This window comes from Schistocerca nitens, chromosome 4 (genome assembly GCF_023898315.1).
Source record: "Schistocerca nitens isolate TAMUIC-IGC-003100 chromosome 4, iqSchNite1.1, whole genome shotgun sequence".
NCBI lineage: Eukaryota > Metazoa > Arthropoda > Insecta > Orthoptera > Acrididae > Schistocerca > Schistocerca nitens.
The window spans coordinates 659,992,357-660,064,445 of NC_064617.1; the positions used below are offsets into that span (position 1 = coordinate 659,992,357).

At 41.6% G+C, this 72,089-nt stretch overlaps 1 protein-coding gene across 1 annotated transcript; it reads right to left on the reverse strand.

Moving 5' to 3' along the window:
• Positions 1–12,721: 12,721 nt before the first annotated feature.
• Positions 12,722–55,666, reverse strand: LOC126251745 (uncharacterized). Its single transcript, XM_049952355.1, has 2 exons — positions 55,108–55,666; positions 12,722–13,188 (listed from the first exon to the last, which is right to left on the reverse strand). The coding sequence occupies exons 1-2, from the start codon at positions 55,577–55,579 to the stop codon at positions 12,842–12,844; spliced, it is 819 nt and encodes a 272-aa protein (XP_049808312.1). The 5' UTR covers positions 55,580–55,666; the 3' UTR covers positions 12,722–12,841.
• Between the last annotated feature and the right edge of the window lie 16,423 nt (positions 55,667–72,089).

Here is a 72,089-nt window from a genome sequence, read left to right on the forward strand (position 1 = left end):
TATTTTGGTATAGACGACTAGTGGCCTGCGGCGGATCGTTAGAGAATACTTGCGTTTAGTTTTATTTCTTATCCCAAATTGTCTTTGTATTTGTATTGCACCGAAAATGTTTACACAAGGAGGCATATATTAACGGCATGTACTTTGTGTGTTGTTTGTAAACAAACTTATTCCGTTCACTGACAATTCTTGCCGCTGGCAAGGGTAATGCGAACTTTGATCTTCGCTTGTTCGCATTCAGCACTGCTCGATTCTTCCATGGGTTCGTTTTTCCAGCAATGTTAGTTGTCTGCTAACAGCGATACGCTGCAGTATGGGTAGACTGGCCAATACGCACCTTGTGTACAGGATCAATGAATGCAGTGGAAATGCAGTATAGCACTGCTATGTTGACCTGTTTTCACAACCACGGCAACGACATAACTTTACAGACGCCTTCAGTGAGTCGGATGCTTCCATACTATCGTGGATGGCAAATTACAATGTTTCTCTTGAGTGCGGAGATTCAGTATTTTCACATAAACTGGGGTAATGGGGATAAAAAGCTGAATAAATAATGGTTACAATAGTGCTCTGTAATGAGCTATCAGAGACCATGGATTACTTATCCTGAAATAATCGTGAACAACGTAAAAGTTTTGTCGGTATATACCAGGTCCAAAAGAATAATTCTGACAGATTTCTAAAAGTTGTATAGGGTGTTATGAGGAACAGATCGAGTACAGGGACACATACTCTCATACATCACGCAGTGACACTAGAAACCCTCGAACTTACAGGGATAACGCCTATCTGTAGGCAACCCCTTTGACAACACACTTCAATGTGAATGTTGCCGGTGTCATCCTGCGACACTACATACCGCGGAACTCACAGGGGCTAACGCCTGCCGGTAGGCAAACCCTTCGGCAACACACTTGAGTTTGATCGCTGCCGGTGTTAATTCGACAAGCATGGGCGCGGTCATCGTCATCTATACCATTTTAATGCTCATAATCCGATTGTGAGAAGCATCGCTAGCTATTAGCCAGCGTACAATCGTCTGTCAAAAGGGTGTCCTAATAATAATAGCAATGTCGGATGACGTATCAAGAATACAGATTCCTGCCTTTAATTTTAAGACATCCTCTCGTTTCTCTTTTCAATCTCATACCCGCAATGTGTGTGATATTTAATTTTTTTTATTTTTCATTGCAGTAAGTCTTATCACTGGTTCTATCTCGTCGAATAATTTTTTCTCTGCCATCATCTCGGTGTTCCGATGTTTCTATTGCTTCAGGCATCTTGTGTAATCTTGCTTTCTAAATAATAGAATTGTGATCCGTTTTTCTACTGGTTTACGCAGTTTTGATATTTCTCCAGTATATATTCTCTATTCCTCTTTCCACTATTCCTCATCAATTTCGTCTTCGTCCTGCTCGATCTCAACTTACAATTTCCAAGTTCAGTTCTTCTACCAGCTCTATTTCGCCCAGTTCCGACTTCCTGTAACGACCACCAAGATGAATACCACATTGTGCCAAGTTTTGTACAACATTCTAAATCTAGTCGCTGTTCGGAAAGCGACGGTTTGACGCCGCTAGTGAAGCTGAGATTCAAATTTCTGTAAATCATAGGTTCACAAACCGTTTTAGCAGTTGCTTTCTTGTATAACCCACAATATCATACTAAACAGGTGATTTTGAGGGTCACATTCGTATTGGGAATACCAAAATCACAATATTTACGAGGGTATTTCTACAGACGCTACCACTTTCTTTTTGTGGGAGGATATTACATCACAAAACGCGGCATTCCGTAAATTCCAAGCTGTCTGTTTCCCTATGCCCTCCCTGAGGCTGCTGCTATCATACCTTCGGTTATTAAAATTTCTAAAAAAAGTAAATAAATACATAACACAGGTTACAGTGTGCTTTCATCTTATACACGACAATTCACGTGAGTTTTGCCTACAATAGATACGTGGTACAAGTTTCTGCATCACATACTTCCTTAACCTTAGATGAACAAAGGTACAGTCCCGTATCTCTCCACATGCAGATGCTGAATAAAATGAGAAGTACAAGTCATGGGCGTGCTATGCGTACGATTAACGCGATGAACTATTTGTAACCTTATTTTTTTTCATTCCTGAAACATCTATTCCGTTTATGGCTTGCTTTTCTTTTCTTACATGTCTCACTGGAGCTAAGCTTGTTGCTGATTTCGCTTGTGTGGGGTCTGTTTTCGGTAGTCTAAAATTGTACTGGCAGAGGAACAGTTTATGTAACTTAACAGCGAAAATGCTTCTTAATAATTTACAAACAAAAGGCCACGTGTTAAAATCCAACACAACAACTATCAGACTGCTATATACAGATCCAGAGAGGGCATATAGTTCGAAGGAGGAGTGATGCGCTCTTTCACTTTTAACTGTAAAAGTGAAACAGACAATGCAAGGAGAAATTCAAGAATTGTATTGTGACATCCCAATTTTTTCCTATTTTTCTTTTACATCGTTACGACTTAAAACTGTAGTTAGGTGGAGTTCACTACACTTCTTTCACGGACGACGTGAAAGTTTAGACGTAGACATACAACGTTTGCTACAATAGCTTATGTAAACCTTTCGACATGCCTAAAAATTTAACGTCCTGATGTACTGTATATATAATATAAAAATCTCGTACTCTTTTACAAGAATCATCTCGTGACACAACTAAACACCTGTAGGCAGTGAAGGTGGCCTCTTACAGGACAGAATTAAAAAATTACAAGGCACAGTTTCTGCTTCATTCTTCACTTGAACTATCCCTATTATCGTCGACGCTACATTAAACCGTGAATTGGATTTCTTTATTTCCTGTCGTTAAAGTGATATTCACTTCGATTCCCGACATGAGGTAAGTAAGCGAGGGTGAGACCTGTCTTAAAAAATTACGTTAAAAATTATGTGATTGCAGTTTGTGTTAGTTGATAGAAGCTGCTTGACTAATTTATTCGCCGAATTGTTATTTGCTCATGAATCACAGTCCACCAGTAGAAAAATACAAACTTACATAAATATCTCGTTCATGACTGAGATTAACATATGGATCAAGAAATTACTATGATAGCAAGTTGTGTGAAACTAAGAAATTTTAGTGGAAAACGGTATAAGAACATGATGTCCAGCAGTAAACATAGATCTATAAATTAGGAAGTATCAGTTAAATATACAAAATATGAAAAACGAATCAGAGTCAATGAAACAAATTTCGTGAACTTGCAGAGAGATCTGTTAAGTAAACAAAATGGCGCAGATACAAAACGATAATACTGAACAGTTGAAAAGTATTTTTAATAATTTAGTTCTTAGTGAAGGGAGAATTAACAAAAGAAGATTTTTGCCGCGTGGCATCTTAAAAACAGAGTTCTGGGATATCAGAAAGGAGGATGCGAGATACTACATTCAAAAGAAACAATGTACTAAACATTTTTTCCTTCAGTCATCCATTAAAGAGAAGTTTTCTAAAAGCATTCTTTCGTTCCAATTGAAGAATTACCGCATAAGTGAAATTTTACATTCGAAACTGTGAAAGTATATTCTATCATTGGCATTTGACTGTGGGATGCAACACGTACCAGAGGCGAGCAGGATGAGCGGAATCTGGGAATCAAGCGGACATCTAGCGGTGGTTACCCAGATACTTCAAGAAACTGCCGCTAGATGCCACTGGCTCATTTGTGGGTCGTCCGTACGAAGACAGTTTGTGAGGTTGATATGTGTATTCAAATGGCTCTGAGCACTATGGGACTCAACTGCTGTGGTCATAAGTCCCCTAGAACTTAGAACTACTTAAATCTAACTAACCTAAGGACAGCACACAACTCCCAGCCATCACGAGGCAGAGAAAATCCCTGATATGTGTATTAAATACCATATACAAGTAAACGATAGTACATGTTACTAGCTCTTCTCTGAAAAACAGCTATTTGATGGTTCACAGAAATAGTAAATTAGCACGTATAACAAACTAAGGTAGCCATCAATCAAAGAGTGATTTACCTGAATTATAAAGGCGTTATAAAATAAAGTGAATTAAACGTTATTATATAATACGTCTTCAACACAGATAATTTCATCGGTGGGGAACCTGTGAAGAGCCTTGATCTACAACACCCACAATGTATTGAAGGGTGTAAATAATTTTTTATTAACGCCATACACATAACTCAAGTAATCTACAAAGATAAAATACTTAATTCCAATCTAATACATGAAAACACTAAATTAAACAAGTATCCTTCTCGGAGAAGAGTTACCCCATTAACCTATTACAACATGGGTGATATGTCACTCAATTCGACACAACAAAAAAATTACAATTTTCAGTCGATTTTTCTTCAGAATTACTTGTCTTAGAAATGAAGTAATTATAACGCTCAAATTAAAAAGCTTATTTCAGTTAGAAATCGATGTCTTTATCTCAGAGTTCGGATTTTACTAAATTACTTACGTCACTGAGTAATGCTTGTCATACTGCTATTTGCAGTGAATGAAAATACATCACCAATATGTTTATTGAGGGAGATGCTGTTTAAGGACAAAGAGTTAAGTGAGTCCTCCTGCATAAGAGGAAGTCCATTACATAGTTGAAAAACGGGTTAATAGACCGCTCGCAAAAATTAAAACGAAATAATCAATGCGAGAGAACTGTTCATCGTTCAAACTGTTTACCAACTTCCATCTCTTAATTTAAAGTAACAGACTGAAACGGTTATAGACTTGCTCTTCATATATATTTTGCACGTAAGTAAAGTAAAAGGACAGTGTTAGCCCCATTAGAAAGTTAAGTGCTACAGGCAGTTAAGTAGCACATTACCTCTTTTCGATAAAAATTATTTTGCGGGAACAGCTGTGCCTACAGAGATTGTCACATCGATGACACTGGATGGGAACCAATCTGAATCTCGTTTCACGTAGTATGAAGTTTTATTTCCGTAAATAAGGAATGACGGAAGATCTGGGTTCTGTCGACGATAAGGCAATTGAAGATCGGGAGATTTAAGAAGACGAAAGCAAACGTCCGTGCTCTTTTCATAGATATTGTCCCGACATTCGAGGAGAAAAGCAAATGTAGCTCTGGAGGTATGCTGCTACTGACCAGACATTACAAACCGTTTCAAGATACATGTATTAACAGTCCAGTATTAAACTCCCCACAGTGTTCAATAATATGATCCCAAGAATTGCATACTAACATGATTTGGGTTAAAAATTAATCTAACCGAACCTCGCGGGAAGGAAGTAAATTCAACTGTCCAGCGGTAGAGACGCCAACGGCCTTGCCGCAGTGGTAGCACCGGTTACCGCCAGATCACCGAAGTTAAGCGCTGTCAGGCTGGGCTAGCACTTGAATGGGTGAGCGCTGTTGGCAAGCGGGGTGCATTCAGCCCTTGTGAGGCAATCTGAGGAGCTACGTGATTGAGAAGTAGCGGCTCCGGTCTCTTAAACTGACATACGGCCGGAAGAGCGGTGTGCTGACCACATGCCGCTACATATTCGCATCAGTGACTCCTGTGGCCTGAGGATGACACGGTGGCCGGTCGGTACCGTTGGGCCTTAACTGCCTGTTTCGGGCGGAGAGCAGTAGAGATACAGTATTTTTTTCACACATGTTTTGTTGCGTATACTGTGTGCAGGCCTTTCCAACGCCAAGTTAGAAAAGCAGTGCGACGGAAACTTTACAAAACAGGTGCCATGAACTGATGTGTGGAATCAGAATATTAATAAACAAGAGCCCACCAATAAGAAATGTGAAAATTTCACATAAACTATTTGGAATGTGTAACGCTTAAACAAAGTATTTGATAAAAGGTGGGTGAGTTAATTAGTCACCCTCGGGAATACTGACACACCCTATAAAAAGTAATGGTAAATTAATCATAGAATGAGAAAAGTTCTTAACTGATTCCGGAGGGAACAATTCAGTCCTATAATATAAAGTACTTACAGAAATTATATTGTTTACAATTCGCATCGAAAGATGAAAAATAAGCTGTACTCCAGAAACATTACCAAAGTAATTTTTTGTGTATTTTTATGTTAATTTATCATTAGGTACACCGGTACGAAACTTAGAAGCGGGGATCTCGCTCGGCTGCACATCGGTGGCTGAGTGAATAAATACAGCACTTGGTGTAGCGAAATCGACTTCTGAATGTTCGAACTGAGGTTTACATGTGCGCCATACTATATAACCGTCCCCGACCTTGATATCTCCAGCATTAATTGTGGACTAGCCAGTCATTAAATACGAACGACTGGAAAATCATCGACAGCTAAACAGTGCTGCTGTAGAAAAAAGCCGCTTTGTTTTTGATTCTGATTAACTGATTCAGAAAAACGTATTACGAGAGTCTTATCGTCAAAATTACGTACATTTACTTATCAAAACCTTGTCAATAAAATCTAAATACCTGCAGTGATAATACAGGGTGTTTCAAAAATGACCGGTATATTTGAAACGGCAATAAAAACTAAACGAGCAGCCATAGAAATACACCGTTTGTTGCAATATGCTTGGGACAACAGTACATTTTCAGGCGGACAAACTTTCGAAATTACAGTAGTTACAATTTTCAACAACAGATGGCGCTGCAAGTGATGTGAAAGATATAGAAGACAACGCAGTCTGTGGGTGCGCCATTCTGTACGTCGTCTTTCTGCTGTAAGCGTGTGCTGTTCACAACGTGCAAGTGTGCTGTAGACAACATGGTTTATTCCTTAGAACAGAGGATTTTTCTGGTGTTGGAATTCCACCGCCTAGAACACAGTGTTGTTGCAACAAGACGAAGTTTTCAACGGAGGTTTAATGTAACCAAAGGACCGAAAAGCGATACAATAAAGGATCTGTTTGAAAAATTTCAACGGACTGGGGACGTGACGGATGAACGTGCTGGAAAGGTAGGGCGACCGCGTACGGCAACCACAGAGGGCAATGCGCAGCTAGTGCAGCAGGTGATCCAACAGCGGCCTCGGGTTTCCGTTCGCCGTGTTGCAGCTGCGGTCCAAATGACGCCAACGTCCACATATCGTCTCATGCGCCAGAGTTTACACCTCTATCCATACAAAATTCAAACGCGGCAACCCCTCAGCGCCGCTACCATTGCTGCACGAGAGACATTCGCTAACGATATAGTGCACAGGATTGATGACGGCGATATGCATGTGGGCAGCATTTGGTTTACTGACGAAGCTTATTTTTACCTGGACGGCTTCGTCAATAAACAGAACTGGCGCATATGGGGAACCGAAAAGCCCCATGTTGCAGTCCCATCGTCCCTGCATCCTCAAAAAGTACTGGTCTGGGCCGCCATTTCTTCCCAAGGAATCATTGGCCCATTTTTCAGATCCGAAACGATTACTGCATCACGCTATCTGGACATTCTTCGTGAATTTGTGGCGGTACAAACTGCCTCAGACGACACTGCGAACACCTCGTGGTTTATGCAAGATGGTGCCCGGCCACATCGCACGGCCGACGTCTTTAATTTCCTGAATGAATATTTCGATGATCGTGTGATTGCTTTGGGCTATCCGAAACATACAGGAGGCGGCGTGGATTGGCCTCCCTATTCGCCAGTCATGAACCCCTGTGACTTCTTTTTGTGGGGACACTTGAAAGACCAGGTGTACCGCCAGAATCCAGAAACAATTGAACAGCTGAAGCAGTACATCTCATCTGCATGTGAAGCCATTCCGCCAGACACGTTGTCAAAGGTTTCGGGTAATTTCATTCAGAGACTACGCCATATTATTGCTACGCATGGTAAATATGTGGAAAATATCGTACTATAGAGTTTCCCAGACCGCAGCGCCATCTGTTGTTGAAAATTGTAACTACCGTAATTTCGAAAGTTTGTCTGCCTGAAAATGTACTGTTGTCCCACGCATATTGCAACAAACGGTGTATTTCTATCGCTGCTCGTTTAGTTTTTATTGCCGTTTCAAATATACCGGTCATTTTTGTATCACCCTGTATATATAACTTTTCGGTCCAAGTCATGTCTCACTGCTCTGTTAAAATCGATGTCATTAGATGAAGACCACCCCCAATGTGTAAACTATGCAGGGTAGGTGAATTTGTTCTTTAATTAAAGAAAGCGTCACGCTCCTCGTATCATTATTCGCAGAAACGATCAAAATATTGGATTATCATTCGATTTAGGGTGTTCATGAATGTGACTCTAAATGAGACAAGTCCCCCTGAATCACGTGTTCGGTTCAAAAAGCGACTACTCGACTAATGACTTCGAATGGTTCCAACAACGAACACGGTTCGCAATTGATTCACCAAAATGATTTTGCAGCTAAATGGTTTTCAAACGGTTACTTTGGCATTCATGATTTGTCTTCAAACTTGTTCTTTATGCGCGGCGATCTAAGGAAGATTCCGCCATTTTAAAGGGTTATATTAAGGTAAGAGTTTCTGACATAAAAAAAAAGGGATTGAAACTATTCAGACCATAACAAATGTCAGATCTTTTTCGCACACGGTACCCTGAAAGTCGTAGACGCAGTCGAAATGGTAGATTGCGCCTTCCTAAAATTACAGAAAGGTGTTCGTCGCTCTACAACGTCGGCAACACTGTAACAACATATGACTAGACGCAGTATCTTCATAGACATCTCTTCGGCTACTAGATAACACTGGAATCGTAGTGTTCAACAGTAACTAAAGTTGCATAGACTGTCTTCTTGCCGGCCGGAGTGGCCGAGCGTTTCTAGACGCTACAGCCTAGAACCGCGCGACCGGTACGGTCGCATGCTCGAATCCTGCCTCGGGCATGGATGTGTGTGCTGTCCTTAGGTTAGTTAGGTTTAAGTAGTTCTAAGTTCTAGGGGACTGATGACCTCAGCAGTTAAGTCCCATAGTGTTCAGAGCCATTTGAACCATTTTGAACTGCCTTCTTGAAAGAATAAAAGGATCGCTCATGTTTCCCGTATGAACAAGTGGTGTAACAGGTGGCGTCATTAGAATTCTAAACTTATTCTCTGGTGTATGCAAGGCATTCTCGTCGCTGTATTGTTAATTATCGGGAAATATACAACCAATGGCTCTCGTGCCATAGCACAGTCGTGCGATGGCGGCCTCGGATAAGGACGCAGGTGATATTGGTGAAGCCACGTAAATACGTCCGTATAAATCAGTAGTTGCCATACTTTTTATACCATTTCCCCTGAGTACAGTTGGACATTAGCTAGTGCCCCAGCCCTTCGACAACGCGTCCCCCCCCCCCTTTACCGTCTGTTGCCTCCCACCTTCCTCCACATTATCACCAAATTTAGCAGCTAACTAAACAGAAGAATGGAAGACTTTTCTTGGAACATATTTATATTTAAAATGATGAAAGATGAATGACATTTAGTTTGTGTGTGTGTGTGTGTGTGTGTGTGTGTGTGTGTGACTTGCTTGACCTGCTCACTGCAACCCCATTTAAAACCAACCAAGTTACAATGTTTGCACTATAATGGTTCAAATGGCTCTGAGCACTATGGAACTTAACATTTGAGGTTATCAGTCCCCTAGAACTTAGAACTACTTAAACCTAACTAACCTAAGTGTATCACAGACATCCATGCCCGAGGCATTCGAGTAAGGCACACCCCTTACTTCTGAACTGGCAAAAATTGGAAGACTTAAGGCTGTTTATGCTTTGTGTCTTACCACTAATATTAATAGTAATGATGATGATAATAATAATAATAATAATAATAATATTGTGTGCAGTTGTACAACACCCCTCACGTAGTTACTGCTGTGTCGTGCTTTCAATTAATTCATTTATCTATTTCGAAGCGAGTAATGAAGCAGTTTCTGGACTACTGCAGGTACTATCTGCAACTTTGAGAAGACATTTTCTTGAGATATTTACCATTTGTTACGTATATGTCTCACTTTTATGATCATCGATGTACAGGACAAAGCACAAAATATATGTGTATTGGGTGGACGGTGTGTGAAACCTCTAACCTCCATCGCATTAGTGCTACTAATTGACGGGAAATGATTATTGATAACTTGCATAATCAGTACCATAGACTTACAAAGTAGTGATAATTGTAATGATCTTTTGAAACTAGTTTAGTTTCGTGAAAGAAACAGAATCGAATAGTTTAGTTTTTGGTTTTTACCCCTCAGAAAATTCCATTTTACCCCTCATGGGGTATTTAACCTCAGGTTGGGAACCAGTGGCGTAAATTAAGCACATGAATTTTTACTGGATGTATTGTGTGACTTTTTCCTGACGGCTTCGGAACTAATTTCAGAATGTTCGTGTGTGCGCTTCCTGCGGTTGTTATTTTCAGTAGAACTTCATTTGAAGGCCACTTGTAACAGGGGCCGAAACTTTGGACTATAAAACACCCAAGTTCCACTGAAGAAGCCGAAGAACATTTTCCCAAGGTATTAGTCGTTCATGAAACACGGATTCATTGTCACAAGCAATTATCAAAAGCTATTGAGAGTTCAACAGAAAGGGTAAAGTTCTTTTTATCGGATTGGAAGATGATAACCAAGGCTTCAGCACTGTAAAACTTAGATAAAGTACTGGAGAAGTCATACAGCTAGTAAGTACTGTTTCATTATCGGTTCGTTTGAAAGGGAAACTAAAACATGGAAAGTAAAACCACAGTAAAATATTCCTTTTTAGCAGAACAACGTTCCAAGACCATATCAGCAGTCACAAAGACCTAAATTAACGTTGAGATTTGAAATTGTTCCTCATCAACTTTTCTCTTCTATTTTACCCTCAGTTCACTAATGTGGTGGAAATTAGTCTTCTTCAGACTATATGAATGATGTCACTCCTTTTATTTGGCATGGGGGTGGGGCTCCAAAATCTATATACCTTGGGATGAAAGATTTGGAATCTCGTCTGTCAAGCATGTTGCCTTCGGAGGAGAGAGTGTTAATAAAAATACATTCAAATTCAATCCGTTATTGCGTTTTTACCACACTTATCGATCTAAACGCTCTGTATTAATGTAGTAGTAGTTTATACCATCTACAGCTCAGTCCAGTACCACGGAAGACTTCACTTTATCTCTTAATGCACATCCTGTGTCTTTGCTTTTCTTTTAGTCTATTGTGTCCGTATTGCTCTCCTTGACGACTTTTCAGAGATCCCCATTTCTAATCAGTTCGTCTAATTATCAACATCTACCTATAGCACCATATCTCAGATGCAGTGCTTCCAATGTACATTCTTAGATATTTCTTCCCCGAATTAAAACTGATATTTGATATTAGTAGAAGCCTTTTGGCCAGAAATGCCCTTTGTGCGTGATCTAGTCCGTTTTTTATACCCTTGCTATGTCGGTCGTGTATTGCTTTACTTCCAGCGTAGCAGAACTCTTTCCCTTTGTCTTCTTTGTTGCCCCCAATTTCGATTAAAGATTATCGCCACTCCAATATCTGCTACACCTCATGTTTTCCGTCTTTGTTTTAGCTTACTCTCACTCCATATTGTGTGCTCATTTTACTCTTCTTACTTTCAAAATTTTCTGTAATTCTTCTCCATCTTCAGTAAGAGCAGCAATATTATCAATAAATACTATGATTAATATCTTTTCAATATGAATTTTTGTGCCCTCTACTGAACTGTCGTTCCACTTCCGTCATTGCTTCCTCAATGGACACGTTCAGCAGTAAGGAGAATGACCGTGTCCCTGCCTAGCGCCCTTTATAATACAAGCGAGTGTCTCTTGGTCTTCAATTCTTATTTCTCCTTCTTCTACATCTACATCTGCATAGTTACTCTGGAATTCATAATTAAATGCCTGGCAGAGTGTTCATCGAGCCACCTCCAAGCCATTACCGTTCCACTCCAGAACAGTGCGGGGGAAAAAGGAACACTAATCTCTATCCCTTCGAGCTCTTTGCCTTATTTTGTTATGACGATCGTTTCTTTCTGTGTAGGTGAGGGCCAAAATAATATTTCTTCGGAGGAGAAAGCTGGTAATTGAAATTTCGTGAAGATTTCCTGCAGCAATGAAAAATGCCTTTGTTTTAATGATTTCCATCTCAGCTCTCAGTTCTCCTTCACCTATTCCGCGCTAATACAAAACGAGCAGCCCTTCTATAAACTATTTAAATGTCCTTCGTCTGATGTGGAAATCACGCCTCTACTCCACAAGAGGGCTGACAAGCGTAGTGTAAGAAGTCTCTTTAGCAGACCTGTACATTTTCATAACGTTTTGTCAATGAAGCTCTGTCTTTTGTCCGCTTTCCGGACAACATTATCTATGTAATCGATGCAGTTTAAGTTATTTGTAACTGTAGTCCCTAAGTGTTTAGTTGAATACCCAGTCTTTAGATTTGTGTGATTTCTCATGTTACCGAAATTTAGCGGATACTTTCTAGTGCTTATAGAGATATCATGATCCTTGTACATTCTTTACTGATGGCTTATAACTATTTTCGTGATAGTTCGTACATCTTCAAACATTTTTGGTTGTCTAACTTTTTTTTTCTGAGCTGACAAATCTTGTGACAGCATCTTGAATTTTCTGAAGCCTTGCTTCAGTTACCAAGCGTCACTTCAGAATTAGCTCCCTGGCGCATTGTCCTAAAGCCGAAATAATCATCATCTGAAAGGTACTAATTTTTTCCCAGTTTTCTATAAATTACGAAGTCGTTCAAATTCGTACCATGGTAAATTCAACGGGGGTCACTGAGAAATAAGTAATCGTGGATATTACTGCAAAATATTCTTTATTCCGTTTAAAATAGAGGAGTTATAAATATATAATGTGAGTAGTTGGTTAAATGAATAAATAAATAAATAAGTTAGGTGCGTTTCGCGTGGTGGGAGCCTACCGGCGAGCGTCGGACCCTGCCGGAGCCTGCGCGCCGTAGGCGAGGTAGTGAGCGTCGCGGCTGGGGGCGGCGCGGCGGCGGCGGTGGTGGTAGCCGCCGTGGTCGCCGTGGCCGACGGGCACCACGCTGACGTGGTGGCCGCCCTCGTCGCCGCCGCCCATCTTCTTGACTGCGGCGGCCGCGGCCAGGATGAGCGCCATGCCGGCCAGCGCGATGGCCTTCATGGCGAGCAGCGCCACGCCCGCCATGCCCATGGCGCCCATCATGCTCGCCATCATGCCGCCCATCGCCAGCACCAGGCCCGCGCCGCCCTTGTCCTTCTTGCGGCCCTCGAATGGCGTTCCTGCACACGTGGGCCGTACGATACTGTATCAAGAGCGTCGTACAGTAACAAGACACCACATACACTCTAAGACAAAAAAAGGACAGATGCATCACGGAAGAATTACCCAAATGGGGTGGAAATCAATAGATGTGATGTACGTATACAGACAAACAAATTGTAGTCTCTTAATAGAAAGAGAAACAATTTCACAAATTAACAAACTCAATAATGCGTTGGTCCACTTCTGGCAGCTACTCAGCTTGGCTTTGATTGACGGTGTTGTAGGATGATCTCCTGAGGGATCATGGCAATTTCTGTTCGACTGGCGCATCAGATCGTCAAAGGCCTGAGATGGATGGAGGGCCCCACTCCAAAAGGTCTCAAATGGGGAGACATCCAGCGACGTTGCTGGCCAAGGTACGGTTTAGCAAGCTCGAAGACATGCAGTAGAAACTCTCTTCATGTGCAGGCCAGCATTATCTTTCTGATATGCAAGCCCAGGATGGCTTCGATGAATAGTAACAAAATGTCGCATAGAATATCGCCGAACTACCACTGTGCTGTAAGGGTGCCGCGGATGACAACCAAAGGGATCCTGCTACGAAAAGAAATGGCGCCCCAGACCATGTTTGGTTGCCGGGGCATATGACAGGAGACAATCAGGTTCGTATTCAACTACTGTCTGGGGCGTCCGTATCACCGGTGGTCATCGGGGCTCCGTTCAAAGCGGGAGCCATCAGTTAAAACTATTCCACACGATGGGTTACCTACCTGATTGTCGCCCTCCATATTGCCCGACATCCAGGAGAGATGGTCTCCAGTGCCACTTATTTTCATAGCAGCACAACTTTGGTTCTCATATGCAGCGTCCTTACAGCACGGTGCTATGTCGACGATATTTTACACCCCATTTGTTTGACCTCCATGGAAAGCCATCCTGGGCATACATTTGAGCAAGATAATGCCTGCCCGTACACGGCGAAAGTTTCTACTTCTTGTCTTCGTGCTTGCCAAACCTCACCTTGATCCGTAAGATCGCGAGATCTACCCCCCAAATGAGACTTTTTGGAGCATAATGGACAGGGTCTTCCCACCAGCTGGGGATATTGACAACCTAACGAGCCTGTTGAAAAGAATCTGGCATGGTACCCCTCAAGAAGATGTGCAACAAGTCTATCAATCGATGCCAGGCCGAATAACTGCTTCCATAAGGACCAGAGATTGACCAGTGCGTTACTGACAGAATCACTTTCTCTCAAATAAATCATCAAATTTTTCTGAAACTGTAATCATTTGTTTGTCTGAACGTATACATCAAATCCTCCGAGTTCCGTCCGTTCGGATAATTTCTTTGTGGTGCACTTTTCTTTTCTGTTTCATCTATTTTGAGGGTTGTAGAGAGTTTGCAAAAACTGAAGTTCCAGTTCCACATGAAGTTAAAAATAAAAGATAAATATAAAATAAGTAATGAACAAATACTCTCCGATATAGGACGCTGGTATTATAGCATATAAAAGGCAAATCCATCTGAATGTACCTTATAGTACAAGGGTAACGTGTGGCCGAGCGGTTCTAGGCGCTACAGTCTGGAACCGCGCGACCGCTACGGTCGCACGTTCGAATCCTGCCTCCGACATGGATGTGTGTGATGTCTCTAGGTTAGTTAGGTTTGAGTAGTTCTAAGTTCTAGGGGACTGATGACCTCGGCAGTTAAGTCCCATAGTGCTCTGAGCCATTTGAACCAAGAGTAACATTTACATGCCATGTCACAGGATAAAATTGCGGTTTTGCATAATCCACGTTGTTTTATAGCCTGCAAGGTAACTGCTAGCTGGTGGCGTCTGCCACATTTGTCACACATGGACACAAAAATGAAAAACTATCTGTGAATTAAATTAATAGTAACTAGGTCCCAGAATGAGATTTTCACTCTACAGCAGAGTGTGCGCTGGTATGAAACTTCCTGGCAGATTAAAACTGTGTGCCGGACCGAGACTCCAACTCGGGACCTTTGCCTTTCGCGGACAAGTGCTCTACCACCCGAGCTACCCAAGCACGACTCACGACCCGTCCTCACAGCTTCAATCCTGCCAGTACCTCGTCTCCTACCTTCCAAAGGACGCGGGTCGTGAGTCGTGCTTGGGTAGCTCAGGTGGTAGAGCACTTGCCCGCGAAAGGCAAAGGTCCCGAGTTCGAGTCTCGCTCCGGCACACAGTTTTAATCTGCAAGGAAGTTTCAGTAACTACTTTGTTGTTCAAAATGCTGTGAAGGACGTCTACTAATGTTGAATATGTGGATAACATCATTGCAGGGTGAGCTAAATGAAAGACGCCTATTATAGATGAACCTACGTGGATATCCTGGCAAGGGGAGGTACTAAGTATTCTGATGTCATTCTACTAATGAGTCAATACAAAGACCGTCAGGTGCCTGAGCATCAATAATTAATACATAATAATATCCCTTGGCCTGTAGACTAATCGGAAGCTGACTGTTATTTGAAAGAAAATTCGCACCACGAAACTGTCATAAGAAATTTTGTTCCTCACATATAAGCATGGAAGTAGGCCTTAGATAATCTACACTGACTCGAAAAAGTTGCGATACCAAAAATTAGTTAATGTAGAGTAATGAAATTTCGGGAATACATTTGTCCAGTAACATATGTAAGTGATTAACATCGCAAGATCACAGGTTAATGTCAGCGTGAGATAAGCCCTAGCAGATGTGAAATGCTGAAACGTTAATAACCGCTCTAACATCCAGAGTGTTGAATAAAAGCATTCAAACGTATATGCATTGTGTTGTACAGGTGCCGGATGTCAGTTTGTGTGACGGTGTTCCATGCCTGTTGCACTTGGCCAGTCAACAAAGGGACGGTTAATGCTCGTTTGAATGACGTTGGAGTTGTCGTTCGGTGATGTCCCATGTGTGCTCGATTGGAAATAGTTCTGGCGACAGAGCAGGCCAAGGCAAAATGTGGACACTCTGCAGCAGTATATGGGCGAGTGTTATCCTGCTGGAAAACACCCCCTGGAGTGCTGTACATGAGTTGTTGCACAGTAGGCCGAATCACCAGACTGACGTACAAATTTAGCGTCAGTGTGCTTGGTATACCCACGAGAGTGCTCCTGCAGTCCTAAAAAATCGAACCCCAGACCATAATTTCAGGTGCAGGTGTAAAATGTGTCTAGCGTGCAGGCAGATTGGTTGTAGGCTCTCAACTGGTCGCCTAGTAACCAACACATGGCCATCACTGGCACCAAGGCAGAACCAGCTGTCATAAAAAAAAATAGACCTTCACCCTGCCCTCCAATGACCTGTCGCTTGACATCACTGAAGCCGCAAATGGCGGTGGTGCGGGGTGAGTGTAACGCAAGCTACGGGGAGCCTATCCGGAACTGTCCTTGAAGCCACCGATTTGCAACAGTGCTTTGTGTCACTGTCGTTTCAACGGATGCTCAATTTGCTGCTGCAGATGCAGCACGATGCGACAAAGCCATAGTCCGAACGCGATGGTCTTACCTCTCGATAGTGCCACGTGGCCGTCGTTGGCCCGGTCTTCTTGGGACCATACATTCTCGTGACTATCACTGGACAGCAACCATGTACAGTGGCTACATTTCTGCCACGTTGTTCTGCAGTATCGTGAAGGAACATCCAGCTCCTTGTAGCCCTATTAGGCGACCTCTTTCTAACTCTGTGAGGTGTAGATAACGGTTGGTTGGTTGTTTTGGGGAAGGAGACCAGACAGCGAGGTCATCGGTCTCATCGAATTAGGGAAGGACGGGGAAGGAAGTCGGCCGTGCCCTTTGAAAGGAACCATCCCGGCATTTGCCTGGAGCGATTTAGGGAAATCACGGAAAACCTAAATCAGGATGGCCGGACGCGGGATTGAACCGTCATCCTCCCGAATGATAACGGTGTCTCTGTCACCTTAAAGGCGTTCTTTATTAACATCAACTCACAAGTCCAGTCTCGAAAGTAAGTATGCTTATAACCATTACAACATCCGTTTAAAGCAAAACTCATTTGCAATCTCATAGTGGCGCTACTAGTGCCACTCATATGCGACTGTTGCGAAACTTGAATAGATATCGTTTTTCAGATGTAGAAAAACGCCTACCAAGATGCGTTTACGTCGCCGGCCACAGTGGTCTCGCGGTTCTAGGCGCGCAGTCCGGAACCATGCGACTGCTACGGTCGCAGGTTCGAATCCTGCCTGGAGCATGGATGTGTGTGATGTCCTTAGGTTCGTTAGGTTTAACTAGTTCTAAGTTCTAGGGGACTGATGACCACAGCAGTTGAGTCCCATAGTGCTCAGAGCCATTTGAACCATTTTTTTGCGTTTACGTCGCACGTTTCCTTCTTGGTGCTGCGATATTTATTTCCGTTAGTGTATATTGAAATGACAGTTAATCAATGAACCTTCAAAATTATATCAATCAGAATTAAATTATTACAAATTTATTGTTCTAATGTTCAAATGTGTGTGAAATCTTATGGGACTTAAATGCTATGGTCATTAGTCCCTAAGCTTACACACTACTTAATCTAAATTATCCTAAGGACAAACACACACACCCATGCCCGAATGAGGACTCGAACCTCCGCCGGGACCAGCCGCACAGTCCATGACGGCAGCGCCTTAGACCGCTCGGCTAATCCGACGCGGCCAGTAATTACAAAGGTCTACACACACGGCAAAAGCTAAACTTGGCGAACGACTTCGTTCAAAAACAACACAAAGGCAGTAAGTATTAATTTGTCTCAGTTACAGGTAATGCGCAAATGGTGAGTCCGCAAGATACTGGTAATCACAGTGTAAAAGTGGCGTTACTTCCGGAGATCGCTACTCAATAGTTTTTAAATGATATGGCAGAAATAGTTGCGTTACCATCGATAATAAGGCGAGGTTAGACACGCACCAGAATTATTACATGTACCAGGAGAGTTAACGAGAAAGTCAGTGGTAACTCAAGATTCACTGTAACAAACGTTGCGTCCCGAAACGTGAAAGAGTTGAAACGAAGACTTAAAAATAACAATGATGGCTGTGAAACCACTCCAAATTGGTCTCATGGTTCCTAAACATGTGATGGGGATACCAGCTAGATACCTAATACTGCAACGAGAATACTTATTAGTCTGGCTACCGCCTCGAATCTTGAACGCAGAGCAACTGCTCTCCATCGATCCCATATCAGTCTTTTCTCTGCCGCTCTCCGGAACAGAATGTTCTCTGCGTCGCTCACTGAACCTAACGTTCTATGTATTTTTCCGTTTCTCTAACTCTGGCGTCTTAACAAAAATAGTTCCAACAAACTCTCGTCAGCCTGCAAGGGCTATTGCTTATTGTTTTGACATCGATAGGGAGAAAATTTTTCACACGAGTCGCCTCCTTTTTCTCTTATCGATGCCACTCATTTGGCCCAATGAGAACCCTAGCCTAGTCGTTAGCCTATGAGACATCAGCACTGTCATTAGCCTATGAGACATGAACAAACGCTCGTTTCTCCCCCAACTGTCCTGAATATTTTCCGAAAGCGTCTTAACGCTTCCCATACTTTTTGTAAACACTTTGAGCCCCGGTACTTCTGCTGCAGGCGTAACTTCCTACTTAATCAGGAGACGGTCAACTTTCTACTGGCTTCATTATGTCGTCTTGGGGTGGACAAGGTCGCCATTCCTGTCGGGACGGTGGAGCCATAGTGCCTGCAAGAGGCGTGTCTCTGCAGTTAAACAGTGAAACATCCCCCCTGGTGCATTCTGCCGAAAACAGGCCATAAAGAGCCACAGCCAAGCGAGTAAAGCGACCGACAAGGGCAGAGCCTTCTCTGAGTGCGTTACGCGAAGGTTCAGCATTGTCTGAGGCGCAGAACAAGGGCAACCTTGCAGGAAAGTGCACGTGACTTGCGTGTGAAGCTCGGCCGTCCTAAAATTACCTCGTATTAATACTTCAGTAAGATCTGACTTGCTTGTTCTTTGATCAGTTAAGCATATTATCAGATTGTCTACCTGGATTCTATTAAAAGGAGCTAAATAAGCGAGTTAAAAGAGCTACTTACGCGGGTGATTGCAATTGTTTCTACTCTGGTCACACTGAAGTTACTGGAGGAAACTAATTTTACCGACTTCTAATCACAGCATGCTGATGTCTAGGTCTAAATGCTAGTAGTGAGACACACACAAGCATCTTCCCATATTCCTTTTATTAATCTATCTCTTTTTGTAGTTCGTTGAAAGACTGGATTTTCATGTTACTTGGATTAGCAGGGAAGTGAGGGGTGCAGACCCAGTTTATCATTTATCAACATACGTCTTCCTGAGAGGCTGGTTATTTTTGCAAATATTTAGAAAATGACAAGAGCCAAAAACCAGTTCAGAAAAACACAAAGATGTAAGATGGATTTGACAGACCTTTCTCAAATGTTCTTCGAAATACTTGATTAAAACCTGTGGTTTATCAGGGGTAAAACCATTATAAAACCGTTTCTAAATGTGTAATTTGAATGGCGGAATGTGGTAACACGTACGCTATGCCTGAAATCGCGAAGGAGTCATCTTTCGCGGTTCTCTGTCCAAAACAGCGGTTAGCAGAAGAATGTTTGACTCAAAGAACAACAGCAAAACAGCGACCACGATAGGGAGAATGGCATGGCGGGGACAGGCCTGCGGTAACGCCCTGCGTATGGTCGCCGTGTGCCATTGTAATTATTTGAGCTTTTTCCTTTTTCACCGCTAACAAATCACAAGTTTTAACCTGTTACTTCCAATAACGGTATTCTCAGTAAAAACAATAAAATCACTATCAATTTAATTCAGAAAAGTTTTCTCATTAAATGAGTAAATCCAGCTGAACACCACGTGCCGGTAGCTGCCTTGCGCACTATACGAACAACGTCGATTCTACCAGGCGACTATTTTATCCTGTGACGTACCACGTAAATTTTGCTGATAGGTTCGATAGATTACTCCTGTAACCACTTGAGACATTTGATGTGCTATAATAACCACGTTGTATATTCCAATGCATTTGTCTGCAGATAATAAAAATGAAGAAGCCACATCGTTTCATACCGAATGGAAATTGCCTTAATTTTTCGTATTGTTAGAGGGCTTTGCAGACAGCTTAATATACCGTCACACTATTATCATTAGGAAAAATACTTACTGGGACGTCATTACAACACCAGCCGCAAAGACGATATGATACACTAGTTTGCTGACGAACGAGATCGAATGCTGGCTGAACTGAAGGCGATCATCAGGAAAAAAATGAGTTAAATGTGAGGAGACGGGAGAAAAATTTTTCCATAGTTGACATCACCAACTGTTTGAATTCATTGTCTTAATGCATGGGGAGGAACATTTCGTGATATATATGGCAGATGATATTGATGTTGTCAAACAAAATGTAATGTTATGGTAAGTCAACATCAAGATTCAAGATACGGAATATTTTCCGTAACCTTAGGTAGTCATTTGTGGACCAGACATGATTGACTAAGTTTCAGTTATTGAAACGTTTCTTCATGAGTTCTCAAAGAGATTCAAATTGTTCAAATGGCTCTAAGCACTATGGGCCTTAACATCTGAGGTCATCAGTCCTCTAGACTTAGAACTACTTAAACCTTACTAACCTAAGGACATCACACACATCCATGCCCGAGGCAGGATTCGAACCTGCGACCGTAGCAGCAGCGTGGTTCCGGACTGAAGCGCCTAGAACCTTTCGGCCATAGCGGCCGGCTCAAAGAGATTCCAAGACACAACACAATAGGTTGGAAGCCGGATTGAGATTTATTTGTCACGCCTTTGGCTGCTATTGCGCTCCATTACTTCCAACTTGAGCTGACACACGTACAGGTTCTCAGCTTTGTCCAGTTTAGAGATTTGCAAGACTCTTATAAAACGTTACTCCAAGACCAATAGCATAGACTGTATAGACAAGCTGCTAAAGAGATTTCAGTGTCTGGTTCAGTATATGTGTGCTATGTTTGCAAACGTCTTTTTTCTGCAATAAAAGTCTCTCCAGATTTTAATCTGCGTTATCTGTTTGTATCAAGAACCATAGTTCCAGTTGTATTACATATTCTAAAATCGAAATATGAGTAAATTTTTAAACGTCACAACATAATGTTAAATCCGTTCCTGCAAAAGTTTTCGTAGTTCTGCTAACTATTAGAACTATCTTATCTATTTATTTACCGATGTTATTGGAGGTAATGCTTTGGTGGAAAACTAATAGCCTGAAAATAAACACAAGCCAAAAAACCCTGCTCATAAAAGTATACTATGATATTCTTCCCTCATAAGTAGTTGGTTCAAATGGCTCTGACCACTACGGGACTTAACGTCTGAGGTCATCAGTCACCTAGAACTTAGAACTACTTAAACCTAACTAACCTAAGGACATCACACACATCCATGCCCGAGGCAGGATTCGAACCTGCGACCGTAGCGGTCGCGCGGTTCCAGGCTGTAGCGCCCAGAACCGCTCGGCCACATCGGCCGGCCATAAGTAATTGTACTGCGTTCCAAATACGTCTTCGTTTGCCACATGTGCGACATTAGGCATATAGTCGTCTCACTTGCACACCCGCTCTGACTAGCGCAATTGTGGGGGAAGCCGGAGCGCTGGCAGACTCGTATCCTGACCAGGTCTGCCTTTTAACGTCCTGGTTGCTTGTCAGGCCTACTGCGAGAAGTTTCGCTTCTGATCTGTCAGAGTGCAAACAAATGCTCGCTATCCTCACTGATCGTGAGGAAGAATTGCAACACTTGTTACACGAAGTGCACAGTCTAATGGACACACACTGCAGACTGCGCGTAAACTAAATAAAAACGAAAGTAATGAGGGGTGACAGAAATGAAATTGGTGATCAACTTAACATCAAAATTGCTGACTGCGAAGTAGACGAACTGCAGGAATTCTATTACCTTGGAAGCAAAACAACACGCGACTGCCGAAGCAAGAGGAAAACAAAAAGCATTCTAACAAGTGCAAAGTGGGCATTCCCGGCCACATGAAGTTTACTAACATCAAACATGGGCCTGATATGAGGAAGAAATTCCTGAGAATGTATTTTTGGATTAGAGCATTGTATGAAAGTGAATCATGCACTGTAGGTAAACAGGAAAAGAAAGGGGAATTGAAGTATTTGAGATACGGTGCTACAAAATGAAGTTGAAAGTTAGGCACATTGGTAAATGGGAAATAAGCCTCTGTAGAATCGGCTACGAGAACGTTTGGGAAACACAGACAAGAAGACTTGAAGCCATAACTTCGAATATACTTGAATGAATTGTAGAGGGTAAAAACTTTAGGTTAAGACGAAGATTTATATATATCTACATACGATGGAGGATGTTGGGAGGAAGTTGTTGAGTGAAGCAGTTGGCACATGAGAGAAATTCGTATCAAGCCGTATAGAACCAATCGGAAGACTAATACACCCAAGAGAATGTCACGAAAGGGCGACCCGTCACATGTGTTGAGTTCTGCTAACTTTAGCGCCGAGTGGCGTCTGTGGATGTTAGTTTCCGGACAAAAGATTCCTATCCTCAGTTGCATCCTCTACCAAAGTGATAACTGAAGAAAGCTTCACAAGCCAAAGTTGATACAGACGCGTTTTATTGGTTGACCGGTTTGAACAGAGGTATGCTGTCGTCATCGGATCCTCTGTCGAAACTGTTCATCTAATAAAAAGCTTTGTTAGTGATCTCCGATTGTGAAATTTTTTTTCAGATATCGTACATTACAAATCGCTTCCAGACTGACAATGTCAGGAATATATAGCGCTACCATTAAATGTAAGTGTTTATTATTTGTTACATCCATATGGTACTTCCAGATAAAACTGTGGGAAGATCTCGACCTTGCACGTAAGGAGTGAGCTCTTTCAACATTTTAAATATTTAAATATTTAAGGATTGACGAATACTTTCTCTACATTAGGTTGTTTACACGTAGAAATTGAACAGCTTTCAATTATTTGCTGGATGTGTTCCAATCTCCGGCTCCCTCTACAGTTTTTACACTCTGCAGCTTCCTCTAGTACCATGGAAATAATCCACTGATTTCCTAAAAGATGTGTTACCATTATGTCCCTTTTTATTGTCAGTGTTTCCCATATATTCCTTTCCTCGCCGATCCTCGGAGAACCTCCTAATTCCTTACCTTATCAGTCCACCTAAGTTTGAAAATTCTTCTGTAGCATCACGTGTCAAATGCTTCGATTCTCGTCTGTTCCGATTTTCCCGCAGACCATGTTCCACTACCATACAATGCTATGCTCCAAACGTACATTCTCAGTAATTTCTTCCTCAAATCTAGGACTATGTTCGATACTAGTAGACGTGTCTTGGCTAGGAATGCCATTTCTTCCAGTGCTACTCTGTTTTTTATGTCTTCCTTGCTGTGTCTGTCATGGGTTATTTTGCTGTCTAGGTAGCAGAATTCCTTTACTTCATTTACTTCGTGATGACCAGTCCTGTTGTTAAGTTTCTCGCTGTTCTCATATTGGCTGCTTCACATTACTTTCGTCTTTTTTCGATTTACTCTCATTAGACTGTTCATTCCCGTCAACAGATTCTGTAATTCTCCTTTACTTTCACTGACGATAGCAATGTGATCAGCAAATTTTAACACCGATTTCATTTCACCTAGAATTTTAATTCTACTCTTCAGTCTTTCTTTCATTCCGTATTATGAGAATTTTATGATCGTGGAACATGCGATCAGCATGTCCCGAATTCCTTCGAAAGGTATTGCCGGTAGATGAATTCTGATGATGCCTCTGTTTCTTTATTCAAGCAGCTCCTTACTTGGTGTCACGAAGCTCCCTACCACAGAAGAAAATCTGAGAAGGTACCAGGAATCGCACCCTAGTCCTTCTGCACCAGGGACAGCAACGCGGAGCATTCTTTTTCTTTTTAGTTCGAATAACTAACTAATAAAAAAAAATGCTAAACTCCGTCAGGACAGGCCATGAATTGACATAATAAAAGGAACTCGAGTGTTTTTTTAACTAATTGGAGACTTGTCATCATGCGTACGTCCTGTTACATTTAAAATTGTGGTTTGGCATTATGGACACAGCCCCGTTCCGCGACTACCAGCTGCGCAGTCTTGAATTTCGAAGCGAGCAATGCGTGACTACGAGAGGGCGCTAAAGTCCATACGGCTGAGCAGCCAAGACCGGTGCACAGGACTGCTGTGGCCGAGCTTATGGGGCCATGAGTGGACAGGTAGCCGGACCAGCGACTAATGCTCATACGGAGAGACAGCTTTGTTTCGGTTCATGTTAGGGAATGTAGCCGAGTGTGTTGGCACCGCCGGCCGGAGTGGCCGTGCGGTTCTTGGCGCTACAGTCTGGAGCCGAGCGACCGCTACGGTCGCAGGTTCGAATCCTGCCTCGGTCATGGATGTGTGTGATGTCCTTAGGTTAGTTAGGTTCAATTAGTTCTAAGTTCTAGGCGACTGATGACCTCAGAAGTTATGTCGCATAGTGCTCAGAGCCATTTGAACCATTTTTTTTTGGCACCGTCCTATATGATCATGTCAACAGGAGTTCTTATGTAACTGCCAGCTACTCAAGAGCATACTCGAAGAGTTTTCTTAGAATAAAGTGCTGAAGGCAATCTCCGAATTCACTTATGTGGAAAATGATCCATCAAATTTGCCTGTTAAAATGTAGCTCTGTCTGCATTAGCGCTAATGGCAGTTTCGTAGTAGGGTTTATATTTCGGACTGTTGTATTTACTTTGTAAAGGTTTTGTTAAAATTTGGGTAAAGTTGCCGTTGGGTCTAATCATTGAACTTAAATTGCTGACTGTTACAGTACCAGTTCTGTATTCTTCGTTAAATTCACCTCTAAAATTATTTGGTAAAGTCGTCGCTGGACCAGACTGTTTTAAACGTGTTACATGTGAAAGCACTGCCTTATAAATCTCGTAAAATAGAATATAACATTTTCTTGATATCTGTTTCTGAACTATAAAAATTCGTGAAAATGAAATATAGAAGCATGTCCAACAGTTATATATAGTAATAAGAAAAGTAAATCAAAGTAGCAATAAAATCTAGTTTTTCGTTTTCACAGATTTACAGATTTCAAGGTAAATAACACGTTTTCACAACCAATATGTTTCTCAATTTTTCAAGGTCACAAAAATCTTAGTAAAAACGAAAAAGCTAAAAATTTGACAGTAGCGGTAACCTGATAGCTGTAGAGAGTTTTAAAAAATTAAAAAGTTAGAAGAATAGCTAAAAAACGTTAGTTCAATTTTTTGTCCAAATTTTCGCTCTATTGAAATTACAACAATGTGAAAAATCCTTAGGGGCTGCAGTTGTAAAACAGTAAAAGCACAAACTGTATCGCTGTGCACATGTGTTATTGTTGAAATAGTTTCATGAATCTGATAACCGTGTGCATATATTTCCATTCGATATTTGTTTCTAAAACTAAATTTTAAAACCGCCAAAACTTGTTACACTAATATTTTTCATTATTTTCGGCTAGTTCTTCTTCAATCAGGTCAACAGACATTATGAATATAACGTCGAAGGCCGGCCGGGGTAGCCGAGCGGTTCTAGGCACTACAGTCTGAAACCGCGCGACCGCTACGGTCACAGTTTCGAATCCTACCTCGGGCATGGATGTGTGTGATGTCCTTAGGTTAGTTAGGTTTAAGTAGTTCTAAGCTCTAGGGGACTGATGACCTCAGAAGTTATGTCCCATAGTGCTCAGTGCCATTTGAACCATAACGTCGAAGGACGGTTCGTCGACATTAACAGGACAGACTGGTCTAGGAAGTCCTCTGTATCAAGCGTCATGGTTTTACAAAGTAGTTTAATTTCTTAACATTATATGAACCAGTTATGGGTCCCCACTGTACCGTAAACAACCGCTGGAGGGGTCCCGTTGCCAATGTAGATTCGTCTCCTAGCGTGCTCGGACGACTTAGTTAAACGAATGTGTTTATGGCTTTGTGTTGTTTAATGACTTTGTATTTTCCGACATCCATGCAGAGCTACTCTGTGCTGGTCTTTTAAATCATCATTCACTTTCTGTATCATCTGTGCACATGGATTACTCACGGAGAAGGGCCGCGCGTGCTAGCACGCCGCTAGCGGGTTACGGTAAGGCGCCGGACGCACACCGAGTCCACCCGGCGGATTAACGACGAGGGCCGGTGTGTCGGCCAGCATAGGTGCGGTTTTTAGGCAGTTTCCCACATCTGGAAATTTGAATACCGGGTTGGTTCACGAGTCTCCCCTCGCTTACGCAGTTTTCACATGGGATAACGCTAGACGCAGACTGCTGGGGCACACAAAATTCCGTCCTGGAGGGAAAAAAGTGTGTTGACAGTTAGAGTCTCCAGTCATTGTCTACAGCTGCCACTTCCAGATCCGAGAATTACCTTGTCAACCTCGTGAAAACAGGAGATAAAGCCAGGAAAAGATGATTTGTGCTCATGGATTTCGGCATGAAAATGGATCTCGTCAAGAGAATCAAGTTTGTTTAATTTGAATATCCTCTGCTCGCCAGGCCACTGTATCCATAATATATTTGTGTGATTTGAATCTAATATATTCTCGTGTTTAAATGCCTCTATGATGACTTCTTTACTTTATGGGGCCTGACAAAGCGAATTTTATTTTTTCTACACTACGCACGAGTAATAGGGAGTAATAAAGTAAACCAAAGTTTCGATAATCTCGAAGTTTTTTTGCATACTACTTTCAGAAGTACATTTCAGCATATCAGCATCTACCATGTAAGGAAATCTGACAAGAGGTTGCTGGTTGCAGTGAAATTAGTTTTTGAGAAGCAGACTTGATACACAACGGAGTAAGGTTTCCTGAAACGAGCGACGTCAACGGATACTGAGTTAACTTTGACAGGACTCAAAGATATTCTGTAAGACCAGTATACTTCATGTTCTATACTAACGTAAGTGTGACACGGCGTTAGCTGAAGGCTCGACGCTTTTTAGGATTAAATAGTTATCTATAAGAAAAGAGTTCTCGTAAGAGAAATATATGCACATATCCAATTGAAACAAGACAAGGCTACCGTCGCTGCAGATAACTCTTAGTGCGAGGATGTATAGATCTACTCTGCAGAAGTTACTCACTTCCGTAGTCGATGTCACTGAATCAAGACTGAGCGTGGGTCTCGACTAGGAGGCCACCGATTCATATTCTAATGGTGAAAAATTTACATCGCCGGTATTTGGTTGGTGGTCGAGCAAAATTTGTCATCACGATATTCATTGAACCGATGTCAGCAAACATCTGCTCGTTTACAAAGCTGATTGTTTGAGAGTTTATTTGAAAAGTCGATATTGGAATATTGGTGCTGTATAAGAGTCTGTACAACACTTGGTAGCCAAAATTTAGGGGGAAGCACTGGAACTGAAGTCGGTTCTCAGTGGTTGCTGAAGCCTATGCGGTGCATTTGTCTCCATACAGTGGTGGTAGAAATGCGGCCCTAAGGCTTCATAAGCAAATCGGCCGCGATCAGACGCCCTATATGGCTCTGAATGTCTATACGGAGACATCATCTGTCAAACACTTGTGGTCGTACTGCGCGGCAATTTACGCATGCAGAAACAGTGTGTGGTATTGAACATCCAGCCTAGACACTGTTGACCTCGGAAACCCGAATTCCTTTCAAAATCTCCGATATGCTCTAACCTATGCGTCTTGATCATCCCGCGTTCGAATTCGGTTAACTCTCGACGTGCTGCCACGTTCAGTACACTTCTGTCTGGAACAGACTGCTCAAGTTTTGGTATACACTCGTGCCATAGGCTGCTACCAGCAGCAATTTTAGGGCGTCATACACGGCACAAGTTCAGGTGGGACAAGTTTCCACATGACTACTTTTGGCCACTCACTTTAATTTGGTACAACAGATGATATCAAACTTCTAGAACCGAAGGTAACACCGATGGTCGCCTAACTATGTTGTTATCACTAGACTATTACTTTGAGATACTGGCGAAGTCTCAGAGGAATCAAATAAAAATACAATATTTGAAAAATCGGATTTCAATGAAGTATTTAGGAATATTCCATAGACTGCTTGAAATGTATGTTTACGAATTACCATAACAAGGTAAAACGAATTATTTCGCCAAGAACGCTGCCTTCACTTGTAGTGTTGAAAAATGCTAACAGACTGATGCCCTTGAAACTGTCTTCATCCACTAAAAGTCGACATCGTTATAGATTGAAAAGTAGACCAGATGACGTCCTGCCGGCTGCTAGCCGAACACTTGCAACGGCAGTAGAAGATATTACGGTTGAAGAAACGCAAAATGAACAACGTAGCTAGTTGCTGGTGATTTACTTCTTGTGGGTCTGACGTTTCGTTGGGAGCCAATTAATGCCGCCAGCTGGCCGAGGAACGCTTGATGAACTTGTGAACGGTCAATGAACGCACTTGGAGCATCCACTGGCACACGACAAGTTAGGGTTGCCTCTAATTGCCCTAAAGTTATTACACAAATGTGTGCACCACTGGTGAGGTCCCGTCGGGACCAGCGAATGAGACACGCGAGAAAGGTGTCAAATATAATCAGTCTACTATTCCTCACCTGCTGTAAACAGTGTCACTCTGCTCCGTTTCCTGGATGAATGTGTGTGTGTGTGTGTGTGTGTGTGTGTGTGTGTGTGTTACATGTAATGGTCTCAGCCGGTAGGACACATCCACAGTGCAAATGAACATCGTGCTGCAGTAGAACATCAACAATAGAAGTCATGTATATTTCTGATCTACTGCACGTTCAATAATAGAGCTTAGTTTCGATTGTGAATACTGTGCAGAGTAGTATCATGCAAAACTAGCTAGAGGCACTTACGTATACGTTCGTAGTACCTCACTGACTAGATATTCACAAATTCTCTTAGGGAACTTCTACGAGTTTTGAAAAATATTCAACAGTTATTCAAACGAATGGGAACTCATGTTATGACGGGCAGTAGAACGAAGATACAAATCTGCATTAAAGTGTTATGATACGTATTGTGACTTCGGAACTTTTCACTTTCATAACGACCTCACCTGATAACAACGGCCTGTGATAACATACGATCATACGTAGAGCGTCCACATGTCTGCGATTGGCTTGAAGAATTTTTGATTGATAAAACCCTTTGCATTATAGGGGACTCCAGAGTTCAGTAGCAGGAAAAAAATATCGAATATGCCCGAAGGAAGCGTAATACAATGACTAATTTGACAGTTTCCATCCAATAGGACCAGCAGTACTATCAGATGCAGTCTTCGAGAAAGTGTTGTCGTTGAATGATAGTAGCGAAAAGCACCACTCTGACAGGATTCCCACATGGTTCAAAAAGGACAGCTATTTTTGAATGTTGATAAACGTGAGATAATGTCTATAACAAACAGAAAAAGCCCGGTAATAAGGTTTGTGGTAAACATCTGGATAATACTGCAATACTGAGAAGCGGTAAGAAAAAGAGACTAAAAGGTGAAACCATTTCTTGAGATTGAACTGATAATTAAATTAAGACCCTAAGCTGCCGACAGGCGTTGATATACATCAACGGGGACAGTTGAAAATGTGTGTCCCGACCGGGACTCGAACCCGGGATCTCCTGCTTACATGGCAGACGGTGTATCCATCTTTTTTTTTTTTTTGTCGGTATTGCTCGTTGCGTTTGGTCTGGGCGGATGTCATAAGACATCCGTGCAAGTTGATCGTTGATTCCTTTACTCAGTTTTTTTATTAGAGAGAGCAAACAGCCCTCTGACCGACCACGCTCAGCTACCGTGTCAGCTTCCATCTGAGCCATCGAGGGCACAGAGGATAGCGCGACTGTGAGACCCACATTCTCAATTTAATGTCCACACACTACATTCGTAGTGCCCCTGCCCATTACACTCATTATTCGGGGCAGACAATCTTACCAAGTCCCGTAAGAGTTCGGGCAATGCGTGTGCATCCGCACATTTTCAACAGTCCCCGTTGATGTATATCAACGCCTGTCGGCAGCTTAGGCTCTTGATTTTATTGCCCGCATCTCGTGGTCGTGCGGTAGCGTTCTCGCTTCCCACGCCCGGGTTCCCGGGTTCGATTCCCGGCGGGGTCAGGGATTTTCTCTGCCTCGTGATGGCTGGGTGTTGTGTGCTGGCCTTAGGTTAGTTAGGTTTAAGTAGTTCTCAGTTCTAGGGGACTTATGACCACAGCAGTTGAGTCCCATAGTGCTCAGAGCCATTTGAACCATTTTTGATTTTATTATCGTTTCATTCTAGAGAGCTTCACGTTCACCGATTGCATCTGTCCTTTCGGACATGTCCGAAGGAACAGATAGCATCTTCATATTTCTAGATAAGGCAAATGGATGGCTTACGTATGTTGGAAGAGTTTTTAGAAAATTCAGTGCATCCGTAAGCTAAATAAGATGGAGGGCGCTTCTGTGTACAATTCAAATATTGTATCAGCGTTTGACGAATTCCGTGACGCACTGCTAGGATTTTTTTATCCTTTTCCTTTTTTTTGATCCAACAGTCTTCTGACTGATTTGGTGCTGCACATCACGAATTCCTCTCCTGTGCCAACGTTTTCGTCTCATAGTAGCAGTTCTAGCCTACGTCCTCAAATATTTGCTGGATATATTCCAATCTCTGTCTTTCTGTGCAGTTTTTACCCTCTACAGCTCCATCTGGTACTATGGCAGTTATTCCCCGATGTCTTAACAGATGTCCTATCATCCTGTCCCTTCTTGTCAGTATTTTTCATATGTTTCTTTTCTAGCCGAATCTGAGGATTATCAATCCACTTAATTTTCAACATTCTTCTCTAGCGCTACGTCTCAGAGGCTTCGATTCTCTTCTGCTCTGGTTTTCCTACAGTCCATGTCTCACTATCATACAATTCTGTCCTCAGAACGTACATTCTCAGAAATTTCTTCCTCAAATTAAGGCCTATGTTTGATGATAGCAGACTTCTCTTACCCAAGAACGCCTTTCTTGACAGTGCTAGTTTGCTTTCTATGTCCTCCTTCCTCTGTCCGTCATGGGTTACTTTGCTGCCTAGGTAACAGAATTCCTTAAATTCACGTACTTCGTGATTCCCAATTCTGATTAAGTTTCTCGGTGTTCTCATTTCTGCTGCTCCTCATTCCTTTCGTCTTTCTTCGATTTACTCTCGATCCATATTCTTTGTTAGACTGTTCACTCCATTCATCACATGATGTGATTCTTCTTCACCATCACTGAGTATAGCAATGTCATCAGCAAATCTTATCGTAGGTATCCTTTCACTTTGAACTTTTGTTGAACCTGTTCCAATGTATAGATCGAACAGCAGGGGCGAGAGACTGCATTCGTGTCCTGAACCGACTTTAACCGGAGCAATTCCTTCTAGGTCGACCACTCGTATTATTCCCTCTTGGCTCTTGTACACTTTGTATTTTATCCGTCTCTGCCTATAACGTATCCCTATTTTCCTTAGGACTTCGAACATGTCCCACCTTTTTACATTATCGAACACTTTCCAGGTCGACAGATCCCATAAACGTGTCTTGATTTTTTCCTCAGTCTTGCTTCCATTATCAATCGCAACATCAAACTGCCTCTCTGATGCTTTACCTTTCCTAAAGCCAAACTGATCGCAATCTAATAGATCCTCAATTTTCTTTCCCTTTCTTATGTATGTTGATCTTGTCTCACACTTCTTGGCTCTAGCTGCCTTCGTAATGTGTGGTGCTATGTTGCCACTTTCCTACACACCAACGATAATAGGCGTTTTGTTGCCGCTGATTTGCCAATGATTTCAGAAATTCTGATGAGATGTTATCTGTCCATTCTGCTCTAGTTTATCTTAAGTCGTCCAAAACGTTTTTTAAATTTTGATTCTAATAGTGGATCCCTTATCTCTTCACTATCGACTTCTATTTCTTCTATCATGTCATCAGAGAAGTCTCCCCCCTCCTAGAGGTCACATCCGCTCCCTCTTCTGCGTTTAAGAGTGGAATTCCCATTGCACTCTTAATGTAAACCTCCCTTGCTTTTAATTTCACCGAAAGTTGTTTTCACTTTTCTATATGCTGAGTTAGTCCTTCGGACAATCATTTCTTTTTCGATTTCTTCACATTTTTCATACAGACAATTCACCGGCCCGATGACCTCAGCAGTTTGGTCCATTAAGATCTTACCTACCACAATTCTCCTTGACTTCCCTCCTCTTCCTGTTTATTTCGTTCCTATGCGACATGTATTTTTGTGTTCCTGAATTTCCTTGAAAATTTTTGTATTTCCTTCTTTCGTTGGTCAACTGAAATATTTCTTTAGTTATCCATGGTTTCTTTGTAGTTGCATTCCCTGTACCTACGGTTTCCCTATCCAACGTTTGTGATTGCCCTTTTTAGAGATGTCCATTCCTCTTCATCTCAATTGCTTACTGAGCTATTCATTATCGCTGTATCTATAGCGCCAGAGAACTTCAATCGTGTCTCTTCATTCCTTAGTACTTCCATATGCCACTCCTTTGCGCATTGATGCTTCCCAATTAGTCTGTTAAACTTCAGCCTTCTCTTCATCACTACTACATTGCGATCTGAGTCTGTATCTGCTCCTGGGCACATCTTACAATCCAATATCTGATTTCTTTCTCTACCTGACAATGATGTAATCTAACTGAAATCTTCCCGTATCTCTCGGTCTTTTCCAAGTATACCTCTTCCTTTTGTGATTCTTGAGTGGAATATTCGTTAATACTAACTGATATTTATTCAAACTCAATTAGTCATCCTCATCTCTCGTTCCTGCTAGCAAGCCCATTTTCTGCAGCATCCCTTTCTTCTACTCTACTCCCTACAACCGCATTCAAATGCCCCACGACATTAGATTTCATCTTCCTTTTGTACTGATGCCCGTTCAATATCCTCATATACTTTCTCCAACTCTTCATACTCAGATTGTGACGTCAGCAGGTATACCTGACCTATTGTTGTCGTGTTGTTTGATTCTGATGAGAACAACCCCATCGCTGAACTGTTGACAGTAACTCACTCTCTGCCTTGCTTTGCTTCATAGCAAATCCTACTTCCGTTGAACAATTTTCTGCTGCTGTTGATATTATCCTACACGCCTCTGACCAGAAATCCATGTCTTCTTTCCACTTCACTTCACCCCCTTCCCCCCCCCCCCCCCCTTCCCAAGTATATCCAGACTGATCCTCTGTATTTCGCTTTTCAGACATTCCCCGCCACGACTCGTAAAACGTTGTCATTTCGTTGGTTATTCAGTCTTTTTCTCATTGTTACCTTCCCCTTGGCAGTCCCCTCGCGAAGATCCGAATGGGGGACTATTCAATAATGTTTTGCCAAAGGAGAGATCATCATGAAACTTTTTCAGTTACATACCCCATGTCTTGTAGATACATAGTCTTTACGTGCCATTAATTTAATGGTTTCCATTGCCTTCTGCATCGTCATGCCATTCAGCATCGCTGATTCTTCTCCCTTGTGGGATCAGTTTCCTATCGCAAGTGCAATATACTGCCGTGAACCTCTTTGACAAGGCCGTTGGCAGAACAGGGTGGTTTTTATGCCGGACGTCATCGACCGCCTTTGCTGGTGTTTTATATTCAAAATTTAGGTAGTGTTGTGTTTCGTACCAGGGACCTAGAACGTTTTGATTACTAGTCAAAGACGTAACGGAGATGCTCTGGGAACTTAAATGAGAGTCGTTGGAAGAAAGCCGGTGTTCTCTTGAAACTAAGTTTGGTAAATTGAGAGAACCGATATTCTAGGAAGATTATGCGACTATTCTACTGCCACCATTGTATTGTAAAAAACACGTAAAAATGCGCATCCAGAGGAATAAAGACTATTTTCTCCACATGCAGGTCCGATTGGGAGAAGTTATAAAATCCCTGACACTCGTATGAATTACCCCAATATACAAAGTACATATATTGATGTGGAGGTCGAGATCAGTAAGTTTTTGTTTTATCCTAGCACTTGGCATGACTGAGTTAATTTGTTAGCTACAGTGACAGTAAAATGCTACCTTTTCTTCGTCCAGAACACGATACAAAATGTTAATCTTGAAGCAAGAAAATGGTTCGCCTCAGGACATACACCGTCCGTCCAAAAAGTACCTATTCTAATTTTATTCTTGGCTTACAAGCGACGTCAGAGCAGTAACTAAGGTAGCATCTAGAACAAACAACTGTAAACAACAGATGTGCATTCGACCAGTCAGTAGTGAGCAGGCAGTATAAAGCATGGACCTGTAGCCGCAGTGTGTTAACGTCGTTGCGTCAGAAATCTCAACGGAGCGATATCTCTAAAACCAATTGTTCAAGACATTTTCCAGAATGTTTTCAAGAAGGGAAAAGTATGTGCAAAGTCTGCCCCTCATTCCTTGGCTCACGAACATATACAACTAAGTGTGAGACGCCTGGAACTACCTGATTTAAATGCAAATCGCGAACATTTCTTTTAAAATCTCTTATGTAAGTTGGTGTTAACAAAACGAACCCACCAGAAAACGAAAAACTAACATGATTTATCAACACTTTGAAGACGTAACAGACGTTCAAGCCAATGTGACGCGGGATTTGAACATCATCGCGTAGGAGGACTTTTCTGACACTTTAACTTGACTGCATGTACTTACTGCGCTTTACAACCAGATCTTGGATTATGTAGAACGCCTGAACCATTACACCACAAGCTTAACTTTTCTCTCTCTCTTTTTCTTTATTAATCCAGTCTAGAGACGGGACACGTTCCTATTCATATCATTCAGTTTTATAAATAACAACTAGTGCCCTCAACATTTCATAGACGCTCATAATCGGAAAAAAGGGAAGCGGCCTATATGTCCACACCTTACTGTTAATTTAAATATTTGAAGTGAACTGAGGCAGGAAATTAGTCTTTCGAAGACAACACTTCATTATTCAGTACACAACCATTACGAAATGTGCTCCCCTTTGAACTTCTCAAGAGACTTGCGAGGGGCTGGATGAAAGTCATATCGTTGTTGCTGTACTGAATAGATGAGATGTCTGTAGCCAGAACTAAGTTCTGATTCGCTTCATTTACTCACTAGTATAGGACACTGGGCAGCTCTGGCAACAATCTCCAATGTAATAACTGAGCGTCAAACGCGTTTAACGTCTGAAGTTAGTCTACATAGCCGTGAAATTTCTGGAAACATCCCCAAGGCTGTGGCTAAGCCATGTCTCCGCTATATCCTTTCTTTCAGGAGTGCTAGTTCTGCAAGGTTCGCAGAAGAGCTTCTGTAAAGTTTGGAAGGTAGGAGACGAGATACTGGCAGAAGTAAAGCTGTGAGTACCGGGCGTGAGTCGTGCTTCGGTAGCTCAGTTGGTAGAGCACTTGCCCGCGAATGGCAAAGGTCCCGAGTTTAAGTCTCGGTCGGGCACACAGTTTTAATCTGCCAGGAAGTTTCATATCAGCGCACACTCCGCTGCAGAGTGAAAATCTCATTCTGGAGCCATGAAATTGATTCTATAAGCTTAAATACTTCAATAAGGCATAATTAAACACTCGTAGCGAACCCTAGTGCCATTTGTCACGCTAAATAGCCTCTAAGCCAGATACCGTGAATTTGTTTTTCTGTTCTGCATGAGTTCACAGCATTGACGACAGAGTGTATATCAAGCACGTACCCATTTTTTAGTGAGTCGTTACTGAATTCCTGCTGGGATACGAATTATTGTCTTTTCTCTTATAAGCATATTCTTCTATTATTAATCCATTACTAGATACTTAGCAGGCCCACGCTAATATCTGATTTTCATAATCGGGCACAGAATTTATCAACTGATGTGGAATTAACCTTCAGAGGATAAGTCTATGTTTCCGATTTTTTTTGTGGGTGCTATAACAGAGATAAAGGGAATGGGAGGGGAGGGGGGGGGGGGAGACTGATCACATGCTGGACAAAGTGTCTCATAGACTGAGGTCAAATTTGTACAGAATTACTGGATACTAAAACTGAATATTTGAAACAATGGAGTTAATAATCGGAAAAAGAATATTTAAGTTTAGTGACAACTTATGCTCTTAGCAGTTGTTTGAACGGAAAATCGACAGTCTCACTCACGAACTGCAAAGACGCATGCTGTGTGTTTTAGAATGAAACAGAAAGTTGGGACCTATCAGCTAGTTCCTATATACCTCCACGTTTCATAAAACAAAGACTTCATATAGCGCTGATGTAAAAAATCTACCCTCTCAGATACGGCGGTAGTGCTAGACATGGAAGAGGTGCTCTCCCTCCTAAGACAACAATGGGGTTAGGGATCCTTTTCTTCATGTGGTCAAAGACATGACTGCTGAAGTGAAAACGACGTAGTGCACCGACGTGTTGAAATCACTTTCATTTGCGGAGAAGAGGTAGAATCTCCAGCAAATGTCACGACCCCATTTGAATAAATGCTAGGTGACGTGCACCATTCAAACAGAAAGGGCGTATTAGCTGGTCCTGTACAGTTCCAGCGAACAGGCTGAGAATATTTGATGATGATAAGCCGCGATGCAAAATCCGGACAAGCCACATTTTACAGGGCGGGCAGCTGGGATACATGCTGGAAGAGAGTCTATGAGGTTCTGGAAGATACCGACAGGTATGCCGAGCCATGCCGTGCCGTGAATGGCGTCAACTGCCCGATCCACATGGTCCCATAGATTTTCGATGTCGTTTTAATCCGGTGAGTTTGATGGCCAGAGCAGTACAGTGGTCTCCGAACCACGTACGTACGCTGCGAGTGGTGTGACGCGTTGCATTGTCCTGTTGGTGTATGCCATCATGCAGAGGAAAAAGACCATGTAGGAGTGAAGGTGGACGCCAAGAATCGACGCATGCTTGAGTTGATCCACTGTCTTCCAGAATGTCGAGATAATACAGAGAATAACTTCGGGCCCGGAAACTTCCAAGATTGTTGCAAGGTGTTTGCTTTCGGAAAACCTTCAGACGCTTCACCCGAAGACGTCAACGGCCATCTATCCGATGGAGCAAAAAGTTTGCTTCATATGAAAAGGCCACCTGTCGCTACTCACTGGATGTCCAGTTGCGGTATTGGCGTGCAGATACCAGCCTTCGTCGCAAACGAACAGCTGTCAGCGTGGGTGCAAAATCAGGAGCCTGCTGTGGAGGGCCATACTTCCAATTAAAGTTTGCTGAGCGGTCTTTGAAGTGACACTGTTGGGAGCCCCTTGGTTGATCTGGTGCGGTCGGTTGCTCAACAGTTGCACGTGTATTCACCCATAATCCCCGCAGGCATCCTTCACCCCTGTCTCAGGCCAGTGGTGCACCACAGTTGCTTCGGCACCGGTTTGGATAGCGCCATTTTGCCATGCATGGTATACTTTAACCATAGTGGTACGCGGGCCGTTTACAAACGAAGCCGTTCCGAAAATGCTTCTATCCTTGTCCCAAGAGCTAATGATCATGCTCTTTTGGACAACAGATAAATAGCTCCGCTTCGCACCACAACAACGTCTGCACTGTTTTCCGCGATCGTCCGACGCCCTTTATGTACTGCTAATGCTGCCACCTGCCCTCTGTGAGTGTTTATTGCACGTTGACGTCACATTAGTGTGTCTGGATCGTTTAATAGACTTCTCGTAACACGAGGAATGCTCTTTCTTTCTGTGCTCGTCTGATTCTTATTTCCTCCTTGCTTCATTCGACATGCGACCTTTTTTTTTTAAGTTAGCAAAATTACTTCACTTTATTTGTCACCTGGTTCTCAATTTCCATGTAAAGTTTATAACCTGTCTCATTTCTGCTACTCCTCATGACTTTCATCTTCTTTTGGTTTACTCTGACCCAACATCATATGCACAGTAGATTGTTCATTCCTTTCAGCAGGTCTCGTAGCTTTTCTTCACTTTCAGTAAGGGTAGTAACGCCTTCAGAGAATCTTATCAGTGATGCCCACTTACCCAGAATTTCAACCGCACTCCTCAGCCTACTTTTATTTCCGTCATTACTTCCTCAAAATGGTTCAAATGGCTCTGAGCACTATGGGACTTAATTGCTGAGGCCATCAGTCCCCTAGAACTTAGAACTACTTAAACCTAACTAACCTAAGAACATCACACACATCCATGCCCGAGGCAGGATTCGAACCTGCGACCGTAGCGGTCAGGCGGTTCCAGACTGTAGCGCCTAGAACCGCTCGGCCACTTCGGCCAGCCTTGCTTCCTCAGTGTGCAGTTTAAACAATAGAAGAAAAAGATCTCACTTCTCTCCTAGCATTATATTCTTATTATTCTCCCTTATGCTTCGAATGTGTTGTACATTACTGGCTTTTCTTTGCAGCTTTTACCTATTCCACTGATAGTTTCGAATACCTTCCAGAATTTTACACTGTCTAACGCTGTTTCTTCATCGATAAATCCTATAAAAATGTTTTGAATTCTTTAAAGTCTTGTTTCTATTATCAAGTGCATCGTCAGAACCTATCCTAAAGCCAAAGTGATCGTCGTCTGTCCACAATTCTTTTTGTTTCTTCTTTCGGCAACTTATTCCTGATGAATCCTAATCTGTCTACATCAATTAATGCTTATATTGATATGATGCAATATCCATCTCACCAGATATGCATACCTACTTTCATTTTCACTTCACTGACCTCCGGAAAACGAGCCTTTACACTTCCCTTTTCAGATTTCCTACCTTCCTTCCCACTTCAGACTTCTGGCAATGCACGCTCTGCCTCTCAGAATGTTACCCTTTGGTTGATTATTTAGTTTTTTTATCATGGTGATCTCCTCTATGGCAATCCCCTACCGAAGATCCGAATGGTCACCTCTCTCCATGCAGTCCCTTACTGGAGATCCGAATGGGAAACTACTATCGGGTTTTCATTACAGAGACTCGAGTGTAAGAAATCTAATATGCCTACCGCAAAATGAGTTATAACAATATTTTTGTCTTGTTCTTCGTTCCATAAACAGACATATGGCCGGGAGAACGGTTTGCTGACCAGATGCCCCTCCATATCCGCATCGTGTGACGCCTGTTGGGTGAGGATGATACGACGTCCGGTTGGTACCGTTGGGCCTTTATGGCCGGTTCGGGCGGAGTTAGTTAATTATGAGTTAAGCTACATGGAGCAATTTGATTTTGAAGTTCAATGTATATTTTTTGTTATAGATTTCAGTAAGGAATATCTGTCTTTCGGCATCTTCGCTACGAATTGCTCACTTCAGCACCTGAACTGTATTTGTCCCTGAGAATAGCAGTGGGCGCAAACAGCTCTTCTTTCCTTTTCCTGTTTTAGAGGACAGGAAATGCAAAACATTACAAGAAAGTAATAATTTATTCGTTTTCATGACGTACATAAAATAACATTTTTCTTCATCATTTGTGTGAATGACTTGTAAGAAACTTCAACTGACGGACAAAAACATAATGACAAGCGACTAAAGAGTGTGTTGTCCACCTCTGAAATGCAATACAATACGATTCTCTGTGGCAAGGATCCTACAAATTCTTCATAGGTTTCCAAAACTTATGGCAACAGGTGCCTACGCACATGTCAAGCATTTCCCTTAAATTACGGGCTGGTGGTTTTTACAGCACGGAATTGGTACCCGAGAAGGTCCCAGTCCCGTTGCATCGGGTTCAGAACAGAGCGAATATAGTGGCCTAGACATCAACAAGAACTATCATGCTCCTCAAAGCACTGTAGCATGATTCTGACCTTGTAACACGCCGTAAGGTACCATCGCCGTCGGGGTAGACATCAACACTAAAGGGAAGCAACTGGTCTGCAGTAACGTTCACTTGGCTCACATCTTTCGCGGTGCCTTTAGTTATGCCACAGGTTATGCAGGAGCCAAGATAAAAGCTCCCCGTAGCGTAAGAGAGGAAACACTGGCCGACGTCCGTCGTTCGGTGCATGTTTCAAGCAGCCGTTCGTCTGGATGACGGGTATCCACACATGACGTGGTGTAACAAGAAACATGGTACACCGACCAGGCGCCATCTATCCATTGATGATATCTGGTCAACACTGGGACCTTGAAGACACGTAGGGCCATTATATGAGGTGCCCATATTCAACAATATAAACTGAATGTAGTCCTACGAATCAGTCTACCTGCACTGGCACTCTACGCCTCGTCAGGTCTGCCACAGATCTTCGCTTATCCTGCTTTACCGAGCGGGCAGCTTCCGATCTCGACGTTCTGTGATGATACGTTGACGTCCAGCCTGCTGCCGCCTTGATGTGTTTTCACCGTTCTTTAACCTACTTTCCATAGATAATCAATACAATAGATAGCGGTAATCCAACCAACTTCGCTGTTTCCGAGATGCCACCTGCTGTAAAAGCCTGCTCCTCATCAAAGTCGTCTGCTACCGATTTAGTCAATTTACCCCTTTGGATGCCTTACAACGAGTACTGGGTGCCTCACTGTGACTCATAGGTGATGGGACGTGACGACCAGTGGAAAAATATGGATTCATCATCGCTGAAAACAAGGATGCACCTGTGATCGGGGTGTGGTGCTATCAGATTATGCTCGTAAGGGGCAAACCGTACGGGAGCGTAGCACAGAGAAATCGTGTCGACCGTATGGAAGGCTGTCAATACCAAGCGTTGTAGAAGTTGTGCCAGGGGATGATTTTCCTCTACGTTAACACCCCAACTCACTCAGCACATGACACAGACGCACACTCTGCTTATCTGGGCCGTCAGATTTTCCATCCCCCTATCGCCCCCTTTTTCTGCTGAAATCGCACCTAATTTCTTCCTCTTTCCACGGATTAAGAAGCCACTGTTTGGCAGGCAATAATAATCATGTGATTTTTCGTGGTGCAACGTTTCTTCAAAAATCAAAACGGGAACTCCTACAACCAGCGACTCAACCATGCCAGCCATAATTGGGAAAACTGCGTTACATTGAAGTGTGACTATGTAGACAAGGGCTAACACTTTCAATGTTTCATTGATGCAGTTTGAATTTTTGTAGAGTAGTCCTAATAAGGCAACGGCCTTGCCGCAGTGTATACACCGGTTCCCGTGAGATCACCGAAGTTAAGCGCTGTTGGGCGTGGTCGGCGCTTGGATGGGTGACCATCCAGGCCGCCATACGCTGTTGCCATTTTTCGGGGTGCACTCGGCATCGTGATGTCAATTGAGGAGCTACTCAACCGAATAGTAGCGGCTTCGGTCAAGAATACCATCATAACGACCGGGAGAACGATGTGCTGACCCCACGCCCCTCCTATCCGCATCCTCCACTGAGGATGACACGGCGGTCGGATGGTCCCGGTAGGCCACTCGTGGCCTAAAGACAGAGTGCTTTAAAACTCCTAATGAAGATCCACCTCTACAAGGATGGCTCAAATAGTCGGTTTCAATATGACCCATGCCGGCACTCACCTGAAGTAATTTCCGGAAACTGCGGAAAACAAAACTCAGGATGGTCAGAAGGGAACTAGAGCTCCCAAATTCAAGGACACGTTGTTTAAAACAATGCAGTGTCATTCGGTTCGCAATAGTGTTTCAAAGAAGTTATCTCTTACTACACAATGTTTTTCACTAATTCAGAAGGAAACAATTTTGTGCAGATTCGAAGTAGATATACGATTTTCCTAGACTTAGCAATTTCACTGTTAATCTTTATTGTTTTTATTTTAGTAATTATATAAAATCGCCTTTTCCTCACAGCTTCACTCACATCAATACATATATTGCACCCTCCTCCCCCTCTCTGTTGGCATTTTTTCATCTCTCTCTTTGTTCACCCAATTCTCTCTGTCTCTTCAGCTTCTCCTCTCCCTCTCTTTATCGATTTCCTTCATTTTCTCTGATCACATCTCCCTCCTTCTCTGTGACCATATCCTCCTCTCCCTCTCTCCATCTCCACATCCCTTCTTCCTTTTCTGCCTGCCCACTACCCCTCTATACCTTCCACCTGCCTCATTCATCTCTCCTTCCTCCCCTCTCTCTGTCCATTTCTTCCTCTCTCCTCATTCAATCTCAGCCTGTCTCCAGCCATGGTCATCACCACATGTGGCTCCTGCAATACAGTTCAATAAAGCTTGCCAATATTACTCTTGCCTGTCATGCAGGGCAGGCCACACATTAGGGGCTTGAAAATCATTTACCATGAGGCATGCTGTTTCATACCAGATTTGGCTGAAATCGATCCAGGGGCTTGGGAGGAGATCCCAGACGTACACACTTATACATATTTTCACTGTTTTATATATGTAACAGATTTTAAATAAATAATGATACATAAATAAGAACAATAAAGTGTAGCCTTGGAACTGGTATTTATTGGGAAAAATGTATCTGTAATGTAAAAAGCTAATGTTACACTGTTCATTTTTTTCAATCCACTTTGATTCTTATGCTTTCAGTGAGGATGGCAGTGTCATCAACAAATCTTATCACTGGCATTCTTTCACTATAAATAGTAATCATACTTAATGAAACTTTCTGTTGTTTCCTTCATTGTTTCTTCTATATATAGGATGAACGCTGGAGGACATAGACCATTTCCATTCCTTACGACATTTTTACTATGAGGATTTCTTTCTTAGTCTTCCATTCTTATTTTTTTCCTTCTTTTTTCTTACAAATATTGAAGATTACTCACCTTTCTGCATAGCATATATCTATTTTTCTGAGGATTTCAAACATCTTGCATCCTTCCTATGAAAGCGTCTTAGTTTTTTCTTAAATCTTGCTTCTGTTGTGTAGTACGAAGTCAGATATTAGAAACTGTTCTCCATTTACCTACGTTATCCATACCTTATGGTACTTGACTGGGAGCCTTCCAAAGTCTTTCAAACTGTGACTCTTGACTCTTTCACTGGACACTATGTATCTTCCAAATGGACACCCATTTCATCATACATTACGTTATTAGATAGATTCTGCCCTTTGCAGAGTTCCTCATTGCAGTCTTCCCATCCCTCCATTATCACTTAAACGCACTTTCTATTGTAATCTTAATTCTAATGCACTTGCTTTTAGTTTCTTATAAAGTTGTTTCGGATTTTACAAAGATGTTTTGGCTTTTGTATATGTTGAATCTGTTCTTCAGATCATCATTTCATTTTCACTTTCTTCACATTTTTCCAGTGGAATTTTCGCTTAAGCTTCTTTACATTTGATATCCGTTTCTATTACTAGGAGTTTATAAAGATTTTTATATTTTCTTCTTTCTACGGTCAGTTGAAGTATATCTCCGCTAACTCATTGTTTCTTTGAAGATACTTTTCTTATACATATATTAGTATACATGTACATATTATCTTGTGTTTTGTATTTTCGAGATGTCCATTCCCTCTGAACACGACTACTAACTGTGCTGTTGAATACTGCATTATCTACAGCCGCAGAGAACTTTGAGGAGCTTTAGCTTGCTACATCCTTGTTTACTCATCATTTCTATTGATACTCGTAAGCTTCAGACTACTCTTCATCATCTCTCTGACACTGGGCACGTCCCACAATCCTATGTCTAATTTGATAATCTGTATCTCCCCATCATATGATCAAGCTGGTTCTTCCTGCGTCCTGACCTTTTCAAGTAAACTGCCTTTTGAGATTTTAAACAACATACTTACTGTTACTAGCTTAAATTTGTTTCAGAACCTAAGGACACTTTCTCCTTTCACATTGCTGTTTCACACTGCGTTCTCCTCCTTCCACTACTCCTTCATCTCCCTCGTCCGCAGCTCGTGGTCTACTGGCTATTGTTGCTGCCTCTGGAACACTGGCCCCTGCGTTAGATTCCCGGCCGGGTTGGGGATTTTCTCTGCTCGGGGACTGGGTATTTCAGCATTTTGAAATTTTCTAGCTCCTACCACTTTCAGAAATTCCAAATTGCAACTTTTGTTTTGGTCACATCGACCTTGAAGTCCCCTCCCAGAGAGCCGAACGACGAACTAATCCGGGATCTATTGCGAATAGTTTAATGGTGCAAAATTTTCAATAAAAAACCCAATTTCTGTGAACACATGCAGTGGTTTCCATTGATTTCTTGATATCACTGATCTGGTTTAACGGCAGTTTCCCATTCGGAAATTGCTGACCTGAACCTCTAATTGCCCTTCTGTCCTCTTTAGAAAAGATAGTTTGCGAAGTAAGGGGAACTCCTCTGCTGGAAATCTGCTGCAGGCATGGCAGATACATTTTATCCAAAATTTAATCAGTAGCTGGGATAGTACCCAGTTCTAGTTCTTTTTGGATGGTAGTTGAATATCTTCCCCTGTAATATAGGGCAACATACAATTGGAGGTGACATTGTATTTCTGTCACAGACAGCAAAGGACTTGGAAGAGCAGTTGAACGGAATGGACAGTGTCTTGAAAGGAGGATATAAGATGAACATCAACAAAAGCAAAACGAGGATAATGGAATGCAGTCAAATTCAGTCGGGTGATGCTGAGGGAATTAGATTAGGAAATGGGACACTTAAAGTGGTAAAGGAGTTTGGCTATTTAGGGAGCAAAATAACGGATGATGGTCGAAGTAGAGAGGATATAATATGTAGACTGGCAATGGCAAGGAAAGCGTTTCTGAAGAAGAGAAATTTGTTAACATGAAGTATTGATTTAAACGTTAGGAAGTCGTTCCTGAAAGTATTTGTATGGAGTGTAGCCATGTATGGAAGTGAAAAATTGACGATAAATAGTCCGGACAAGAAGAGAATAGAAACCTTCGAAATGTGGTGCTACAGAAGAATGCTGAAGATTAGATGGGTAGATCACATAACTAATGAGTAGGTATTGAATTGGGGAGAAGAGGAGTTTGTGGCACAACTTGACTAGAGGAAGGGATCGGTTGGTAGGACAAGTTCTAAGGCATCAAGGGATCATCTATTTTGTATTGGAGGGCAGCGTGGCGGGTGAAAATCGTAGAGGGAGACCAAGAGATGAATACACTAAACAGATTCAGAAGGATGTAGGTTGCAGTAGGTACTGGGAGATGAAGAGGCTTGCACAGGATAGAGTAGCATGGAGAGCTGCCTCAAACCAGTCTCAGGACTGAAGACCGCCACAACAACAACAACAACAACAATTGGAGGCGCGCCAGGTTCTTGTTTGCTTGACTTAAAATGGGTAAGAGACTTCATATACTAGTGAAATACCTTAGAAGTAGAAGAAGCACACCAAAAACTGATGTTTGACTACTGACTAGCTGTAAGAAATCATACATACATCATGGTTATTGAAGAGATATTGAGAAATATTATGTGGCTCGATAAGAACAATTTTTGTCTGTCAGACAGTTGTATTAGATATGTGTTAGGTTAATTCTCACTCATACAAAGGAACGAATCGATTATGGCACAGTTTACGGCAGAATAGAAGGGGAAGGATATGGTACCTTCTAGCATTCAAAAAAGTGCGGCGGAGTAGGGTCTAAGGTGCTGAACTCGTCTTCGGCTTGGCAGCGGTTAAAATTCACATCAAGCCGTCCAAATTTTGCTTTTCCATTGTTTCCTTAAATCGCGTAAGGTAAATACTGTGGTGATTTCCGTTGAAGAAAAAAAGGTACGGCCGACATTCCATTCCCTCCTTGGTCATACGGAACTTTTGTTCTTTCTTTAATCCCGGCATATTCAGTATGACATTATATCTTTCTTTCGTCCACTACTCATGGGTTCATTCCCTGTGGTGTGTACGCATATCCTCCAGTGATCGCTCCTGTCCACAACGTAAGTCCATCACCACGAAATCCGTAAGTTCCGAAACAAAGGTGGTTTTGAAGCAAGAAACTGCCGAGTAACGACTTTCTCAACAATACCTCGTGTCTAATAGTTTGAAGCATCGTTATGCGAGTCAAAAATATCATCAAAAACTGATAGTCCCCTGGATATTTTCTTTTTTCATAGTAAACCCATGAAGTTCCAGAAAATCCACTGAAATATGAGCGTTCCGAATATTAGAGAGTAAAATACGGCTGCGGTTGGTGGGATGACGACCATTCTGGATCACTATACTTTAGTGATGTTAGTCGGAAGAAACGCCGGGCGTAAACGGTAGTCACTTTCATGAAGATGGCTACGGCCTCTTCTGTTTCATACAGCGCCTTTCCGTTTTTCGAGAACCTCTGCAAGATAGGTACAGTATATCGCTTGTCAATTACTTTATTCGTAAGGACCAACAATGGCTTCCAAATGAGATTACTTCTGTTTCCCTAATGCGTCACGTTGCTTGAAACAGATATCACAATTGTGGAATTAGGAATTCCTACCTTACGCTGAAGATGGCCACTTTCTATCTTACCAGTGGCTCAGCATGCCACGGATTCCGGTTAATTAGATAATAATGTTTGTGATCTCTCTCTTATTTTCTCTGAGTCAGTGCAGTGCGTACGCATAACAACACAGCTCGGAACACCCGAAGAAGACAACTCCACCGGTCGTCGAAAGATAGTGCATAAAAATTAATCATCAAGTCGGCTGTAAACTTGAAAGCACACCGTCAAGTAATTGGATTGCTGAGCCATTTTACTGTCGTATTGTCTCACATCAGAATAAGCGTGGCAACGAATGCAATGATCGGCATTATTTGAGAAAAGTAATCGGTGTGCTGTTGAATCCTTAGTCCGGTTTTATGTCTGTGTCACCTGTATAACCGAATCCTTAGTCCGGATTTATGTCTGTGTCACCTGTATAACCGTGTTTTATGAACGACAGTCATGAACAGCAGTTAACTAAAATGTCGCATTTTTAACATAGATGGTTCTAGATGGTACAATATCTTTTGTCCTTATATGAGAGTAATAATTTTTCTTTTTTTTTAACACGTTCTAGCGCAGCTGTTTATATCTAGTACGAAATTAACTGAAAATCTTTTCTAACATCTCATTTTGAACAGCTTCTCTACGCTTTGAATTCTTGACGAGAACTCTTGAATAAGCTGTAATGGAAGTGAGGGCTATGCAATACTGAGGAAACGAAAGAACACAATTTTGAAACACACAGAAGAATGTTCCAGAAGCAGTTATTCACTGTACTGTAAAACTCGTTCCTCAGTTTTACATCTTTTTTTGTAATCCATAATTACAACTATTATGGGTGCAACCTGTAAGACCATTATTCGTTGTTGTAATGTTTTGGTTGTTAATCGTTATTTTCTTTGGAAACAGAATACAATTTGGAGAAACAAAATATTTTTAAGCAATCTGGCCTGATTAAAACACATGTAGGCTACCCGATAACGGTTAGTTTTAAGTTTGTATACTTTCAGTCATGACACTCATTTCACAACACTGGAGGTACAAATTTAACACATTTCCTTCTTAACAACGGCCACAAACAGTCACTTTTAATAGTCGTTAAATATGATTGTAAACCGAACGATTTCCAGCGTTCACGTCTAAATCTTCCACGTCTACAGACTCATGAATATGACTTGTATTCGATTACAACCGCTGAGATTACGAATGACAGTGTGGGGAAAGGATGCCATATTGGAGCACGGAAAAAGGCAAGAATCATGCCGTGCAAGAATCTTCAGTTCACCTGAGAAAAATTCATAATGAAGTGACATACAGAAACAGTTGTAAAAATTAAATAACAAAATTGATAGACATTTTCTAACTACTGTCGAATGTTGTATAGTCTGTAATGTTTGCAGTATGGCACGGTAAATCGCTTAAAGCTTCAAGAGCCAGCAAATATGTTTCGTTGTTTGGTTTAGCTCTATTTTGTTGCTTCCTACAATTTTTTTCTTTCACATGAATAACATCCCAGAGTAGGTTATTTGAGGATCAGTCTCTTTAAGTCTGAGTAAAAGTTAGTGTTGCATGATAGCGGTATTCTACCATAGTTTCATTATTTCAGAAGGTGTCGGAATAAAAATGTATATTTATTTTCTTCGAACATTAGTTGTCATACGTCATCACAATGGATGATTTTCATCGAAGTAACATTTTACGATTCACGACAACTTTCTCGGCGATCTGCACTCAGCTGCTGATTATGCTCTATGCTGTCACTGTTTGCAGCGCTGTCGAAATGTTCAATAAAAGCCAAAATAGCAAAGATAACATCGAATTATTAATTTATTTGACTCTGTACTTTCACATATAGCGAGGTGCACGAATATCAAATACCGGGTGATCAAAAAGTCAGTATAAATTTGAAAACTGAATAAATCACGTAATAATGTAGATAAAGAGGTACAAATTGACACACATGCTTGGAATGATATGGGGTTTTATTAGAACCCAAAAAATATCAAAAGTTCAAAAAATGTCCGACAGATGGCGCTTCGTCTGATCAGAATAGCAATAATTAGCATAACAAAGTAAGACAAAGCAAAGATGATGTTCTTTACAGGAAATGCTCAATATGTCCACCATCATTCCTCAACAATAGCTGTAGTCGAGGAATAACGATGTGAACAGCACTGTAAAACATGTCCGGAGTTATGGTGAGGCATTGGCGTCGGATGTTGTCTTTCAGTATCCCTAGAGATGTCGGTCGATCACGATACACTTGCGACTTCAGGTAACCCCAAAGCCAATAATCCCACGGACTGCGACCTGGGAGGCCAAGCATGACGAAAGTGGCGGCTGAGCACACGATCATCACCAAACGACGTGCGCAAGAGATCTTTCACGCGTATAGCAAAATGAGGTGGAGCGCCATCCTGCATAAGCATCGTACGTTCCATCAGGTGTTTATCAGCCAGGCTGGGGATGATGCGATTCTGTAACATATCGGCATACCTCTCACCCGTCACGGTAGCAGTTACAAAACCAGAATCACGCATTTCCTCGAAGAAAAAAGACCCGATAACGGTAGATGTGGTAAATCCAACCCATACCGTGACTTTCTCGTCGTGCAATGGAGTTTCCACGACAGTTCTAGGATTTTCGGTAGCCCAAATTCTGCAGTTGTGGGCTTCGTTGTTCCACAACACGTTACTCAACCAATCGTCATCTACCGCCATCTTTTGTAACGCCCACACCGCAAATGGCCTCCGCTTCACTAAATCGCCAGGTAACAGTTCACGATGTCGATGGATTTTGTACGGATAGCATCGGAGGGTACGCCTAAGTGCCAACCAAACAGTAGTGTATGGAATGCCGGTGTGACGTGCGACTGCACGAGCGCTGACTTCCCCGTGCATAGACGAACCCGCTATAATGTCCATTCTTCTGAACTGTCTCAGCAGCATTACGCCTTGTGCTCGGTCGGCCACTACGGGGTCTAGCGTCTAAACAACCCGTGGCTTCGAACTTCGAAATCATTCTCGCCACAGCTGCATTTGTCAACGGACCTCTACCCGTTCGAATCCCCTTCCTATGGCGATAGGATCGTAACGCTGAACTAGCACATTCCCCATTTTGATAATACAGCTTCATTAAAAGCGCCTTTTCAGGTAACGTCAACATGCTGCGACTGCTGGCGCATCTGATCCTCTCTCTCATTACCAATCCTTTTATACACGATTGTCATGCGCAGTCACCGACGTTTTGCTGTCCAGCGCCATCTGTCGGACATTTTGTGAACTTTGTTTTTTTTTTTTTTTTTTTTGTTGTAATACAACCCTATGTCATTCCAAGCATGTGTGTCAATTTTTACCTCTCTATCTACATTATTCCGTGGTTTATTAAGTTTTCAAATTTATACTGACTTTTTGGTCACCCTGTACTTGCTACGTTTAGTATGAAATTGTGGATCACTGATTCCAGCATTGTGGAAATATCTGCGAATGTCACAATTCCTTCCTGAGCTGACACGATATATTCCTGCTATTCATATTCAACATGTCTGTGTTGCTTAATTGTTGTGCCTCAGTGTAATGTGTCATTAACTTTGAAAAATTTAGAGCTTTACAAGAGGTGCAAGGCGTAATATTGTCACACTACTCAATACTTATTATGGAGAGTGAGGTAGAAATCCAACGACAAAATTTCGTAGGCTGTGTATTTTGATGCAAGGACTCCGTGGCCTCCAGTGACTTGTTACAGAGTAATAAAGTAAACATGATTCACTCGAAATTGTTACCAGATTTATCTTTGTTTCTGTGGAAATACTTTCACAGCAGTAAAAAGCTTGTAATACGTAATCAACATCAACAAGTAACACGAAGGGATCCGGTTATTCGCGGGCGTCTATCTACAGATGCGAAACCAGTGCCATGTGTTCGCCGTCGGTGCTGGAACAGCTGGACTTAGCCTCCACGAGCCGCTTTTCCATTGCATTCACTGAACCCACAGACGAGAAGCATATGGGTCGATTCTTTAGCAGTAAACTGGTCCATATTGTTGCTGTGTTTCACTTAGCTTACAACTAAGACCCCAGAAAAAACAAACCCGAGATGGGACCGAGCATTACTGAACGCCAGATTTGGGACCAATATAGGCCTTGCAGTTGTCAACAGCAAGACACACACAAAACCACACAGCGTATACCGACAACACTTTGACTGTTGTGTAGATACTTTCAATGCAATACCGATACAAAGGATAAGAAATCAAAAGAAATGTAATTCCTGTGTAACGAGCCACCGAAGACCACGAGTCTCTTACGTAAAAATACTCGCGAATTATCAATAAACAACATACGGCATTTTGTCGGTGGAGTTCTGGTTCACCTTACGTAAGAATTTTTCGCTATATACTGTAAATTCTTTAACAATGAATATGACTAAACGCAACCTGATCGGATTAGTATGTCTAAATTCAAGTTTCTGTAGGGTAACTATGACTGCTTTGAGTTCTGTATCAGGTTTGTGCCATGTATGGTATCTTACATCAAAATATATTGTCTCACATACTAATATATGACAAGTTACTTCCTACATTATGCAGTCAGCCCCAGAGATGTAGTGACAAACTTCGAGGAGTTGTACATGGTGTCTCAAGGCACAAATAAAGGATAGGAGACTGTAGGTGGGCAACAGAGAATCGCATCCACAGGAGACAAGGTCCTTCTACTCCATCTTCTCCATTGGTGATAGTGACGATCAGTCGCAATCACTGAAAAACAAACAACAGTGTGAGGCGTTCCTCCTTAAGGTCCGTTAGCATAGAAAGGACGTTTGCTGCCGAAGGGGTGTCGTAGAGGTAGGCGCCGTTGCTTGTAACTTCGACGCTCTGTAGCGTAACTGGATGACGTTTCCGCACACTATTTCCTATCTTCGATTTGTTCCTCGAGACACCCTGTACAACCCATTGAAGTTTGCCGCAACATTTGTGGGACACACAGTATTTTACTTATATCAAATCATAACCAGATTACAACTTCACTTTTCTATCTGATTGTTCTAAAATGAATAATAAAGCACTGCAGTGAGAACATTTCGGTCGGATTCGGCTGCCTTTGATACTTATAAGCCATTTTCTCTCGAAAATTGCAGAAAATGATGCTAACGAAGCGTTTGGAAAAAGACGTAAAGGAATATTTCGTACAACATGTTGACAGTTTACCCCCAAAACATTCAATGTTCCAACTTTTTTCTTGTTCACAGCCTGTTAAAACGATCTGTACAAATCTAAGGATAAGTCCTTTCAACTGGACTATTCGTTTGAATGACTACTTTATCAAGCTAGTTCCGAGCGTGTGTTCATTCTCAAGATCACAAATCTATGTGGGTACGTCTTCGTCCACATCCACTTATTTTCTCAAGATGTCAACTCTTACTCGGAAGTAGCTAGTAGTGCTTGATAAAGTACTCAGTTGGACGATCAGCTCAGTAGAAACGATATCGTTCTTTTAATATATCAAGGATGTTGTGCCCGCCCAGAAAGACTGAGTTAACTATACAAAAGTAGTTACGTCATAAGATGACTGTCTCTACTAAAGCAGAACTTTCTGGATAACTTAGATATACTGGGTTATTTTTTCCGCCGTGTACAAACTCTAGGGATTAATCGATGAGAGGATACGGAACAAAAAAGGTCTAAGAACTTACATCCGGAAATGCATGGTTTCCATGCAAGGGACCATTTACTCAGTCATACATTGTTACAGAGACTACGGTGTAATACTCGCTGTACCATGGTGCCACAGTTACAGTATGTGTTCAAAATGGTTTCTATGTGCCTCAACGCATGTGTGTACGCGCCGTAGCATACTCTGTCTCACACGTTCACATCGGTCAGCCTGCATCCGAACAGTGGCAAAGACAGCGTGAACACATAGTTCCAATGTATCCACATCTGATATGGGCTTTGCATACACGATACTTCTGAGATATTCCCAAAACCAGAAATCGCAGGGGTTGTGATCCAGTGAACGAGCAGGTCGTGCAACTGGATCCGGTCGTTAACAGGGGAAGTGGGCTGGAGCACCATTATGTAGCATCTACAAAACCCTTCGAATCATCAATGAAATGACTCGTAGTGGTGAAGGGTGCCCTCTACCACCCTCTGTACGGTGGGTTAGGAAGTCTGCGTGTAGATATAGATAAAACCGACCGACAACACCTCTATTTTTTTACGGTATTTACTACTTCTAGTGATTTGTCGTCAATTGTGTAAACGAGTAGTAGTGGATCTCTTTGCCTATTTACCCACAATAAGATACATTTACTAGTTGTTCAGTAGTCAATAAACAGTTTCAAGCTATCCAGAAAAATATTTCCTTTATCAAAATTTCAGTCTAGTATCACAATATTATTTGTAATCTTTTAAAAATAAGATTATGATCCAAGAGTGGAAGCATTACGTTTACTTTCGTTCAGAGTCAACAGCCAATCACTGCAGTAATCATCGACCCCTCGTAGGTGTTTCAGCATTTCGCTGCAATCTTGCAACCATCCTACAGACAGCAGTCTGGTCAGGTAATAGCATCACAGAGCATCTAACGTTGTCCAGTAGACCTCTAATATAAATTGCGCCCTATAACATTCCTTGAGGAACACCCGAAACGACCCTTACGCCTGTCAGTTAAAACTGACGAATTGAGTTCTATCTGCAGGGAAGTCCCTCAAGCAGTCATAGATCTAGTCTGATACTCTGTAAGCTCATATTTTCCTCACTATAAGACAGTGGGGAAATGAGTCCGGAAAGCACATCATCAATCCGAGCATCTTTGTGTACCCTGTCCTGGATTTCATGAACGAAGGAACGAGCTGTAATTTGTTTCAAAGCACAGAGTTATGATCGCGTTTAAGTTGTTTATTTTTATTTTTAGGTGGCCGTTTTTGATCTTTCAATAGATCAGCTCAGGAAACCTTGGCGTGCAGCAGGTCCATCTGTGCAGGTGTGGACAACAATATTCACCATGCATCAATATATGGATCTGAGTGTTCATCGGAGGTAAGGGTATCGGTCCGCAGCTCGTGATCGTGCGGTAGCGTTCTCGCTTCCCGTGGCCGGGTTCCCGGGTTCGATTCCCGGCAGGGTCAGGGATTTTTTCTGCCTCGTGATGACTGGGTGTTTGTGTGATGTCCTTAGGTTAGTTAGGTTTAAGTAGTTCTAAGTTCTAGGGAACTGATGACCATAGATGTTAAGTCCCATAGTGCTCAGAGCCATTTGAACCATTTGAGGGTATCATCTGGAGTGCCCCAGTGAAGTGTGGTAGGTCCAAATGGATCTTGAGCACTATGGGACTTAACTTCTGAGGTCATCAGTCCCCTAGAACTTAGAACTACTTAAACCTAACTAACCTAAGGACATCACACACAACCATGCCCGAGGTAGGTTTCGAACCTGCGACCGTAGTGTTCGCGCGGTTCCATACTGTAGGGCCTAGAACCGCTCGGCCACTCCGGCCAGCGTGGTAGGTCCGCTGTTGTTTTCCATCTACATAAAAGATCTTTTGGATAGGGTGGATAGCAATGTGCGGCTGTTTGCCGATGATGCTGTGGTGTACGGGAAGGTGTCGTCGTTAAGTGACTGTAGGAGGATACAAGATGACTTGGACAGGATTTGTGATTGGTGTAAAGAATGGCAGCTAACTCTAAATACAGATAAATGTAAATTAATGTAGATGAATAGGAAAAAGAATCCGTAATGTTTGAATACTCCATTAGTAGTGTAGCGCTTGACACAGTCACGTCGATTAAATATTTGGGCGTAACATTGCAGAGCGATATGAAGTGGAACAAGCATGTAATGGCAGTTGCGAGGAAGGCGGATAGTCGTCTTCGGTTCACTGGTAGAATTTTGGCAAGATGTGGTTCATCTGTAAAGGCGACCGCTTATAAAACACTAATACGACTATTCCTGAGTACTGCTCGAGCGTTTGGGATCCCTATCAGAGGCGGGCTGCTAGATTTGTTACTGGTAGGTTTGATCATCACGCGCGTGTTACGGAAATGCTTCAGGAACTCGGGTGGGAGTCTCTAGTGGAAAGGAGGCGTTCTTTTCGTGAATCACTACTGAGAAAATTTAGAGAACCAGCATTTGAGGCTGACTGCAGTACAATTTTACTGCCGCCAACTTATATTTCGCGGAAAGACCACAAAGATGATAAGAGAGATTAGGGCTCGCACTCGCATATAGGCAGTCGTTTTTCTCTCGTTCTGTTGGGAGCGGAACAGGGCGAGAAGATGCTAGTTGTGGTACGAGGTACCCTCCGGCACGCACCGTATGGTGGATTGCGGAGTATGTATGTAGATGTAGATCTGCTCACGCCAACGATTCCTGCGGTCATCAGGGAATGTGAGAGCTGAATATGATCTCTTAGAAGATCAAAAACGATATTCTATAAATAAAAACGGACAACTTAAGTGTGATCCCGGCAGTGTGTATTGAAATATCTTGTAATATTGTAAAAATCTGTGTTTTTCCTGGAACAATATTCCAAAAAATTTTGGAGCGAGCTGCGTTTCGCGATATCTTTGTTTACGGAAACTATGTTGGTTTTCATAGTGGAGATTTTTCTTCTCCATAAACGACTTAATCCGTGAGCACAGAACACTAATACCTGAATCGCTAGTACTGTCGCTGAAGCCAAATAATGAAGCTTACCAGAGCGCACAAGCGATGAGTTGACGAAGGAGTCCCATTCTTCCCTGCCGACGAGCTGAGCTAGCTCAATGCGGACCTCGCGGCCCTGCAGGAAGTTGGCCACGGACGCAGCGACTCCGCCGTCTGCAGACATCCCCGTGTCGCCACGCGCCCCCTCCAGCGTGGCACCACCGACTTTGACGAGGCTGACGCCGCGCGCCAGTTCCACGGGACCGTCGCTGTCGGCGATGGCTGCCGCTTGCCGCACCAGACGCAACCCCTGGCAGGTGATGCCGCCCCCGGACTCGGGACACGGCCCCACAGCGTCCATAACTGCGCTCACGACGCCACGTCCCGCCTCCAGTAAGTTATTCTCCAACGCCGCGGGGTCGCCGGTGTGCTGCGCCGAGGCGCCGACCAACAGCGGCAGCAGAAGTGGCAACAACAGGTGTTTGACGACGCGCTTCACTGTGCGCTCGTGCGCGACTGTCATGGTCACCCGGTGCGACTAGGAGGAAGCCGAGGAAAACGCAAATCACGGCGTGCCTGATGGCTGCTCTGCTGTCCGGCGCAGCTGCTGTCCGTCCACTGTCTGCGGAATAATTCGCGGCGGGCTTTTATATGTAGCCCATTAAGAATAGCGCTGACTGCCCGTGGGGGGCGCAAACAGTAGTCAAAGAAAAGGACGTCACAGGAGAGCGCGCAAGCGACTGTGGCAAAACGTACCCCCGTTCCCCCCCTCCGGCGGGGTATCCTCGAAATGGAGCGTGCTGGCCATTCTCCTCTCCCTCGCCGGCGCTAAACTGTAACGGGAAGTACGAAAAAAAAGGACACCTGGAAGAAGGCCAGTAGTTTTAGAATGGTAGCGCGCCGCGTACAAAGAGATGTAATTTACAGGCAATAAAAGCGCTGACGTAGGCAGAAAGGAGATGTACGAATAGCCGAGGCGTAAGAAAGTAATGAGCACTCAGATATATGCCTGTCACCTTCACTAAGGAAACAAAACGCATATGAAACGGCTCCAATCACGAAGTGTAACTCTTTGTGACTTGCCTCGCCTCGTAAAATGTCAGTTAACTACTCCGGCATATATCGGAACGGAATAAACACAAGTTATTCGTTTTATGACCTTCTCCCGTGCCACCTGGAAATCTCACGTTCCTACCCATAAACCAGATAGAAGTTATTTGTTGCACTTCTGTAGGCTGAAAGAGATTTATCCCACTGTAAAACAAATTAGAAATTAATCGTCAATATCAATGAAATTCTCCATCAGTCATGTAACTGAGATATTATTTTATACTATTTTGACTACCAGTTTCGGCATTCAGGCCCCACATGCACCTCTCAAAATAAGCGAATAAAGACTTGCTATTAAGTCTTCGAATGAAGCACTTGTGAAACAATTTGAATTCACGACATCCAGGGATAAATGGCACTGCATGACATTAGCTTTTAATTTGATAGATGCGTATGGGGCCTGAAGATGGCATAGTGGAATGTCGGAATTGGTAGTCGTCGAAATAAAATAAAATAATAACCCAGTTACACGGCTGTTGGATAATTTCATTGATATTAATAAATACTTAACTAGCTGATACCCATTGTCCATGATGGATCAACAGAGTATTAGACTTTATGCCTCTTGGGTAGATATTTTCACTTACTGAAGCTAATATTTCTATTAATTCATCGAACAGTTCTCCTCATGTTACAAACTTCATTTGGCGACCAATACCGATGGCTTTATCAGTTACTGTTCTTGATATTGGTACACACTGAATGTAATCACATTTGGAAGTATCCCCAACCTGTTGCTTAACAGTAACATTGTGTGGTGGAAACTCACCTTCGGCTAGTGTTACGCGTCTACGATTAAAAAAAAAAACTAAGTTCCAACATCCAGGGATTTTTGGAATAACTGTCATTAGGTGTGGTGACCGATATTAGCAGCGACCGACTAGAGAGCCTGTATAGGGAGAGAGTGGCCAACCGGACGATACGGCGGCCATTTTTCTGCCAAACTGCGGGCAGGACTTTTTAATGGCCAGTAGCGGAGTAGTGGAGTACACACTCACCGAATCAAAACCACAAGACAATATGGCGAAATCATTCGTTAAATTCGTTTGTTTATAAGAATAATATGTTATAATAATTTTCACACAGCCAATTTACAGGTCTGTTTTCAAATTTAACTGTGTATATGGCAAGTTGTTTTATATGTAGTAAAAAGCAAAAACGACTTACTTCGCATAGATAAGAGTACTTGGTTGGTTTCCACAAGGCTAAGGTTTGATTTATGTTAGCCCTGTTGACTGCGACTGCCCACTGCTTTCGTCTTTCTTCATTGCGTGGAAATGCTAACATGCCAAATCCACCTTCGCCTCTACTGGAACAACCAAATGCAGCACAACCAGGCATCGTTTACGAACGTCTGCAGAACGAATTACAGATGTCAAAAACAATACTGTAAAATTACTAACGTGTTTACTTCAAACATGTAGGCCTATCGACTTCATCACAAAATGATTCATTATTTCAACTCGTATTTACTATCGCAAACGCTAATTACGCACTAAAAACGGCATACAACTAAATCGAACATGCATGCACGACGCATAACAAGTCTCTCAATAATTCAAATACCTTTCAATCATTTCCAAAAGTCCTCTGAACTTCAATTCAACTCAAAAGCACGGAGAACATAGGAAGCGCGAGAGACGTTTGGCGCCATTTTTCTGCCAAGCTGTAAGTAGACTGTTTATGTTTTCTTACTGGCAACGTTACGTAGCGCTCTGTATGAAAATCACTGGCTGTGCTGTGTGCAGTCTGTGGCTAGTTTGCATTGTTGTCTGCCATTGTAGTGTTGGGCAGCGGCAGCTGGATGTTAACAGCGCGTGGCGTTGCGCAGTTGGAGGTGAGCCGCCAGCAGTGGTGGATGTGGGGAGAGAAATGGCGGAGTTTGGAAATTTGTAAGACTGGATGTCATGAACTGCTATGTATATTATGATTTTTCAACACTATTAAGGTAAATACATTGTTTGTTCCCTATTAAAATCTTTCATTTGCTAACTATGCCTACCAGTAGTTAGTGCCTTCCGTAGTTTGAATCTTTTATTTAGCTGGCTGTAGTGGCGCTCGCTGTATTGCAGTAGTTCGAGTAACGAAGATTTTTGTGAGGTAAGTGATTTGTGAAAGGTATAGGTTAATGTTAGTCAGGGCCATTCTTTTGTAGGGATTTTTGAAAGTCAGATTGCGTTGCGCTAAAAATACTGTGGGTCAGTTTAAGCACAGTCTTGTATAATTTTTCTAAGGGGACGTTTCATATGTCGACCCTTAGCCTAGGATACCTCACTGGAATCTTCTGATTTTTTTCTTGTAGTTTGTGTAATTAGTGTAGCTTTAGTTTATTGCTAGCGCGTAATTGTAGAGAGAATCTCCTTTGTAGTTGTAGTTTTTCATTGTTGTACAGTAAAACAGTTGTGGCATGCATGTAGATTTGCACCAAGTATTTCGCAGCTGCTCTTGCAATTAACGACATCTTATTTTCAATGCTATGGTAATTTGTTTTCTTATTTTGCTCTTCAAATTGTGCTTTTCTGTGTTGTCGTGTGAAATATTGTGACAATAATGGCGTGTGAAAAACGTAATACTAGGCTCCAAAGTAAACTGAGAAATGACAGTGAAGACGAAAGCAGTGTGTTAGCGCCACCGTGTCATGAATTAACTAATGTTCAAAGTAGTAATTTGGTAATTGTGCATAGGGAAATGGAGCGGGCTGCAAATAATGTTGTAGGCAGTGAAACAATTAGTGAACAGGGAAGCATTATCGATCGATCGGTCGGCAACAGCTCGCCTCAGGAATCGGGAATGACAGAACACAATATTGCAAATACTGTAGACTCAGGTTTTGGGTTCTCACCGTTTTCTCAAATGAGTCAAGACACATTTTCCGCTTGTCAAAATTTGATTGTTGCCGGTGCAAATTCACTGCCGAAAAGCACTGAGGAACATGTTTCAGACACCAGTGCATTGTTATTACAATTAATGCAACAAATGGGACAAAAGCTTGAAAAGTTAGGCACAATGAAACAAAATCAGAGACAAACACAGCTAAAGCTTCAAAAGTTTTAACTACTGAGTTACATAACATTGAATCGAAATGTCAAAAGGTCTGTAATGACGTAAAAACACAAATTTGTGAGCATTTCCAACCTATTTTTTCGCGTCATGAAAATGCATTACAGAATCACGAAGCAGCCATAAAAGAACTGCAAACTACTGTTCATGAAAATCATGAGACCTTGGAAGCTAAAATGGACTCAGTTGCATCTACCGATTCGGTTACGCAACTTGCAAAAACTCAGGAAAACTTAGACACAGTAGAAAGACACATGGAGGAAATTAGTTCATTATCAGAGAAAGTAGTTGAACTTTTGGATCAGCTAAATAATTTATCTACGAAGGTAGACGATAATCTGAATGACACAAAACCAGTAGTCTTTAATGACACAGAAGAGTGCGAACAAATTAGGAAATTCAACCAAAATCAGAATCAAATTAATACGCAACACCAAAGAGAAATCCGGGAAGTACAAGATCAGCTGACACAGGTAATACAAGAATTACGTATTTCAGAGGACACTCGCGATCCAATATGGGAAGAGGGACATAGAAATACGGAACAGCCACAAAATAACAACACAGGGCACTTCCGAAATTATGAAAGAAATTGGCAAGGTACACCGAATTTTGAGATGGAACCGCCGAAACGACGTAACAATGACCGACATGCGACTCGCCGACATGATGATTTTGACTATAAGCTGTTCATTACTACACGTAAATTCAAAACATTTAAGAATTCTGGCAACGACATTCATCCACAAGCATGGCTCCATCAATTTTCTCATTGTTTTCCTCCCAACTGATCATTAGAGCACAGATTAGAATTTATGTGTGGCTATTTAGAGAATGAACCAGCTGTAAGAATGCGATCGGTCATTCACGATTGCCACAGTGAAGGAGAATTTTATCATGCCTTCCTCTCAGCATATTGGTCTCAAGCTACACAAGACCGAGTAAAACATAGCATCATAATGATGAAACATTTCGAACAATCTGAATTTTCCAGTCTTGTCAAATATTTTGAAGACATGTTGCACAAGAATCAGTACCTGTCAAACCCATACAGCCCCTCAGAACTCATCTGCATTTGGTTAATCAAATTGCCTGAACATTTACGACATATTATTTTGGCAGGGCGTTGCAAAGACGACATTGAAGCTTTTCAGGGACTCTTACAAGAATTAGAAATTGACACTGATAATTGCGGAACGCGAAAACAGGAACACAACAATTACAGGTCACATCTGTCACAATTCCGCAATGACAGAAATAATACACGACAAGGCTATTCTTACAACGTGAATCGTGACCAAAACAGACACCATCAGTATGACAACCGTTGGCAGAATAATAGTTACAGAGAAAGATCGCTTTTCCATAGTAATGAATGTGACAGAGACAACCATAGAAACAGACAATATGGGAACCAAAATAATTATTATCAAGGGAGACAGAATAACTTCAGACGCAACGGTCCACCACGCAGTTACTATTCCGGGAGAAATTCTCCACCACATGACCGACAAACAAGAAACTATGTAAACTACCGACAAAACGACAGACCTGAATTCCATCAGAACTGGCGAGCTTCAAACAGGGCAGGGCCTTCTCGTCAAGGTGAATTTGTAGAAGTTAGGTCTCCTAATCCCAATAACGTCACACGTCAACAAAGGAACAGACAATGACTCGCACCGCAGGCAGCCACGTGCGGCGGCTGGCTCAGAGAAAAATAACATAGACGCTAACCTTGAGAAAAATTTTAGCATTCCTCACCAACCTATACCGCATGATAATTCCGTTCAAGTTGAAACTCTGCGTAATAGAAACAGTAAAGGTTTACACCACATTTCACATGTAAAACCGTTTATTGAAAGATAATCTGCTTTTTATCTTTGTCTTTGCCATAAAACTTTTCACTTCACATTTCCAGTATGCTTTGTCAGACTTAAGAAATTGTTAACATGCAACAATGTTTGAAGTTAAATATCCAGTCAAGATCCAAGAGAACATATTTAAACAGAAATTACGAATGCATTGTTATGGTGCACAGACGACACATTGTTATTGTGTGTGTACATTCTTGCTTGTTAGTTGCATGATTACGTAACAATTATAAGACTTACATACTTAGGACATATATTGGTACTGCTAATGAGATTTTAATGCAACATTTTGGTTTACTTGAAAATACATTCTGGATTTAAAGTACTTTATGTGAGATACCAGATGACACAGTGTTTAGTTTATGTGACAGCTACACGATTTTATCACGACGCTACTAATGAGTGACAATTTACAATGTTGCTTTTGCGGTGTTTCTGTTTTATGTCTGCACAGTTTTATGTATTATTCTGGAAAGTAAAACATGTTTTACTAGTAACTTTTGTGGTATAGCTACAATGAAACAGCCTTTTCCGTAGCACAACAATACGTTACATTATAGTACTTTCTTGATCACGGTAAGATACATAATAACTACGATATCTATACGCAAAGCATTTCACTTTTGTTTATCATGAGGTAAGTACATTGACTTCTGCAGAACTTAGCTTTCGGAGGACGATAACTACAACACTTCCACAGAGATTATCTTACAACAAGAGCACAGTTTAGCGCTACAGGACACGTATTTGAGTGATTAATTTTGTACTTAAAACATTTATTTTTAAAGATTTTTGAATTAAAAAGAAAGTTTTCCGTGATACATTTCATTCCATTGCTGTAATCTGTAACACCTGAGGGTATAATTACATTAATCCTCAGGGGGGTACACACTTACTTTGTGTACCATGTGTTTGGCAAGCACAAGGAGCCCTAGCTAATATGGTATTTGCTTATACAACTTTACACATCGGTGCCATATTTCTCCAACACAGAATTACACAGCTACCTGATTATTTAACAGAGAAACAAACTTTTTTTTACTACATCAGTGACACATGTTTACGCAATTACACAGTTGGGTAACTTCACACTTATGAAATTGTATTTTGTCTGTACTTTGTGAACTGTTCATATTTTTTCGGACCCATTGTGATATTATGAGAGCTTTGAATGATATATTTGGTATGGGATCACGATTTTTAATGTACGTTTGAGGCAGCTGACACTTTTGACATGAGCAGAGAATTTTTTTTAGGTTTTGAAATTATTGGAGGAAGCTACGACGATTTTGAGAGTTGACTGAGGTGTTATGATGTTATTTTTACGACGACGATGTGTATTATGCTGCTGAGGTATGTTTATGATCAATAAGCTGATGCTATATGAGTTATTTGAGTATGCTGCGTATCTGTTATGATGAAATATTGAAGAAGTGTCGACGAATAAGGTAAGGAATAATGAGTAGTGGTTAGGGACTCTGGTTTGTGAAAAAGGTTGTTGGAAACCAAGAATCGTACTTTAAGAGTTATGAAACGTATGTTAATGCATGAATGTATTACAATGCCGACGAAAACTTTTTGAACACTGTTATATTCATAGGATTTTGTTTCTACACATTTACAACGGAAATTCTCGACTGGTGAATTTTTTTATATGAGACTGCCACTGTAGTGCAAACTGGTGTCATAAATATTTCGGTAGGAAAGCCAAGTGACCTTGACGTAATGCGTCTTGAGCGGCCAGCTGTGTCAGACGCCTGGAAAAAAAGCCATTAGTGTGTGGCTTTTCAGAGGCACAGGTAAAAAAAAAGGGGGAGCGCATTATCCTCGCTATTGACATTTCTTTGTAGAAAGCATCGCAAATACGACACACTCAAACTTGAAAACATATGATAACACTGTGGAGCTCTTAATTTATGATATTTACTGAAATGCCTAATGAAATGACGAGAAATATTTTTATGTCTATACACCTGATTATGACTACTGTCTTTCTAGTTGAGAGATTTTTCTACTAACTTATAAAATGCCTCATGACTACTGAATGATGTTCTTATGCTTTACTTTGTACATAGTTGCTTATTTCATTTGATATCTGGTTTCCAGCTGTCTTGCAGCATTGGTTTCATAAAATAAAATTAAATGCATTTGCTAATGTGAACACTTTCTGTCAACAGATCTATTAAATAATTATTTTATTATCCACATTCTTCGAAAAAGGAGCTCTTGGAATGGAAAGAACAATAAGAAGGGACTAATAACAGTAACTGCATATATAATTTTCTTTTCGAGTACTTGGTAATTTTTTGTAGAATTAGTTTTTGTGGTGCACCACTTTAATTACATAGACATTACGATGTAAATATACATTTCCCTTGTCTGCATTGTTGTCTTTAGTGTAATATTTTTTTCTGCTTGAGCTTTGTCATGTTTAGAAATAAGTTATAAGCATAGTGCTACTACATTTCACTTTGTATTACTCTGCTAAGCCAGTTTACTATTGATTTATTTTTCTTGTTTGCTGCGCATTGCCTTATATTAGTTGTAATATTGCATTTGATTTGCTAATTTATGCTGCTTGCTTTGCCATTTGTATTTTTTATCATTGCTGCATTGCCTCGTTCCTTAGTTTAGCATCTGAGCTCAGTAGATTTAAGTTAGCTTAAGAGGGGGTAGACTATATATATGAGAACGAGTTGTGATGAATTGGAAGAAATGCATTGAGAAGCTGTAAGAAAATGGTTTGGCCAAAAAAGTATTTTGAAAGAGGATATAAACCAAAAAAGTAGAGTTTAGGGACAACAGGTTTAGGTAGGATTTTCTTGGAAATAAATAATGAGGTAAGAAATATGTGAACATATAAATATAGAAAGCATACTTGGATAGGATTTTTTTGGTGGAAAGAAATGTTGAAATAAGACGAATGATCTATGGAATGAAGTTTTGGGTTGGACTGCAGTACCAAATGTTACACTGAAAACAAAACCCTGTCCTTTCATCCTGTGTTATTCTGGTATGTGTTTGTACACTCTTGTGTATTTGTGTTTTTCCTGTCTTTACGTGTTTATCTGATAAGAGATATGTTGTAGAATTTTTCAAATACTATGTTATTTTCTTTGTAAAGATGTTTAGACATTATTTATTCTTTTTTGTTTTAATGCTCATGTGTGAAGTTGATGTTTCGAAAGTTATTCTGATCTTTTATGTATGTACTCACGTCATAATTCCTGTAACACTGACGTATATGTTATTTCGATTCTTTTGTAAAGCCTGTACTACAAATGTTCTCTGTATTGTTATGTTCTTTAATGATGTATTTTGTACCTTTGTAATTGTATTCTTATGTTATAAAATTGTAATTGACACCAGGTCATCAAATTAAGTAACTTGTAAGTTCCATTTCACTGCACACGTTTCTGTTGGTCATAGTATATGGACAATATGTGAGAAGTAGGGATTGTTAGTGTTTGCACGTGTGTTAATAATTCAGCAAGGGACTGGATAACAGCATTGCTGGTTCTAAGGACAATTAAAAAAATTTTGTGAGTGCACAAGTGGTGGTTTATGGACTTGCTATATTGTCCGCAAGACTCTTCAATGGTGGTTGTGCACCTGCACAGTTGCAACAGATGGCTGCTGGCCGTCTCTACAAAGACTACAGTGGGTCTGCACCTTTGATGACCCACCAATACCAATATTTCTACAAGGACTACAGTGGGTCTGCGTCTTTGCTGACTCACCAGTACCATTATTTCTACAAGGACTGCAGTGGGTCTGCACCTCTGGTGGCCCACCAATACCGTAATCTCTACCAGGACTACAGTGGGTCTGCTCTGTGATGACCTACCTACCAATACTCTTCAAATTTCGACTGACTCTGCTGTGGGTTTGCTCTGTTGTGGACCAATACCTGTCTACATGTCAAGAGTCAGCACTGTCTTTCAGTTGGAAGGACAACACTACTTCTTCAAGAATGCATGGAAATCCACTACTTCCGTGTTCATTTTCTTTTACTGCTCAGACTTTGAGAAAAACACTGCAATGTTACTGTGATGAATGATCAGGACTGTCTTTATGGACTGTGAGAAAATTTTAGCTTTTGACCAACATTGTATCAAGAAGTGTGTGCATTTGATATCTTTCTTACTGTAATTATGAAAAATTTTTTCAAATCTGTATTGGCCAGTGCCCAAAACAATTAGTAAAATTTTTTGTGGGGAGCATGGGTGCTATGTAAGTAGGCTGTTTATGTTTTCTTACTGGCAACGTTACGTAGCGCTCTGTATGAAAATCACTGGCTGTGCTGTGTGCAGTCTGTGGCTAGTTTGCATTGTTGTCTGCCATTGTAGTAGTGTTGGGCAGCGGCAGCTGGATGTTAACAGCGCGTAGCGTTGCGCAGTTGGAGGTGAGCCGCCAGCAGTGGTGGATGTGGGGAGAGAAATGGCGGAGTTTGGAAATTTGTAAGACTGGATGTCATGAACTGCAATGTATATTATGATTTTTCAACACTATTAAGGTAAATACATTGTTTGTTCCCTATTAAAATCTTTCATTTGCTAACTATGCCTACCAGTAGTTAGTGCCTTCCGTAGTTTGAATCTTTTATTTAGCTGGCTGTAGTGGCGCTCGCTGTATTGCAGTAGTTCGAGTAACGAAGATTTTTGTGAGGTAAGTGATTTGTGAAAGGTATAGGTTAATGTTAGTCAGGGCCATTCTTTTGTTGGGATTTTTGAAAGTCAGATTGCGTTGCGCTAAAAATACTGTGTGTCAGTTTAAGCACAGTCTTGTATAATTTTTCTAAGGGGACGTTTCAAAGCTAATCAACCAATCACGGGCAACTTCACCTATGGCCACTCTCTCCCTATACAGGGTCTCTACGACCGACACTGCCAGTGCCCCCTCTTGCCCTTGGGAAAAAAACTAACTCAAAAATCGGGAGACTGAAGTGATGCGAGAGAAAGTGCAGAAGGAAATGGAAACCACGTCACTAAACAGCAAACAGAATGTAGTATGCCATTCTGAACGGAGAAAAAACTATTCTGGCGTAAAAGCAACTTCAGACGTGCCCAGCGGAGTGTTATAGGCCCATTATTTTTAACAATGTATGGCTCTGAGCACTATGGGACTTAACTGTTGAGGTCATCACTGCCCTAGAACTTAGAACTACTTAAACCTAACTAACCTAAGGACATCACATACATCCATGCCCGAGGCAGGATTCGAACCTGCGACCGTAGCGGTCTCGCGGTAGCGCCTAGAATCGCTCGGCCACACTGGCCGGCAACAATGTATGTAATTGATAGTAGATAACTGATAGCAGATAACTTCGGAACTGCCGAGAAGCTTTTCGCGGATAATGCTGTTGTATACAGAGGAGTCATGACAGAAAATTGGAGCGAAAGCCTTTCACTCCAGTATTCTATCGTCATGACCTACAGAAACTCGACGCATGGTGCAGGGGGTCACAGTTGACCCACAACATAAACAAATGTAACATATTGCGATTACATAGACACAAAGAACGTCTATTGAATGATTACACAGTTGTAGGACAATCACTGGAAGCAAATACTCACACTAAATTTAGTACTGTAAAACAAGCTCATGATGCTTCCGTTGTCCCAGGAGAATCAATACACTTATTGTTCTATGGATAGGTTTGTAGAATATTAGAAGTCTGAACTTTGCAGGCAAACTGTAGAACATGAGAAGAGAAATGACCAAGCAACAGCTCACGTATGAAGGATCAGTGAAGTGAATCGGAAACACGACACTGATTTAAAGTCGGACGAGTACGATAACAACAATAAAATGCGGTGGCATCATTATGTATAGAAAGGTAACTAACAGTGTGACTTACTATGAGCAATATAGTAACCGAATAATTCTTCTAATCAAGTAACAACCAACAATGAACAACTTAACATGCCCATATCACAAACTGATGAAAAGGAGATATGGAGAACAGATGACGAAACATACCAAGCGGTGTAGCAGGCCACGTGTTGAAAGATGAAAATTTCTGAGACCTCAGTGAACTGAACACTGCAGTGAGTTACAGAGTGGAAGAGAGACTTACTAGAGAATGTTGGCTGCCGGATAAAAATAGGAGAGGCTTGTAGAGTTTGGAAATAATTTTCAAATGGCTGTAGCGAGAAGAAGGTACAAAGAAAAAGCAGAAGAAGGAAGACCTTAATACACTAAAAAAACTAAATTATTGTTAGACTAACATAACTTCTTTCCAGTACTGTATGTAGATTATCTTCTTCTTCTCTTCACGTATTAGGTAAATTGACTGTTACGGTACCCAGCTCCTGCATGGTATTCCTGTATTTCTTCTTCCAGAATATTTATAATTTAGAACATTTACGAGGAATCTTATTCCTTCCATGCGGTCTACGGGTCCCTTCAATTTTCTCCTATTTTCCTTCATTTTCTCGTTTAGGTTACATATTCCTAAATGTTTCTTTAAATCTTCATTCCTTTTTCGATCTTTCCTTGTACATCATTCAACTCTTCGTAGAAATCTCCTTTCCTGAGCATGTATTCTACTGCCTTGGTGTCTTGTTGCCCATAAGGAGGGGTTGGTAATGCTGTTGTTTTATAAAACTTCAGCTGAGTTTCTTTCCTGGCTGTATTCTGCCAACTTTTTATCGATTGTTCCACACATGGAAGTAAATTTATTTTGGTCAACATCATTTTATTCGTAAGTGATGTCGCATCCTGGATATTTAAAAGTTTTCCTTGCTCCAAGATCTTATTTTTCAAGACTGTTTTAGAACTTACTGGTTGTCTGCCCCGAAATGCCATCACTTTCGTTTTATCTACCGAAAATGTCAGGCTACAATTTGAGGCAATCTGCTGCAACTTATAGACTCCAATTGGAAGGTCATCGTTATTCTCTGTAGTCATAGTTAGGTCATCTGTACATAAAATTATATTTAATCTAGTGTTACTATCTAAAAGAACTCAATTTATGTTCAACGTTTTCTATTTGCTGAGAACTTCATCTACATATATACTAAAGAGCGTTGGAGAAATGCAGCATCCTTGTCTTACATCCTTGTGTCATTGGTTTTGTTATTATATTTCCCATATCTATAACAAATTCAGTGTTTGTGTATAGACTCTTAATACCATTTATGTGGTGAGATGCACAACCTTGTTCAGCCATAATATTCCATCTATTCTCAATATCAAAAGCTTATGTAGATATTGTACTATATAAATGTGAGACCTGAGTTTCTCCCGACGTATACAATATTCGAATAATTTACGGGAATGCAGCCGAGTGACATCGTCGACAACCGCCAATATTTCAACAGGAGTACACTCTGACATTTTCAAGACAAAACTGCAGCAAGTAAACGCTGTGCAACGGAATTTAAAACATCGCTTCGCAGAGAAACTCGAAAAATAACACACACACACACACACACACACACACACACACACGCACACACACACACACACACACACACACACACACACACACACTGTAAACACTAGCGCCACCGCAAACCAAAGATGACAAACGTCAGAAGTTATAGATAGTGAAATTAATAATCGACATGTGAGGTAGCATTAACTCTGTACCTCTGTTTTTGACAAAGAAGATAGCAGAAGTTCGTGCAGGATTTAAGCAAAAACCAGCATCTCTATTCATAAGTGTACTTGCTAATTTAATTTCAACTGCTTCCTTAATAACACTATTCTAACAGCTGGAAGTACATGCCAGAATCTCCGTGTTGCATATTCCATAGTATGACCGGTCCCAACTCAACGTTCGGTAATGGCGGATTTTCTCGGCTGTTCGAAGCGAGTGTGACTCTTAAGCTCAGTACACTGGTCTTCTACAGTCCTGGTTGTCTGACGAACGTATGACACAACTGTAAGGAATATGGTAGGCACACGGTTTATGAAAACTAAGATCATCCTTTACGGAACCTAAAAGAACCCTCATCGTAGATGGCCGTCGAAAAACACATTTCACGTTATATTTCCGCTAAAGAGGACCAATCTTGTTCGAATGCTGCATGTGTAGGGTAAAAAAAAAAGGCCATAGACGTTGATGCCATCTTGTATTATCACCATTCTCCTGGTGTCACCTCTGTAATCAACAATCATCCGGCGCACAATTGGTCGATAGCGCAACTAACGTCTGATCCTTCACTATTACCATTCTGACTGGGGGGCTATCTCAACTGACAAACTCTCAGGGTAGGATATGACACAGGCTCTGTGAGTCAAGGTACGAAGTATCCCTTCACGTTGAGCCGGGTTGTGACAATTATCAGCTTGCAGATACAAGTCAGTGTTAGAGGGTCTTCCTATAAATGGCATGCCCCAACGTATCATCAACCTTCCTCCTGACCAACATATTAAGGAAGAGAACGCAGCTATCCTTTCTCCATTTCCATCGCGGAAAAATATTCAAGTTGATTGAATTCTGGTGTTCAAAAAAGTAGTTGAAATCCTTACCGCCTTGAGGCCAAACAATAAAAGGGGCATTTTTTTCAACATCTTCATCTCAGAATAGCACTTGCAACCTATGTCCTCAATTATTTGCTGGATGGATTCCAATATCTGTCTTCCTCTGAAGTTTTTGCGCTCTACAGCTCCATCTAGTACCGTGCAAGTCATTCCCTGATGTCTTAACAGATGTCCAATCATCCTATCTGTTCTCCTTGTCAGTGTTTCCCATAAATTCCTTTCCTCTCGGATTCTGCGCAGTTCTTCCTCATTCCTTATCCTAAGAGTCCACTTAATTTTCTACAGTAGTCTGTAGCACCACCTCTCAAATGCTTCGATTCTCTTCTGTTCCGGTTTCCCCACAGGCTATGTTTCCCTATCACACAATTCTGTGCTCTAGACGTACTTTTTTAGAAATTTCTTCCTCAAATTGTGGCCTATGTTTGATAGTAGTAGACTTGTCTTGGCCCGGAATGCCCTTTTTTCCAGTGCTAGTCTGATTTTGATGTCCTCCTAGCTCCGTCCAACATTGGTATTTTGCTAACTAGGTAGTAGAATTCCTTAACTTCATCTATTTCGTAACCATCAATCCTGATTTTAAGTTTCTCGCTGTTCTCATTTCTGCTACTTCTCATTACTTTCGTCTTTCTTCGATATACTCTCAATCCATATTCTGTAGTCGCTAGATTGTTCATTAATTGAGCAGATCGTGTAATTCTTCAGCACTTTCACTCAGGATAGCAATGTGATCAGTGACTCGATCCATTGATATCCTTTCACCCTGAAATTTAATTTCACACCAGAACCTTTCTTTTATTTCCGTGGCTGCTTCTTCGAAGTAAAAATTAAACAGTAGGGGCGAAAGGCTACACCCTTTCTAATCCGAGCACTTCTTTCTTGGTCTGCCAGACTTATTATCCCCTGTTGGCACTTGTACCTGTTGTACTTTTCCCGTCCATCCATATGGTGTACCCTTATTTGTCTCAGAATTTCGAACATCTTACACTATTATTATCGAGCGCTGTTTTCTGATCGACAGATCCTATGAACGTATCTTGACTTTTCTTTATTTCATTATCAACTGCAACCTCAGAATTGCCTCTCTGGTGCCTTTACCTTCCCTAAAGCCTATCTAATTGTCATCTAACACATCCCCAATTTTCTTTTCCATTTTTCTATATATTGTTCTTGTCATTAACTTGGATGCATGAGTTGTTAAGCTTATTGTGCGATAACTCTCGCACTTGCTAGCTCTTGTAGTCTTCGGAATTGTGTGCATGATGTTTTTCCGAAAGTCAGATGGAATGTTGCCAAACTCATACATTCTACACACCAACCTTAAATTCCGATTATAATACTGTATCCCTTCTCTATTCCCTATAAACTCCTGTTTCTTCTTCTATCACATCAGGCAAATCTTCCCCTCATAGTGGCCTTCGATATGCTCTTTCCACCTATCCGCTCTCTCCCTGCATTTAACAGTGGAATCCCCATTGCACTCTTAACGTTACCACGTTACTGCTCTTTTAATTTCACCGAAGGTCGTTTTGACTTACCTATTTGCTGCGTCAGACCTTCCTACAATCAAGTCCGTTTCGATTTTTTCACATTTTTCATGCAACAATTTCGTCTTAGCTTCCCTGCACTTCCTATTTCTTTCATTGCTCAGGGACTTGTATTTCTGTATTCCTGAATTTCCCTAAAACTTTTTGTACTTCCTTCTCTCATCGATCAACTGAAGTATTTCTTCTGTTGTCCGTGGTTTCTTCGGAGTAACGTTCTTTGTATCCATGTTTTTCTTTCCGACTTTTCTGAGTGGCCTTTTTACGTATGTCCATTTCTCTTCGATTTTACTGCCTACAGAGCTACTGGTGCATCTATAGCCTCATAGAACTGCAAGAGTGTCTCGTCATTCTTTAGTACTTCCGTATCCTACTTCTTTGCGTATTCATTCTTCCTGACTAATCTTTTGAACTTCAGCCTACTCTTCATCATTTCTACATTGTAATCTGGGTTTATATCGATTCCTGTATACGGCTTACAATCCAATATCTGATTTCGGAATATCTGTTTGACCTTGATGTAACTGGGATCTTCCTGTATCACCCGGCCACTTCCAAGCATACGTTCTGCTCTTGTGATTCTTGAACCCAGTAATCGCTATTACTGGCTGAAATTTGTTACAAAACTCAATTATTCTTTCTCCTCTCTCATTTCCTGTCCCAAGCCCATTTTCTCGTGTAACTTTTTCTTCTACTCCTTCTCCTACTACTGCATTCCAGTCCCCCATGAGTATTAGATTTTCATATCCCTTTACGTACTGTATTACGCTTTAAGTATGCTCATATAGTTTCTCTACCTCATCATCTTCAGCTTGCGACGTCGGCATGTATAACTGAACTATCGTTGTCGATTGCCTTGATGTCGATTACGATAAGAACAACCCTATCACTGAACTGTTCACAGTAACAATACTCTCTGCCCTACCGTCCTATTCATAACGAATCCTACTGCCGTAAT

Excerpts from the sequence above, each read along its gene's own strand:
- LOC126251745 (XM_049952355.1), bottom strand. The coding sequence starts at position 55,579 with ATGACAGTCGCGCACGAGCGCACAGTGAAGCGCGTCGTCAAACACCTG. Across the intron at positions 13,189-55,107 it reads CTCATCGCTTGTGCGCTCTG|GAACGCCATTCGAGGGCCGC; the intron begins GTAAGCTTCATT and ends CCACGTGTGCAG.